Source organism: Chlamydotis macqueenii, chromosome 2 (genome assembly GCF_036417535.1).
Source record: "Chlamydotis macqueenii isolate bChlMac1 chromosome 2, bChlMac1.mat, whole genome shotgun sequence".
Classification (NCBI taxonomy): Eukaryota; Metazoa; Chordata; class Aves; order Otidiformes; family Otididae; genus Chlamydotis; species Chlamydotis macqueenii.
In genome coordinates, this window is record NC_141557.1 from 35,120,980 (window position 1) to 35,191,970 (window position 70,991).

A 70,991-nucleotide genomic window follows, 5' to 3' on the forward strand; every position below is an offset into this window, starting at 1 on the left:
TGGTGAGCTATTATAGTTGTTACAGCTGCTAGTTTTGCCCTTAATACTGATTTCACTTATGACCTCAGTCAGAACTAGATTTAAAGTTTGAGATGATGTAAGTGAATAAGGATTATTAGATTTATTCATATGGCAATTTAAATAAGAAACTGCCTGGCTTAGAATAAACGATAAATGAAAAATGCATGTGATTTATAAGCCTGTCCATTTTAAAGATTTATACATAGAGTAGGATGATTAAGTAAGAGACAGACTTGATTATATGAAATATGTAATCTTTGTAATGCAATATTGGAAGCAAGCTGCTAAACAGCACCAGCATAACAATGATTGCCCAAGCAGCTTTTATTACAATATTACTGTACAGCTGGTATGCAGTCATGTAAACACAAACAGCAGGCCTCCGACCGTCTCTTTGCCTTGACAATTGGTAGATGGTGTTATGTTCCCATGAAAAGCACCTTCCCCTCTCTGTGGCTGTAGTACCACCTCCCGTAAGCAGGCTGTGGGACCCGAGTGGCCTCCAGGCTTTGCCTGCCCCTCCCATTTAAGAGCACAGTTTTCCTGCGTGTCTCTGCTTTGCTATGTGTGTTCAAGCACTCCCAGGGCTGCGTGCCAGGATTACTGATCGGCTTCCATTAAACTCTCCTGTAGCAGAACTATGTAGAGATTTCTGAGACTTGGCAGAAGCAATCGCGCCTCTCCCGCAGGACCTGAGAAGGTGCAGATGCATCATCAAAGAAACAACAAGATCAGCCAAAATCCTTCCACTCTTCTACTACATATCAGAAAGAGCAAGCTCTTCCTTTGCTCTCCATCAAGCTTGAAGAGAAAAAAAACCAAAAAATGTATTTCCTTTCATGTGTTTTAAGGCTGGAAAGAGCTGTTGTAATTATTCAGTCTCCCTACCTGTATAATGCAAGCCGCAGACTTCCCTTCAGCAATTCCAGTCATCTTCTTCTTTAGTTCAAAACTGGAGGAACTCCTAAATCTCACCATTGATACAGTAAAAGGCCCCCGTGAATAACACAAATGAATGGTGCTTTAACACCCCTTGCATCAGAGCAGTACTGCAATCTGTTGTGTCTCCTAAGGCACTATCTGATCACGTAAGAATAGAACAGCAATACCACTTGTGGTTACTGTGGTATTTTTGTGCATGCAAATGTGGAAATTTGAAGACCACATGGGGAACATACATACGCCGTGTGTAGGGATACCAGGCTACGCCATTCTACATGAATTAATACACTTTCTACGAGAAGCTTAATAAATGTGTTCCAAACCAGGGGGTCTTCCATAACATAATTTGCATGAAACAGAATTGACCCAGAAAATTTTAATCTAAATCCCAATCTGATTTGTATAAAGTAATTGAATTTCCTCCCTAGTAGTTATATGGATTTTATCAATTATACCAATTAAATTGTCAAGCAGATTTATTGACCAGTCATCTACAAGACACTTTCTTTGATGTACTGTTCTGGTATCATCAACTGGTCATGCATGTCTAGCCTTAGTTTTTGGTGTCGTATTGTGCAGCTGAATACTCAGTAGAGAAGGTTGTAATAAATGAGTGGTGTGAACCAAATTTTGAAATGAGGATGGAAAGCTCCTTATTTTGAATTGCAGACACAAAACTACAGGTAATGGCAGATGCAATCAATTTAGATGCTTAGCCATCCTGCGTGGAAAACACACATTTGATTTCTGACCTCAGAGTTAGACCTCAGTTAGAGATCTCCATGCTAATAGCTATTATCTAAATGTAATCACTCATGCAAAAATTCACATCCAGTTAATGTTAAATATAAAAACTAGGACATAAAATTAAAGGTTGGTTTTGAACTTGGCAACCTCTGTTTTTCAGTACGTTGGATTTTCTCTATTGCCTGGGTTCTAGAGAAGTGGCAAATCTTCCTGAAATAACCTTATTATTCATCTTGAATAATTTCATTATTAAAATAAATTTTAATTTGTCAGAACAGATTACTAGAATCAGACATCTTGCTTCCTTTGAGTGAGTCACAGCGCAACTTCTGATTTCTTCGTAACCTTTTCCTAATTTCCTTCTACAAGTTTTCCAAGAAAATGAGAATAATACTAGAAAAACAGTCAAGAAGTTATATATCTTTGCAGTCAAGGGAAAACCAGAAGTATGTAGTTACTAAATAAGGGGGTTGCTGTGGAACAGATTTAAAAGTCTAAAGAAAAAAAGCAAGCACAAGTAATGAACTAGATGGCCACTGGAATGTTTTGGTTCCCATTTGGTCACCGCAGCTAGATGAGGCACAGTGGCACGTGGCCTCCTCTGCCATTAGGGGTTCAGAGAATATGCACCATAGCCTGTAGCATTTTTGGTCTCCTAGAATATTATTCTAGAAATAAGGGTTTTTTAGAAATACTAGGCACCCAGCATGAATAAGAGAAGACAGAGTTGTCTGCCATCGGTAAAACTAAGCCCTGTGGTGTTGGCTGTAAAGAACCACAAATCTGGTGGTTGGTATTATCTCCTATTGCAACTAAACCTAAGATTTTACTTTTCATCATTGACATCAGAAGTCTGAAATATTTGTTTATGTCATTGTAATAATTAAACTCTAGTCTTAAAATATTTTGAGACGTTTGTAAAAAGCAATAAATGGCATGAGATGGTAAACAGAGATGACATGAAAGATAAAGACCTTTTGGAAAGAAAACAACTTGTTGAAGCATTGAAGAGCCACTTGGACTATTTCAGAAATCCTTGGCTACATGCATAATCTCAGTATTTTTAGTAAGCATGACTGTGAATGCATACTTTAGCCTACAGCTCTGTATCACTCTAGTGAATGATGTCATGAAAGATATTTCATGGTGAATACAAAAGATAAATAACAGCTAGCTATGTCTGTGCCAAATATAGACCAAATATGCCTCCTTAGCTGCTTGATAGCTCAGGACTGATTCTGCGTCACACTTACCCTTTGCCATTCCACATCCATGGTGCCTCCTTTTCCTCTTCAAAATCCCCAGCATTTCTTCAGTCTTTATGTACATTTGAAAAATAAAGAATAAAGGAACAAAAAGGTTAATACACAAGCAAACAGTGTGGGAGAAATTCCTTCTTTGGACAGGTAGCTGGTTGCTGGCTGTTGTGAAAACAGTCTGCTAGAGTCCAGGACAGCAAATACAGCTGTGGTCGGTACTATGCTGAAGGCAATAGCCCAGATGTTGAGCTGCATTAAAACCAGGCTAAGCAGGTTAGGAAATAGGAGAAAAAGTTGATCCCAGACACAATGGTTTCCCTTCACAGGTCTTCAGCACCCAGTCTGATCTCCAATGTAGAGTAGCTGTTTCACTCATGAAGGTGATGCTGATGAGTGGAAGTGTGCAGGGCAGTAAGAATTCACACTTGTGCCTAAACGGAAGAGAGCCATTATAACACACATATTCCACATGATCCCCTCCACTTTGCCATCTGGTTTGTGTAGCTGGAGGCTTTAGGCCTGCACCAGAGCACAATGCAGACATGATATTGTGGAATTACTGATTGTTTTCATCCCATCTAGAAATCCTTTATATATTTCAGGCTGCAGAAACTTGGAGTAAGTTGCAGACAGACAATGACTACAGCGCCCTTTTTCCCGAGTCAGACATCTCACCTTGAGTAAGGCAGCAATGTTTTTACTGGTTAGTTTTGTGATGCTTTCCCATTAAAGTTCAGGGGCAGAGAGCCAAAGCATACACGCCAAAACGCAGGGAGTAACTGAGCTCTTATCATGCAGAAATCCAGGTGCTGCAGCAGGGACAACAGAATCCAAAGTGTCATTAACCCAGCTGCAGGGTGCCTCACTAGAAAAATAATACTTTTCATTATGAAGATGACACTGTAACACCCTGAATCTTAGGGAATATTAGTTTTTAGCTACAGCAATTGAGTAGTCTGGGTTTGTTTTCTGTCCTTCTGTGTTTAACCTAGCTGTAATTACCCAGAACTGTGATTTAAGGAGATAGTGTCTCATTCCTTTTTCCTCATCTTAAAAAAAAAAAAAAAAGTATTATTTAAAATGGAGTCAAGAACATATATTTTTATCTGAATGACCTGAGGAGTAGATATGGCAGAGAAGAAAGAACTGTTATTAAATTAACTTTTCATCAGGCAGGTCAACATCTGACATCATGGGAGGAGGGAAGTGAGGTCAGGAGCAAGGTCATTATCTTGACCATGAGACCCTACTGCAGAAAAAGACTGACAGATCTCATTCAGTCCTGAACAAAATGCCATGAGGGACATGAGTTGGCAGCAATTCATGTCTCCTGCTCTGCCGACTCCTTTCAGCCACGAATATTGGTGATACTGCCTTGCAGGCTGCGGAGCTGGCAGCCCCTCGGTGGGTTACGCAGTGGGTGTCTCTACTCCCTGCACTGACCCACGGACCCACGAGGGACGGTTTCTTTTTTTATTACCTCCTGTGAAAATATGTGCTGTTCAGACATTTAAAAACATCCCCTGCCAGGTGACCAAAAGAAAGCTCTGGGTTCAAAATGGTGTCAAGTTTTCACTAACATTTCCTTGCTTTAAGTCTTTAAAGGAGAAGGATTTTGAGAAGCGCTTAAGAAAGTGGTGGTTCTAATTTAATTATGGGATTCATAATCAATTTTATACTCAGGAATAACTTTCACTCTATTAATTTTGTGGATTCTGTACACATTGAGACAGAAGAGAGTGATTCAGCCAACATGGCACTGGCACATAAACGCAGGTAGCAGCCTCTGTTACTAGCAGACTCTGTGTGTTTTGTTGGCTCTTCAGCTATTATTGTTATTGATATTGTTGTCATCCTTGTTGGCATTTTAGCAACAGCAACCATATTAACGATTTTAAAAGAAATATGAGGTGCAGGATCCCAGCACATATAAGGGATTTTAGCTTTTTATTTAGGCATGCATAGTTGATGCCTTCCAACATGCTCATCATTTGGAGGAATTGGTGCAGAAGATGTTTCACAAAAAGTTTTCAGTCTGGCAATGGTGAATTGTTTTGTGTAAGTCATCCTGACCATAAAGGATGCCATGGGAGAAGACAAGAAGATGCTTGAAAGAGCATACTGATGCTGAAAACATCAACAAAACAGAAAAAAAGAGATGCTACCCAAACAGTATTCAGGTAAACATGGCATTAGCAACGTAAACAGCTTCTAAGAGAAAAGGCAGCGTGATACACATACAGCTTCAACAAATGTTTGGTTTAATCACGGTGAAGATCCAGTCATTGCAAAGGTGACAGCTGTTGTACTCATCTAGACCAATACTATGTTTTCTACCTTTTCCACCCTTGGCATCCCAAAGGCAACCACTTTGGGTACAGTGCATTGTTGGCACATAACAACCTAGTATGAGAGATCCATAAGTCATATAGATTTAAGATATCAAAAAAGAAAAAGGGAATAAAGATTTTGGAACATTGAAAATGCTTTAAAGATACAGTTATGAAAAATTGTAAGCACAAATAGACGCTAAAGTAGGTTTCAAAAATTGCTTAGTCAACTAGCAATAACATAAATGCAGCTTGAGTAAGAAACCTCAGAGTTGAAATATTTTTTTCCAGGCATAACAAAATATTTTCTGACAGGTGTAGATTCCTAACTGCCTAAGAATCAATCTTTTGACCTGGCACAGGCCTCTGCCTAAGAGAAACTCCCACGTTCCAGCTGAAATCTCCAGCCTAAGCTACCTCCTGAAATTACTAAATCATTTAAGACTGAAGTAAGTTTCAGAGCTACGTAACTCTTCTTCTTCCAGTAAATCCACCTGAGTCAAAATGTATTTGCCATTTAGCCGTGAATTCCATTGCTGGCTGGATTCTATCTTTCTAAATGCGGCGGCTGCAAAATACAATGCAATCTCCCCTTTCACCTCACACTATCTTGCCTTTCTATCCTGGGTTTCTACAGTCTTAGTGACAAATTGTTCCTGACATACCACTGCATCAATAATTAAAAAGAAACCAAATATAAAAAAGATTTCTATTTTTCCAAGAGCTTTAGATGTACAGCAAACAGATCTTGAAAGCACCAAGTGCTCTGTCTTTCCTATTTCCCTCTACTTTGGTAGTTAGTAGCCAACAGTAGCACAGCACTTCAGACTATAAATGTTATCAAGACATTGACTGCCTCCAATAAGCCAGGACCTCCTATCACATCACATCTCCTTGGATAAAAAAGAAATGGAAATGTAGTCCTTTCTATGGATATGTGCTAGCCATGTGTGGTAAGCAATGGCTTTTGTCTTCTTCCCTTCCCAATTCCCAAGTAAAGCCAACTCATTTCTGCTACCTGTATCAAATGATTTTATTTTCTGTGTTTTGGTGTATTTTGTTCTGCTTGAGATTTAGAGGGTTTTCTCCTTGGAGGTTTCTTTTTTTTTTTCCCCATCTTCTTTTCCTTAGCTTTCAGCTGGTGTCCCTGCTGGGTTTTTTGCTGTAGTCTTTTGGCTTTGGGTGTTGGGTTCTGGTTTTTATATGGAAGGATCGATCACTTCTCATTTATCACCCTCTCCAGGAAGAAGGCAAGTGTTCTTCAGGTCACAACTGTTCTTTCCACTAGCCCTGAGCTCTGAGTGTATCTCTGTATGTGTCTGCAGTCTTCTGCTTTAGCACATGCCGTTGTGACGGTGTTGGTAGGAGGAATTCCTGCTGAGCCATGGCTTTAGCCGGTCCCCAGCTACCCTCTGAAGAAGGAAGAAAGCATTCAGGCACAGATTCAAAATAAGCACGTAGGTGCCTAACACCCATCTGTACAGGGCTCCTACCAACTGTCCTTGCGCTGAGATCCATCGATGTTACAAAAAGATGCCCACAGAAGAACAAAGGGTGGATTTCCCTGAACTAAGGCTACTGACCCAGGGCAAACAGCCTCCCTCGTGGAGGATGGAGAGACAGCCGTATCCCATCCAGGCATCCCTCAAAGAAGGCAACACTGGACTTGGGAGGTCTGCTATTTTTTGAACTGTATGTCAAGGAGACAAAATGACACCTTCCTGGTTTTAAAAAGAATTGAAATCTATTTTCTTTTCTCCAGATGGTAGAGAGAAATACACTAAGTAGCTGGGCAAGGTATGGGTCAGAAGAGAAAATGTGGCCCCATCACTTTTGTGTGGGAGCCTGCTGTGCATACACGGAGCACCAGCAAGAAGGGGGCAGTTTGGGTAAGGATTTGGAGAAGGAGAGTCAGCAGCTTGTTTAAGTCGTTGGGATGAATCCAGGGGATTGGTTGCAAAAAGCGGGTAAGTTGCATCTTCACATAACTTCTTGTTGCACTCTTAGCTAGTTGAATCTGTGAATGGGTGGCTCGATGTCCAGGGGACAAAGCTTTTTACTTGCTCGATATCTTGAACATAAGGTCTTTCTGTTTTGAGAGATAATTTACTTCCCAACCCTGAGTAGATGTATATATATATCTGTATATGTCCCTTGCAAGGGGATGTACTGGGAGACGAGGCATGAAAGCGTGTACACATCACAGACCGGTTTAGGAGGATTTACCGAGCCACTCTCCCATGATCTGTGTCCAGCTCTATAAACCACAGCCTCAGCAGCACGAATGCAGCTATTTCAGAGCCCTGGCAAGGGATTTGTATTGAGAGCTTAATAAGATACATGATCCATCCAGGTACTTGTACAGTGATTTCACTGGTATAGTATCTGTGTAACTGACATAAAAGAGCTGGCTTGAGCCATGTGATAGAAGTGTGACGTGTAGATGTATGCTCAGCTTGTGCCATTTGATTCAGAACATGCCAGATCTGGCAGATTCATTCTGTTTTTCTCCTTTCTGTGCATGCAAACACCTTTAATGAAATATTTTTTTAAAAAGCACAGAGCAAGTATTTGTCCAAAATTAACAATTTTTTTTTCTATTTGTTTTATAGCTAACATTGCAAGGACTGATAACCGAAGCCCCTTATGCGTAGAAGGAATTGTGAGAGAGTAGTTAAACCCAGTACAGGCTGTAGGGTCTCTAAGGCCACAAGAAGTATGAAAGTAACATTAGAACGGGGCACCCATTAAGAAAGTAATAAAATTATTGCTACTTGGTTACAGTCAGGCTGACAAACTACTGGGAAGGTGAGATAATAAAGTAGGAAAATTATTACAGTCTAAAACTAGGTGACAAATTCTTGACATTTGTATATTTGTGACTGACAGTACCTGCCTGCTCCAAATAAGGGTTTGGACTTAACACTTACATCAGCTGCTGCAAGGATATCTGCTCAATACTTGGCTTCCACCACTAATGCTCTGATGCTAAAGAGCCTGTCCCTCCTTTTCAATACTGGCATGAAGCACAAAGGCACGCTGAGGAGCAATGCACCCATCTAACATGGCAGAATAGATACCAAGTAATTGAGTAACATGTTTATTAAAGCTGATGTTAGTGCTTCTCTGAGAGAAGGTTATCTATGCATTGCTTAAAGGCATGCTTCACAAGAAGTAGGTTTACAAATTGAAATAATCAGAAATGATGCATGAAATGCCACACACAAGAAACTTTGCTGATGTGTTATTAAACAAAATAAATTATTATTAGAATTTCGGAATAAGGAAAAACCAAACAGCTGTTTACTAGATTAACTGAATGTAAGTCTAACAGAATACTTGAAACTATCAAGAGACTTATCTGGAATAAATAAGTACAGATGCACTTAGGAGCTTGTAAACATCTGGGATGTAATCTAAGCTCACCTGCAGGTCCATACACAGACACACCTGCACTCTTTGTTACCTAGGAATTTGGAGCAGGAGTCTGGTAAAAGCATCGTGGTTCTTACCCAGGCTGCATGCCCAGCTTTTCCTTGTGCAGAGACAAGTCTGGGGGACCACATGCCTCAGGGACCAACTCTCCTTTCCATTTGAGTAACTCAGGAGAAACTCTGAGAAGCTGCTGTATTGCAAATTGAGGTAAGAAAGGAGAAGGCGGCCTTCCTTTTTACATCATAACATTTTTCACAGACTCAGATCAAGCTTTTAGTCAGACCTAGGGAAGGCAGTTGCCTCTCTTCCCTGATCAATGTGCTGCCAGAGCAGGGCAAACTGCTATCATAGAATCACAGAATCTTTAAAGTTGGAAAAGACCTCCAAGATCATCAAGTCCAACCATAAGCCTAACACAGCCGTGCCTACTAAACCGTGTCCCGAAGTGTCACGTCTGCACATTCTTTGAACACCTCCAGGGATGGTGACTCCACCACTTCCTTGGGCAGCCTGTTCCAGTGCCTGACCACTCTTTCAGTAGAGAAGTGTTTCCTAATATCCAATCTAAACCTCCCCTGCCACAACTTGAAGCCATTTCCTCTCATCCTATCACAAGTTATTTGGGAGAAGAGACCAACACCCATCTCCCTAGATCCTCCTTTCAAGTAGTTGCAGAGAGCCTCAACCCTCAGCCTCCTCTTCTCCAGACTAAACAATCCCAGTTCCCTGAGCCACTCCTCATAAGAATTGTTCTCCAGACTCTTCACCAGCTTTGTTGCCCTTCTCTGGACATGCTCCAGCAAGTCAACGTCCTTCTTGTACTGAGGAGTCCAAAACTGCATACAGTATTCAAGCCGTGCCTCACCAATGCCGAGTACAGAGGCATGATCACTTCCCTGCTCCTGCTGGCCACACTGTTTCTGATACAAGCCAGGATGCTGTTGGCCTTCTTGGTCATCTGGGCACACTGCTGGCTCATGTTATGAACAGCCAAACCATTGACTGGGAGAGGGCACACGAGCTCTCTGACACCAATGCCTTCTCTGTGGGACACTGTGTGCTAACTGAGCACACCCTGTTTGAGGGTAGGTTTTTAAAGTCCTGAATACTGGGAGCCAGAGACCTGAACAGTATCCCTAAATCTACACCATAAAATCTCTTCTGAGTGAGGACCACGACTCAAAACTCAGTTCAGGTGAAAAACTAACAGCCAAAAGCAACTGCAGCAGCACAGAGCTTCTGTACCTTCTTAACCATTTAAAACTCACCATCTTATTGGAGGAAAAGACTTAAAAGTAGTTAAATGGGGCTGGTTAATGTACATGGTTGCAGTGGCCTGCAGTGGCCACAAAGCGGCTCCTGTCTCCCCCGAGGAGTGGGATGTACCCTACGATGAAATACAGCAGCTCTGCTTCAGGCAGTACTGGAGATGCACTGGGCATCGTCACTGAAAATTTAAAGGAAGCATAACACTGGTTTCTAGCCCTGAGATGTGGCCAAACATCCCCCAAGGTCTTCCCCCACAGCATATCCACCAGCACCTTCAAAATGCATGCTCCTTTACTTCTCCATCTCTTGCAAGAAAGTCTATTGTCATTCAATTGTCATATTTTTTTTATTATTGGAAGACTTGATCTACAAGCTTAAAAAATATGTGCAAAGATTTTTCCTTGTGCTGTAACAACAACAACAAAAAATTAACACCAATGAACAGTGCAGAATATAAGGGCTTGAGGTGGATGTCTGTCTTGGCGTTTGTGCTGTCAATCCTAACGTGTAAATATATTTAGCTTAAAACACTTTTAATTTATTTTTGCAACAGTAAAATCAACACTGATACATTCAGTTACACTTCCACTTAAGAAGCCAGAAATCTTACTCCAGCCTGGAAAAAAAAAAGCTGGCAATGGAAGACTGTATCAGATTCCAGTTCATTTGGATTTTTGAAAGCAAACTGTTATTTTATTGGAATTCAAGAAGCAAGGGGCAAGCGAATGCCAGGAGTATTGCAACCCACCCATTGCATAGTATCACATGGGACACAACGAAAAAAGGGAAATGTCATCCCTGATAACGGAGCAGTGAGGAACTGCACCCACTGCACACCCCCTTATCGCTGGAGAAGTGGCACTGTAGGGGGGCTGCCCGAAAAGCCTTGCGCTTTGTAAATGCCAAAACAAGCCTGAAACACTTAGATAGGCAGGAGCGATGAGAAGTGACAGAAGGCCTTTTCAGAGAAGGAAGAGAACAAAACGGCTGGAAAAGACATCCCCAGCATGTGCGAGAGTAAGTGTGGGTTAGGGCTAAGTACGTGTGCTGTGGAAAATGCAGGTGGGAAAGCAAAGGCATTGGGGAGATATTTAGATACCAGGCTGATTGTAATTAAAATCTGTACCTGGGTTTTTTTGTTTTGGTTTGGGTTTGGTTTTTTTTGGGGGGGGGTACGACACAGGATTCTAAAAGTCGGGGAGGGAGGGAAGAAGGGCGTTTTCTACCAGGGGCAGGTAGAGAATCGCTTTGCATTTTTATATTTTATTTTCTTTCCCTTGTTTCTAACTCATCTCCCCCATTTTTAGCTCGCCCCAGCCACCCGAGGCCGTTACTCCCCCCGGGCACGCCCGAAGCCCCCAGGACACAGGTGAGGGGGGCCCGGCCGGGGTGCCGGGGTGCCCCTGTCCCTCCCCCCAGCCCGGTGCGGGGGCGGGGGGTGTGCGCGGAGCGGGGCCAGGCGGCAGGGACGGGTTTGCGCCTGGTTGCGGGGCCGCCGGGCAGCGACGGGTCCCCTCCGCCCCCTAAAAAAAGCCTCCTCGCGCTCCGCCGGCAGCCGGACCGGGGGAAGCGGCGGCCCCACGGCGGAGGTAAGGGGGGGGGCGGTGGGGCGGCCCGGGGGCGGGGGGAGACGGTGGCGGGGAACGAAAGGGAGCAGAGGAAGCGGCGGGTGGGCGCTGTGCGGTGATGTCGGGCAGCCTTTTGCCAACCGAGCAACCGGGCGGAGCGAACCCTGCAGAGCCGCCCGGGCCCGGGCCCACGCGTGACCCCAGCGCCGCCCGTCACCTGCGAGGGCAGGACCGCGGCTTCTTCCTCTCAGCGTTTCCTCCTGGATCGCCTCGGTCGTCTTCGTGCGGGCGGCTGGAGACGGGGATATAGATGCGGGGATGCGGTTGCAGGGATGCGGCTTCTCCGCCGTGCGCGGCGGTGGGGAGCGGAACCACACCGCTCAGCCCGGGGAGGGCAGGCGCCTGTCCTGGCCTGGAAACCACGCCTGTCAGGAACATTTCCTACATCTTGGGAGCCTTGCTGTGCCAGGGCGAACCTCCAGCCTCCCTGCGTCTGTCTCTGTTTTCAGCGTGGCCTCTGGAAGCGGCACCGGTTTTCGCTATTTCGGTGCGGCCCTTTGCGGTTCTGTGTCCTGAGCCCCTCGTCCTGCAGAAGAGCCGTGCCCGCCGGTAACTCACAGGTCAGCCCAGCTCCAGTTGCAGGCACTGCTGCTCTGGCTGAAGTCACTAGTGGGCACACGCTGCTCTGAGTGAAGTCGGCATAGAGTTTCATTTTTCCCCGGGTAGTTTATGGTCTCAGACTTTTGTGAGTCGCTGTGTGGATACGAAAGATACAGGAATGCCAGGGTCATGATTTTGTGACTGTCATGTTCGGTACATTTTGAAATATCAAGTTCAACTAGCAACATTTTTCAAGTTGCTTTTGAACAGTTATGAATAGCTGGCTCTTATTATGAATTAACAGATCAACATCAACTGATAATTATTATATTTATGTCACATAGCAGGTTTTCTTTTTTCCTTCTTCCATTTTTCCTCTTTATTTTTTTTTTTTCTATTTCCCCATATGTTAACTTGGTTATTTTTGTAAGTTGCAAAACTAGTTTCTACACCCTAACTGTAAGGGATCACTTGTTTCTGTGGAGAGAAGATGATTAATTTCTTTGCTAAATGTATGTCTGGACCTCTCTCTTAAGCACGTTTTATTTAAGTGAAAGAATGATTGGAGCAAGATAAGGCAGTGTTCAGTTCTTGACGGAGAACATAAGTGGATTTCTAAGTGAAAACCTCTGTGTCTGTTCCACCAGACTTCTTTTGAAGTGCATGACAGGTCCAAAACATGAAACACAAGAGGAAAAAGTTGATCTTAAGTTTTAAAGGTGACCTCTGTAGGTTTGAATAAGTCCACTTGTGCTGTCAAAACGTTATTGTAACAGTATAATGGATTTCAAAGTGGTTTAGCTGATTCATAACCTTCATTTTGCCTTTTGTGAAAATAGACCTGAGCTATTTTTAGTGTTTCTCTTATCCACACTACATCAGGATGAGGAGCCTGTGTAAACAGATGAAAGCGATTGTTTTGTTCTGCATCGTATTGTGGGATGGATTGTGTGACGTTCTGAAAAGTTAACAGCTGGATTCGCCCACCCCTGTATTAATTTTATTCACTGGCCTCCAGTCCCTGCTGAGAACATTGCTGGTAACACAATGCAAGCTGTTGATCCTCATCCTTAGGGAACTGGTATTTAAAACCACTCTGGAAGACATCTGCAGATGACAAAGAAAATGAGTTTGGTGACTGAAGCGTGCTGTTGGAGCATGCTAAACTGCGAAGGGTTGCCTGGCCTATTTTTCTGTTCTGTGCTAAGAAGAGGTGTAGCACAGTGTTAGGACAGCCTGACCACTCTGTCTTTGACAATAGGCAAAGCACACAGGTGGGTTCCTGCGTTCAGCTGCTGCCTGACAGACTGGCATCAGCCCTAACCTTTGTATTCACCATGCTCCCAGCGAACTATTTCATTCAGTCTCTTTCTGTAACCAAACCTAAGTTTGCTGATGAAATGTAAACATCACAATATTTTTTTTGCCTTAGTAATAAAAAAACCCCAAATCTATTTTTTCTGAAATGCACCTTTTAATGGAGAAAATAATCGTATGATCTCAGAGTCTTGCTACCTGTTTTCTTAGACGGATGTGTGTAACAGGACCAGGGATAAAGGGTTTGTACCACAGCAGAGACTACATTTTTAAAATTTTTTTGTTCTGAATCCTATCCATAATTCACTGTCCGGCATTACCTACAGCAGGTCATAGCGGATGGTTGGTAGAAGATGTGCTTGTATGTCTTAGAATATTAGTTTAATGGATCTGGGTTGTTCTAATGGGGAGTCAACTACAGAATCAAAGCTCGGAGGTTTGGTTCCTATGTATGTTAAAGACTGAGACTACAGTACCAGGGTTCCTGCATGGGGGAATCTTGAAGTACATCTTTAGAGCTGCAAAAAAAAAAAAAAGAAATTTTACTTTGAATAATCAGGAAAACATACATCAGTTCACTTGAGGAAATGGAAGTAATGAAAGGTCCTACCATTTGCAGAATACCCCAGACCGAGATTTTAGGCTCCAGTGGGCATGTTTGCTAAGGAAATACATAAAAAGCTTAAGAGTGAACCTTTTGTTTTCTTTGGGGTAATTATTTCTCATGGTACCTTTTCTCCAGATACAACAATGTTTGTGCACCACCTAGTCTTCCTTGTCACAGTTTGCTGAAAAAAAAGAAGAGACTGCAATCTTTTTTTTTTAAGGAAGACTTTTTAATGGGAGCACCACTTACTCCTTAAATGCTGGCACCTATTTGAGTGCTAAAACCAGTATTGAAAAAAAAAGGTTGCCTAACTTTTTTGGTCCTGCTTAAACTTACTCACACAAGTAGGTCACATTGAGTAGGCCATATGTGAGTAGGTCACATTGACTTACTCACACAGGTAAAATTAGGTATGTCTGCTCATTTTTTTCCCAATGTGCTTGTAAATTTTTACTGGGTTGCTCAAGGAATGTGTTTAAAGAAAACGCTAAATTGAGACACTGCGTGGCTGTGTAAATTTTGAAGTTTTAAGCATAGAAAGAGCAACAAAAAATACAGAAAAAGGACATGCAGCTGGCACTGGATATAGGCCTGATACTGCTGGGGAAAGGAGAGAAGCCATCCCACAGGTGATGGGATGCAGTCCGTGCCCCACTGTGCCAGCTGAAGGCTGCATTTTCTTTAGGCTTCACACTGTAACCCTGCCCTGACAACACCTGTAAAAGCTGTTATGTTGATCCACAAATCCACATGCAAAATGCATGAGACCTGTTTTCCAAAGCACCTTAAAAACTCTGTGTGGGGCAATGTGAGGCCTCGATGCTGCAAGATGTGGCATCAGTCCTGTGTATGGCAGTAGTATTCGCAAATACATAGAAAGTCTCAAGAAGCTTGTAGTACAACCGTGTCTTAGCTGAAGATCTTGCAAGAGTTAAGAGCTGCCGTACTTGATTCAGTGGTTTTATTTTCCCTTTCTCCCTGTGTATCGGTATTTCTATGTGTGGACGTACGTGTGTGTATATGTATGTATACATCTAAAGAAAGGGAGTATAAAAATTGGATAGGTTCTTTATCTTTCACAGAATTATTTAGATTAGCAGGAATGGACTATGTAGCTCTTCATTTTTTCATCTGTGGCCTGAATCTTACCAGTGAAAATGTTCTCACTTTCCAAATCACGTGAACCCCCAAGCACTGATGCTGCCCATGCCAGCAGAAGAGGCAGCTCCTGCACGAGGGCAGCAGTCGCTGTGCTGGCTCGTCCCACCATCCGTGAGACGTGCTCCAGCTCGGGCTGGGACAGAGAAGGAAGGGTCTGCTCCCACCCAAACCAAATAAGTTTGTTGTTTCTGGATATATTGCATGCTCTATGACAGATTTTTAAGCCCTTGCCAAGAGTTGAATTCCTGTGCTCGATTAAAGAACACTTGCTCTAATTAATAATTAACAGCATAAAATTGCTGCTGTTTATGAATTACAAAAGTTGAGGAGGAAGGTGCACAGTGGATAATTTGTGTTGTTTATACTGTAGTCTCTATGTTCCTGTTTAGAAAGGCCAGTTTGGGTCAGGGTATGTAAAACTTCATGTGAGCAGAGTTCTTTGAGTGCTGAGTTTCACAGCATTAAATCACTGGAGGGGCTGAATCCATCCCAGGCTTTGGGCACCATTTGAAGTATTTACACTGAGTGAGAACAGCTTCAGTTATGGATAACTGAAACCAGTTATGCATCATTATATTTAATCCAAAAATAAAGAAAACAATGTAGAGGAATTAGAAGACAGCGTGTGAACAGGATACTTGAGTAATCAGCACTAAGGATGATGTCCTTTTGCAAATAATGGTGGCCATATACCTTTGCTCTGGCGCTGGGATAGTTGTAGAGGTAACTCACAGTCTGATGGCGGTGAAACAGAGCTTTGCAGGGGCAGGTACCCATCTGCTCTGTTCTGCTGCAGTGAGGCCTTTCTGTTCTTCCGGAGCTAGTTCAGATACTTTTGTGCGCTTGTAGCCCTGGGCTGTGTAGTTTTAGCCCAGTTTGCCAACTGCGTGCTGATTAACAACTGAAAACAGCTTGCCTATGCTTTCTGCTGCTGCTAGAGAGGGGTCTGGTTCACTCATCCAATGTATCACGGTAGACCTATTCATACTTTGATATCATTACAGGTTCTGCTCCCTATGCATTGTTTGATGGACAACAAATTATATATGGATGGGGGAAGTAAGGGGAGGAGATATACAGAGGGATAGCTTGACGTACAGTGCTCCTGATTCATGCTGAGATCTATTCTCTGATGTACTTAATTGGAAGCTGATGGCTTTGTTTTAACGTAGCAAGAAAACCTGCCAGAGCAGGCAGCATCTTTCCAAATAAGCATAGGTTGGGCCACCCACAAAATCATACTTTCTCTCACCTCTTCATTGATTCTTGGACCACCTGAAGTAGCAGAATTGACATAAATTACTATTTGTCATACTTCAAAGACTGACAAACTGGATCTGGTAATTGACCTGCTGTAAATTGTACATTGGGGAATGGGCAGACGCACAGTTAGAGCCCAGCCCTCCAGTGTATAAGGCTGATGGATAATTTGGTAAATCAGGCTTGGTCTCAGATTGTGTTCTCTAGCCCAACTGAAACTAGGAAATGGCAGAAACAAGATTAGAACTTGAGATATTTGGATTTTTAATTTTTTTTTTTTGTTGGGTTTTTTAGTGTAAATCTCCTGCCTTGGCTTGCATAAAAATCCTTCCAAATGCAAGTTGAAGGTTGTCATCAGAGAGGGTTGCAATTTACTGTTTGGAAACAGCCTGCTGTGGGAGGTGGGAACTTCCACACCCTCCAGTGGCAGAAGTGGAAAGGCTGCTTCAATAAATGGATTTGGTGGTAACAGCAAGTCATCTACAATCAGCAAGAATCAGACTTTTTCTCTGTCCAGAGACCACCCACATGTGGGTCTAGCTCTTGGGCTCAGTGGTATTACTGTAATTCAATCACAGCTGCTTCTGCTACCATTAATGCAAAATAAGGAACAACACAGAAACACTCACTGTGGCAGTGTAAGTGTAAATACTAAGTAGTATTTGCATCCAGTATTACCCTTTTCTCCTTAGATGTATATTCAGACTGCAAAACCAAGCTCTCTTTAAAGAAATGCCTTGTTCAAAAATACGATATGGCTGTTTCTTGGGGAGGCACCCCCCTATTTTCCCCACAGCAGCAGCCCAGTGATCAATCCCAAGTGATGCGCAGGTGTGGAAAGAAGCATTTGGTTGTGCAGCAGTATTTTCCAGCTGTCCTTCATAATTTGGAAAGACTAACAAGCTGGTGGGAAGTGTAATGTCAGAGAGTAAATCTTTAACAGCATTATCCAGGGGATTTTTGTTAAAAGCCAAAACTGAGAAATTAAGGGGAAAAGATTCTGGTTGTGTGACATGATTTCCTCAGAGAGTGTGTCAGTGCAGTGACCCCACATGTAGAAGCTGGTGCGGTCAGCAATTTTACCTGCACTGTATCCGTGCCACCACTGCTGTGAAAAGCTAGTCTCAGGGTGATGCTCCTTCAGAAACTGCCCTGGTAGTGGTGAAAACAGATTTTTTTTTTTTTAAAGAATGGATAACTTATTGCAGTAATAATCAGTGTGAGCAGGCATGAGTATATTTAATATCATCTGCTGGAGGAAGAAACGGTGGTAGTAAGTCTAATCTTTCTTCAGAGCCACACAGTGCAGCATTATTAAGTTCGTTTGGTAGAGATGATACATTCCCTACAGTGAATGGTCATGATTGCAAATGTGAGGCCCTGCTTCCCTCGCATCCCCACTGGCCCCTCCGTTCACGTCAACAGGAGCTTTGGGCAAAGATCAGAGGGAGTCTTTGACCTCCGTGCTGTTCTTAAGCCAAAGGTTGGTCAGGACAAAATGGCATGTGATCCAGTCAGTGGCTCCCAGCCTGGAAACTAAGGGGACCAAGGCACTGCCTGTGTCTTAGCAGAAAAAATAGTCAAAGACATTATTGCTTCTTAAAAGATACATAAAAATCAATGCAGACTCCAGATAAATCCTAAAACTAATGGTCAGAAGTATTCCCCATCTCCTTAGTGATCAACAGCTCTATATATCAATTGGAAAAGATCTAAAAATTCAGCTGTCTTTAGTGTCCTGGGGAAACTGAAGCCATAACAGTCTTCACAAATTTCTACGAGCTTCAGGAGCATTTAGTTTCTCTTCAGGAAGGTGCCATCCCATCAGGCACACCAGCAATCCAGTTGTCCTCACGATGATGGGAAGGCCGTCATCAACTTCATCATTGACTTCAGCAGACTGACATCGTCAGCAGGTAGATTTCCACCATAGGCAAGTGGAACTCTGAGGGTTTCAAATGATCTGCAGGGCACACCGTGGGCTCTTCACAAATTTACCACAGGTTTTTCTGTTCCCTGGCAGTAGAATGTGTTTGCACCCCTGGTAATTTTAATAGGAACCATTGAGTTGTCACCCATACACTTTCTGTATTCAAAACCTGTGCTTACAGGTGCTTTTTCGAGGCATCACATTATAGATAGTACATTTGTAACTGTTCCCTGCCTTTGCCTCTTCGCCAGCCGGTCGAGTAGTAATGTTTTTCAGGAGCAAATTCTCTGCCTCAGCAGCAGCTGCTTCCCAGGCCACTCAGCTCAAGAGGAGCTGCTTGAGGGCTTTAATAGCATTGTCTTTGACTTCTTATCTGCTTTTGATGATGATGATGAATTTTATTAATTAGGATGATAATAGATCATATTCATTGGACAAGTTGGTTGTTTGTAAAATTAAAAAAATTTACATGCAAACATGTAAATTAATGGACAAACTTCATGCCTGTGAGTAGCTCTGTTGAACTCATTGAAGTGTCTGCAGGTAGCTAGCTACCATGTACTCGGTGTCCCGTACACTAAATTCGCTCTCCTGCTGGTTTACTACATAGAGAAAAACTGTATTTTTCTCTGTGTGTGTGTTTAGAAAAGCAAATTTGTTTTCTCATATTTGGCAATAATAATTCCTCTGGTGATTTCCAACAGCAGCTGACAAAGCAGATGTACTATATTGGAATATAATTTTTAATAGCTAGAAATTGTGTCGGGCATCATTGAAGGAAAGTACCTCTTACATCAGAGTGATGAATGAGTGCCCTATTTATCTATTTGTTGTTAGAAATGACTGTTTATAAAATTAAAGTTCAATTACAATCCTTGAAGAGAAAATACAGAAAAATTGAAAGCAAACAAATAAAATCAGTTAAAAAGAAAATTGTCATAATTAAAAAAAATAAATTTAAATAGAACTAATAAAAAGAAAGTAATAATACTTTATTTTCAAATTATATTTAGTTTTACTCCAGAGTCCTATTTTTAAACTTTCTTACATTTAATTTTTAATGTGTTTTGTATGAAGCAATAATTTTAAAGTCTCTTACACATTTTGATGAATATTACAACTGCAGTTTTTATACAGTTTATGCTTTCATAAAAAACCTGTAAAGTAAATTTGTTGTGACTTTCAGAACAGAACACTAACTTGTTACGCTTGCTGCTGTTGAGAGCTTGTCTTTCCTGCTCCTGCCAGACCATTTTGCTGGGGATATGTGGAACCAATGCAGTGGGGCCACTTGGTTTTCTCACTGCCATTCCACTGAGTTTCACTTTTTAATAACTCACATTTGCCCTATAAAAGCTGAAATATAAAAGTTTTTAAAAATATAGATATGCAGAGTCTTTAGCAGTGATGCCTAGCAGTAGCCCTCTAATAAAAACTTTGAAAATCTGCTGATATGACTGTAGATAAAAGATCACTTTCAAAATGTTCCTTAGACCACTAAATCGGAACAATTTCATTACCAGAGATTTTTTAAAAAATCCCATCATTTGGAAAAATGGCAACTGGGTAATGATTATGTGGAAGTGATGGGGAATCACAGCTGCTGTTACAATACATGTTGACATGATTGTTTTCCTGAAAGAAAAAGCAAAGGATTTTGCTAACTGGCCATGTATGATTGCCTGTTTTAAGATTTCATCATTGAGTGTCTATCTGGCTCGGGTATGTTGTTGTGAAATGGCATCCAGAAGACACTGATAGCCCAAACTTTCCATGAAATCACATCATTGTGTGTCTGGTTGATTACAATTTGTTTCCAGTGTTTGTGAATGTCCATTTCTACTGCAGATGAGTTGAGTGCCTGGGCACCAAAAGAGGAGGCGGTGTCTGCACTCCTGAACTGACATGGGTCTCCTTCTGCCCCCAAAGTCTACAGTTAGTTCATCCACATGAGTGACATGTCCAGTGTATATTTTATTTGAACTACTATAGCTGTAGAAAAAAAAGGAAAAAAAAAGTGCATTTTAAAAATTAATTTTGACAGTGTGTTGCTTCTTAAAACTGTTTGTGTCTTCAGGATATTGACCTGAAAGCATGTCACGAAGCTTTGGATGACTGCTGTCCAAGCCAAGGAGATGATCCGCTGGAACTGCAAGAGGAGGAAGACGTAAATCAAGTAAATGATGAAAAAAAAAAAAAAAGGAAGAAGGGAAAACTGTTAAGAGGAAGTGCGGGAGGACATGCCTCTTATCACTGAGATAAAGAGTAGTGAAAGAAATGGAGTGAATGGTTTTGAAAGGAATATCTATTTCCTCTTTTCATTTGGAGTGTCCCTTGAAGGGCGGGAAAGGAATAGTGACTTCAGACAATACTTTGTGAATGATGCCCTTCTAAAAAATTGCCCTTTCAGTAGAGCTTATGTAGTTGAAATGTTCTAAAGTTTGCAGAAATCACTTGCAACTAACCATTTTTCAGTTTGGATTTATTTTCTCCTTTGTGAAGGTCTTGTGTTTGTGGGCAAGGATTTTTTTTTTTTTGGCCTACGAACACTTGAGAGGTGGATGCTAAATTACACTGCTTTCACCATTTATGTAAAGCTTGATGCTCAGATGTAGAATTACACTTGGGAGATTGGATTGTTCAGGTCGTAACATGTATATTGTAACTAGAAGGCAGAGAAATAATCTTAATGGTGTTAAACTGGAACAGGTGCACTTTGGGTTTTGTTCTTTCTGAGAGCTACAATGAAAAGAGCTTTCAATCTTCTTGAGACCTTCAGAGATCTGAGAACATCAGATCTGGGTTTCTTGCCAGTCCCTCCATTTGCCGCTGCCCTGGCAGCTAGGCTTTGAAAAAATACTAGATTTTTCCACAATGATGGGTAGGTGCAGCCTCAGAGAGGAGGAAAGCTCAGTTCTGCTGTTGTGGGGCAAAGTAGGGATGCTTCTGCCATGGAGTTCTGCTTGTTCTAGCCACATTACATCTCCCATCAGGATGAAGACTTGATGGTAGGGTCAGCAGCAGTGTTTCACAGAGCTGTGCTCTGTTTCCTCTTGGACTTTGATTTTTACCTCCTTTTATGTAAAATAACTGTGCTTTACAAAGCGTTTTTTGTTTCTTCTGTCACAGAGCAACCACAACCATGTAGATTCCCTTCTCTCCTTAGAGGGCTATTTACAGCTTCTCTCATCGCAGATGGAAAACATGCTAGAGGTAAATGAGAAAACACATGTATTGCTAACAGACTGGAATACAGTCAGTGATTACTGGATAATGACTTACTCTGCTTTATCCAGTAAAAAAAAAACCCTACGGAATATTTCTTCAAATCAACATTAGTAAAACTTACCCGAAGACATTAAAGACTCTACTATCCACGTTTTACAGCAGCTGTCATTGGCTCTACTTGGAAAAATTTTCCCCAGTAACTTGTCTGGGATATGGAAGCTACAAAGTCCTGTCTTTCCTGTGACCTGGTGTTCAAAATTGGATGGAGCCGCTGGACAACTTAATTAGTTCAAGAAATAATTCCCCTTCTGAAACCTCATGCCAATTCATATTTATACAGCAGCTTTTGGTATGTCTCTCTAGATCAATACTGAGTTATTTATTAAGCACTAGCAGCTATTAAGCATTTCCGGTGAAAGATTACAGTTGTCATAAATATTGCGTCAAGTGCTTACAAGGATGGTCCCCTCAAGAACAGACCCATCTTCGCTGCCCATCAGGTCAGACAGCCTCAGCAGCAAAACTATTTTATTTTCTTTTGTTATCTTCTGCACTTCTGATATTATTGTTTACTTTCTGGGTGTCCATCTTCACAAGAAATAATTGTTATCTTAATTGGAGTCTCCCTCCTCTCCCGCAGCTCATAGCTGCAATCATTAACCATGAAGCTACTCCCTACATCTGTTTTTTTTTGCAATATGCCAAGGACATCTTACATACGCTTCCCATTGTAGGAGCCTTGCAGGGTCCCTGGTGTTTTCCATATAACCTCATGCCTATCTCTGGAACACGGAGTTTTGGGAATCTCTGGGTTGGATAGTGCCTCTTAGCCCACTCTGTTCACGTTTGGTAATGGATTGCACACTAACAAGGTTCAGAAGTTCATCAGTTTAGTTTCCTCTGTTTTTGTCAGAATTTGAAAGGAATTTGGCTGTAGCCTTATGCAGCTATAACAACATACACATGCATATTTTATTTAAGATTACTAATGCACTGCCATCTTGTGCCAAGCTATCTGTTGAAAATTAATTGCTTGGTTTTTTGCAGGTATCAAGTCTTTACAGTGTAAGGGATTTTTTAAAATAGTTAACTTGCTAAGAATGTGTATTTTCAAGGGTTCTGCCAGCTCTATCTCACAGACTACAGGCAGTCTAGTACATGGTAAAGTCCTAGGAGAAGTAAACCAAGAATTTCTTCTGTTACCTGAGCTTCCAGTAAGCATAGCAGAGAACTTAAGACGTTCTGGTCTTTATGGTACATCATTCCTTCCCCGTGGAAAGTTTTTTACATTGTTTGTTCAATGAACTGCAGCCAGAAAAGTCCTTTCCTGCACCACAGTAGCGATGCTGAGCTATGGAGGAATCATATCATACGCTTCCTACTTGATATATTTACATTCTCAAGTTTTTTGTATCCATGTATTTCCTAACTACTTGTCAGCCAGTACCCTGACACAATCTTGGGCAGTTGCTTTGTACTTCTAGGACCCAGCAACTATAACCCAGGCCCACAAAAGATGAGCCTTAGTGCTATTGCAGCAGTCATCTATTGTCTGAACTTCAGGGCTGAGGGATCATACAGCAGCTTTATTTTTGTAAAGAAAAACGGAGTAGTAATTTAAAGTCAAAAGACATCCACAGAAGGTGTGATCTGGGGGAGATGTTTCCTCCAGACTTATTAGTCGAGGAGCTGAGTTGAAATCTTAACACAATAGACCTCAGTTAAGAAGGAGCCAAGCCAAATCTGGCAGCTCACAGCCCCAAAAGCTTTATGAATTGTGAAAGAAAGGCAGTGAGACTGTAACAGCACAACCTTAACATTCCTGTCCCCCTCCCCTCTTTTCTTACACCTCTGTTCTCACTGGTTACATCCTGCTGGTAAGCTATTTATCTCCTTTACAAGGTTAATTTTCTAATCAGCACCTTGAACCAGCTCACCCTGGAATCAGATGATTGTCAATACCACTACTAGGGAAGGGTCAGGACCGCTGCTCCTCCGAGGGCCTTTTCTTAGACCAGATCAGATGTAACACATAGGCTGTAGTTTGATGTACGCAGAGCAACAGTCCTATTTCTACCTCTCAACGCTGATCAGTCTCTCAGTGTCCTTCGTGAGTCCTCCTCCTCCCATCCCTTCAGTCACTTTTCTTCTGCACCCTTCCCGCTCCCTCTCGCCATATGCCAATGCAGGTTATGCTGTGTACAAATGCGAAAGTATTCAGGATAGGTAGAATGTAACATATAAAATGTTGACTTAATAGATTCAAATAGTGGAATACTAAAAAATAAATTGAGCAAGACTATGTAAGTGAGGGATGTGGAGGCACTCATTTCATAAAAGATCCCATTTCTCCCCCCCCATCATCTTTTAGACAAGTTTACTGGAAGACGTACAAGTTGCTACTTCTAGTAGAGGCCGAGACCCATCATCCTCACACTACAATGCAAGTTTCACCCAGACGCTTTGCCACCGCTTCAGCCCTGATGATGCCACAGTACTAAGAACAGACTACTCCACTCAATCTGATTCTGAAACAAGCCCTTTGGAAAGGCAGGAGTCTTTTCCTCTGTCAAGCTCTAATATCACAAATCCGGAATCACTACTTCATGGGTCAAAGTTGACAGGGCAGTTTTCAGCTACTGACATGAGAAACCTAACACCCCATGATGATCATTTTGATGAAATTAAACTCATGTCTTTGGCTTTGGAGGAAGGCTTTGACCCTATAGAAGTTTCTCAGCTCTTTGAAGAACCTGGCTCAGATTCGGGACTGTCTTTGAATTCAACTCACAGCACCACCTCTTACTCAGTCTGCAGTGAAGGTGCTGTTGGGTACAGCAGTGATGTTAAATCTGTTTCTTTGCATGGCTTAGGAGCTATTGGTGCCCATTGCCAAGAACACACTGAATACAGCAATGTGGAACATCCAGGTGATTCAGAGCGTTCTAGAGAAGCCACACTTCAGCCATTTCTTCAAAGCTACACTTATAATCAGCTGCCAAGTCAAGCAGCATCCACTCCAGAGCATCAGCAGCAGATGCGGATGGAGAAACCAAACAAAGTAAAGGATAAGTGCCATAATTCTACTGGTACAAACCTTAGTAGCGATGAAAGCGGTGCAAAAGCTCTGAGAATACCATTTTCAGTCGACGAAATTGTGAGCATGCCTGTCGACTCTTTCAACACTGTGTTAGCAAAGAACCATCTGACAGATACTCAGGTACTGCTCCTACGTGACATCAGACGAAGAGGAAAAAACAAGGTCGCTGCCCAAAATTGCCGTAAACGGAAACTGAATGCAATTCTTAACTTGGAAGAAGATGTGTGTAATCTTCAGACACAAAAGGAGAGCCTTAAAAAGGAGCACTCGCAGTGTAGCAGATCAATCAGCCAAATGAAGCAAAAGTTGAATAACTTATACTGTGACATTTTCAGTAGATTGAGGGATGACCAAGGTAGAGCTCTTAACCCATGCCAGTACGTCATTCATTGCAGTAGCGATGGCTGTGTTTTCGTAATACCCAAACACTTGGTCAAATCAGAACAGAAACAAGATAACAAAAAAGAGCAGAAACAAAAATAAGATGGCTGCAGATCACTTAAGGTTGGTTCTTTTTTTGTGGGTTTGTTTTTTCTTATAACCTGAACGAATGATAAAGATATCTGCATGAAGACTGGAGGTCAGTGATTACAGCAGTACAAACAGTGAAGACTGCATTTGAGGAAAAAGACTTCAAGTTCACAGTCTGACAAACCCAGCAGACTGTGATGTGTGAGAAAGTTTACCAGCTGAGGAATCTGAATGCAGAAATCTGTTTCATTTTAATTAGAATTAAAGGAGCCGGGCCACCAGTAGAAGCATAATTGTATGGGCCTATGTGGAACTAGAAATTTACTTTCTGGCAATGGGGCAGGGGGAGAACATCAGTGGGAGGAAAAAAAGCAAACTTCAGATCAAAGTTACACACGGAAGAAAAATGTGGTTTAGTCCTGAGTACTTGATTCTTTCATATACAATGTGACTTTATTATTTTTTAGCACTGAAAGAAAAATTGTAGCTCAAGTTCATCTTCACCTTAAATTCACTGTGGATTTCTGTATTTCTAAGAGATATACAGTGCTTTGCATTTGTACAGGAGTTTTGCTTTTCCTAGTTTTCCTTCGAGGAGAGAGGCTCAGGAGGCAATTGTATTTTTCTCACTACTTTCACCATCATAGCTCCAAGCAAACATAAGGTACCAATTAATTTCACACCTCATAGGGTCAATATACGAATAGATTCTGAAAAGTAATTACTGTCTGGTTGAATATTGTCTTACGTTCATCCTCTGCAACCAAATCATTCTCAAGTTTCTTTCATGAAAAGAAGTGATGGTGAATGAGCTCCTGTTCGTTTCTGTGATGTATCACTGATCTATTTACTTCTGTACCTTCCCTTTTCCTCCCATTTGGATACCTTCCTCAAGAAGTACTAAAGAGGTTTTTTTAAGCTTTTGAAAACTGGTATTTCAGAAGGATCTTTTTTTTTTTTTTTAATTTTCCCCAAACCTTTAAAGTAAATAGTAAATTAAAGTATACTAAGTTACTATTTATCCATACATGTGATAATGAGGTGACATTCCACTAGTGGCTTTGAATGAAGAGAAGAGCTTGTGAATTTGATACTTATTTATTTGTGCTACGAAAAAGACAACATTTGTTCACTCACATGCTTATCCACACCACTGTATCCTCTTCTATTTAATAGCTTGAAAAAGATCTGCAAAAAAGATGGCCTAAAAAGCATGTAATGATAAGGAAGGAATGTTAAGAGGCCTTAAGTTTCTAAGATATTGAAATAATTACTAATATTAATAGCTAAATAGCAACAAATACATTTTTATCTTTTATAAACCCCATAAAACTGGTACTAAAAAAGCTTGCTGCTCATGGCATGATGACAGTGTAGCAACTTTATGGTCAGGTATGTTAAAAAAAAAAAAAAAAAAGCACTTGCACCAAACACATGAAAACTACACATTCACGCAACCTCAGTTTAAATGCCAAATGATACTTTTTGAAGAAATAAGCCATGCCATTAGCATGTAAATCATGTTGTTTGCTTGCACTTGTGTTTACAGTAACTGGTAGTATCAAATGGTATTTTCTAAAAAGGAAGCACTGCCTCAGAGTGCAAAATGCACAAAATTACTGATACTGAAATCAGCCATTTCAAACAACTTGCTCTGCATTTTATATTAAAATATTTCTTTAAATATATCTGTGCATCTGTTCTTTTATCGGTTTTGCCACAGCCTCAAACTGCTAGAGGAAATTCATAGTAGAAATTTTCATTAGTGAGGCCCTAGTGCTGTTAGTGAAGCATCACTGTGAAGGATATCTATCCTAACTGGTACTCGCAAGAAATTTATTTAATCGCTAGTTTATGAACTTCAACCAAAACATGCAACAGGTAACAGATACATATGATTAATTACAAACTTTATGTCTAGTTCTAGGAAAAAAGAAAAAGTAGTCCACGGTGGAGTTAGCACGATTGTTGTCTTTTAATTAAATTACATAAGCATTTAAAAGACTATGCATGTAGCTTTTGCAGGACCAGGGCTTTAGGTGTACTTCACAGCCCACATGCACAAATTCTGATAGATATTACATTAGGCTCACACCTGATCAAACCAGAAACCAAAGTAATTCTGGTGTAGCACCTCAGAACATAGTTTCTACAGTCCTATCGTAGGGGGGTACCAGAGGGGAAGACAGAAGAAGAAAGAAGGAAAAAAAAAAAAAAAAGAAAAAAAAAAAAGGCAGCTCCTCCTCCTTCAGTAGCAGAAGTGAGTTCTCACTCTTGTAAAGCCAGCTACTAATGAAGTAAAGCATACACCCATTTGGGTCACGGTTACCATGGTTAAATTTTGGCACATGCTGAAAATACGGAGGCATGTTGGAACTCCTTCAGAGAGCGATCCTGAGGGAAAGCAGTGTACTCCAGCCAGTTCTTATAAACTGAACACATAAGCCCCAACCCCATCCGGTTCCATTACCTGTAAAAATTTGCACATTGGAAAGTAGCATGAACTGCCCTCAGGTAATTCCATTCTTATTATTGTTCAACAACTATTTATTTATTAAGTTTATGCACGAAACTCAACTAGCAACTCTACCCCTGCAAAATCTCTCAAGTGAATTATTAAGTTTGGGTAGACTGTAACAGATACAGACACTGAGCATTAGGTGTGGACGTACTCCACAATTTTCTCAAACCTTCAGCTAACTACCCACCAGACAAAACTGTAGGCAGAATTCAGAAAAATATTGGGTTTTTTTCAATTTTAGTAGACTTCCAGTAAATTTTACCTGAAAACTGTTGATACTTTAAAAAGTGTCTTCCCTTTCTGTGACTAGCCTGTACTAAAAACCAAACAAATAAACAAAAAAAAACAAAAAAAACCACACACCAAAGCACCTGCGCTAACCTTTCTTAGTCTTGGCTATGCCTTACATTTTAATGTCCTTAAACTCTTTATGAAAGCTAGGCTAGACAGACAAGGAAAGAGCAAGTTTTATAGCAAGTTTTCCTCCTAGAGTAAAGGGTTCCTGAAGCTACTTTTAGTATGCTTCATATAATGGCCTTGGATTGTATTTTCTATCTATATATAAAAAGTAGACACTGGTAGGAATCAAGGAGCTACTCAGGAAAACAGCATTGTCACACCAAACTTGTAACTAGAATCTTTGTGAAAGGTGGGGAAACGCCTGACTGAAGTCAATCTTGGCTTCTATTGATAGGATTTTGCTTTCTTTAAAGTTAACGATCTCAGTGTACAAGCCAGGAACTATGCTGTGTAAAAAGACAGGACATCCTATCAAACTTACTCTGGAGGCAGTTGCGAAAAAGCCATTAGGGCTGCACTGTACCTTAATGAATACTTAACACAGAGAAAAGCATCTCTGAAGCAAGAACAATGAAACCACTTTTTAAAGACTAGTTACACTGCTAGAAGATTGCAAAGCTCAGGATTGTAGACTTAGTTGTTGATATAGCAGCAAAAAATTGCAAACACCAATGCGAGAGGTCTCATTAAAATACTGTTCCCATAGCAAAGCAATGAAGTAGTCCGTAGCATTTCAGTGGTAAACTGTGGTTTTGTTACATTAATTGAAGATTATCTGCAAGAGGTTAGAAATGGTCAGATTTAAGGACAGGGAAAATCACTGGGTGGTGGGGATACCCCAAAGCATACAGATTACCCTACCCATTACTGCTGGTAGCAAGACGCATAGGCACCATGGCGCAGCATGAGCCACGATGCCCTTAGAGCCGTACCTCTCCTAGAGAGGCATCCATTAGAAAGAAACAAACACAAGTTTAGTATTTTATTGGACTGCAGTACCCTAAGCATTATTTATGACATGTAAGGCTGAACACTGACGTACAGGCATGCTGCAAATAAGCCCTCACAGAAGAGACATGGCATACTGCTGTCACACTACAAGGCTTTGAATGACCACCAACAGTACTGCACCGAAGTGCAGCTTTAGCTTCACGTTTTGGTTTTATTCAATACTTCGCTTTTTACAGAAGCTAAATTTTACAATCTAAGACTGTTCCTGCTCAAAAGCTTACAATCTAGTTTTAGATGGCATAAACCAGAGTAACAAACTTTTAAAAGAAAACAAAAGGACAAAGCAACTTCAAGATCAGTTTGTCAGTTTTAACAGCTCAGTACTTGTCCCAAAACACACACACACTGCATTCTTATCTTATGGGAGTAGGAAGTATGATCTAATGAGAATTCTGAGCACAGAGTAGGTAAAGGCCTATAAATGAGGCAACAGGACACTCAGCACCAGGTTCTAGTGAAAAACTATTTATTAAATAAACCAAATTGAGATGACATATGTAACCATGTGAAGTCTTATTACCTTGTAAAAGCACGGCAACTTGCTATCTGCTACACAGCTACTAGAACTCCATTAAATTAATCAGCCATTGATTCTCATACAAGAATGCCTAAAAATGGACCAAGAGTGAACAGACCAAGAAAGAAGAAGTGGGATGTGGGTGTATATCATGTGTTGGTGAGAACTTTGGTGGAACAGTGAATTTCTAGGACTTGCCCACAGTCACCCTTGTCCATACAGTGAAGCAGCACCAGAGGTCACACAAGCTAGTTGGTAAACTACAGAGTCCCGAAACACTGTTGACCTAGTATATTCATAGCACTCTGTCAGGCAAGTCACACAGCCATTTAAATTTAAACACTGTTTACTTTTACTGTTGATAAATAAACCAGTTCTTGTTATATTAACTGGAGTAACTTTTGACAACACTGAAACTCCTGCTGCAGTGTAAATCAACAGTAGCTGCAAAGCAAGAACGCAACTGTTAAAAAGGGACAGTACGACCTTTGGCAAAATGGAAAAACATTACCCAGGAACACCCCTCCATTTTGCACTCCTACACATTCCTACCAGTACTGCTATATAAACGAGAAGAGAACCTGGCATCTCCCTTAGAATAAAAAAAGTAAACGCCACTACTATGGGATTTCACTGGTACCATGCACTCTGCTTTGAAAACAAATTGAAACACTACAACTGTAAGAAATGCACTGTTTCAGTATGTTCTCAGCAAAATAGCCTCTTTGACAAACACGATCAAGTTGTCAAAACAAACTCAGCTGACAGCTCCTTCAAAATTCAGATCTGTTTTTTGGTTTTTTTTTCTTCCCCAGAAGTAGTATGATTTCATCCCCAAGATAATATGTACATTCATAATTAAATGAAAAGAATGCAATCTTCCCCACACAGGACAAAGTTCAGTTCCTGTTAATTTTACAGTATTATGAGCAGTTCCTCAGATTTTCCTAAACACTTTTTAGCACCTGAAGTACATGTAATAGAAAATTTAACTTTCACCATAAATAATACAGATAATACAAAGTGTGAGTGGCCAGAACCCTAGTATTGATGTCTCTTCACCATCACTTTATAAATTCAAGTCATACACTCTAGGTTTTTTGTTTTCTCTCATACCAGTTACCAACAACTTATATTGTCTTGCACATTCTTCCCTCAGTTTGCTGCAGAAAGTGTTTGCTGGGGGCAACCTGATCCTCATTTCTTAGGACATTAAACCACACTGACCAGCAATGTTACCCTTACTTGGAAAGCAAAGTCTGTAGAGCGACGCAAGAACAACTTATTAGAAATTTTAAAAGTATACATAGTCTACAAACTGAGGACCAGTAATTGACCACACACAGTTGGTTTTATTTGAAGTTGCTAGCCTTCAGTATCAGGTTTACTCAAACGGTGACTTCTCTCACTGAATTAATCAGTAAACATCATGACTGTTACTTGCTTTAATTCTTAAAAACATACCAAGAAAGAAAAGTCATGGAAGTTCAAGAGTAAGACAACAGGAAACTTACTCAAATGCTTTCAAGCTTTCAAGAATTTAACTATCCAGTGACTTAGCTTTTGCATACTGCTGTCCACTATACACCCCCCTCTTCCCCCATCATCAGTAGAGGAAAATTTAAAGACATCGTCATTATGGAAAATACAACATACTTAAAGTAAATTTTAAACTTTGTTGCAAAGCTACTAAAAGACTGTAAGTATCTCAAACAGCAAAAGAGAAGAATTATTCCCCTTTGAAGTGTTTTTTTTTTTAATGTTATAAGAACATGGACTTGGTAACTGTAAAGAAAAACTTCCATCAACTAAATCTAAGTTACAGGGAAGAAGGCAAATTCCTTATCATCTGGTCAAGTCATTCTGTTGGAAAGAAAGTAAAGCAGATTTTGTGTGTCTTCATTTTCTGCTTCCGCTGCAGCCCACCAGTTACCTATACAAATATTTCAAAGTTGAACTTAAGAAACACAGAAAAAAAACCCATGTGAATCCTTAAATAGTATTTTTGAATTACATAAAGAGGATTAAAGACATGATGATTCTGCAAAAGCAAAGCACGTAAGTTTCAAGTTTAGAATAAACTGTGTATGTAGGTAGCAGGTTAAAACAGTACAGACCAAAGATACCTTCCCTCAAATACATTCCCAACTGAACCTTTCCCAAGGTTACACTTGGGGGTTTGGTTTGGTAGGGGTTTTTTTGGTGTTTTCGTTTCCCCCAGAAGATGCAGCTATCAGTACTACAGTTCCGGTACAGCAGGAACACTACATTCCATTCAGTCCTCCCCTCTTGATGCTAAAAGCTCGATGAAATGGATAAAGCTGTATTATCCTATCACATTTTGACAAACTGTCTTAAGTGGTTAGTTTTGTTAACAGGAAAGGAGGAGATATTTTTATAAAGGGATATAAAACATAGTCAAGAAGCTATTTTAAATCAATTGTGTCCAACAGCAAAAAGATCAGCAGTTTTAATTTGTAGCACTGTTTCTCCCAACGGAGAACAGATGCCTCTGGTCAGACATACAAATTCTGTGAATACACTTGCCAAGTTGACTTTGTTTTAAATCCACCTCAAAATGGAATGTCTCCAATCATGAAAGGGTCTAAAAGCTGCACGTAAACATTATTTAATGTTAGACACACACTAAATTTTATTAAGCATTACACTAGAACTACTTTGGTATAAAAATACTTTATTTTAAAGCTATGAAAGTTATAAAAATATGTTGTTAAAACTTTCTACTCACAGAATGTTTGCTATTTTAACATTAGTGATTTGTTTCTCCTAACGAATCTGAATTTTATTCAAAAGGTTTACAAGACATTATTACTATAATTTAAAAAACCCAGCATTACAGGGAGCTGTACTAATTGTGATGTTTTATCAGTATTCATTTAACCTCTAGATTTTTAATGAAGGCAGCAAAAACAACTATTTTCTGATGATACAGAATTTCTTATTTCTTGAAGCGTTTCTGTGGTTGACCACTTCTTCATTAGTTACCTGCAGCATGGCACCTTCCTGCCAAAGAAAAAAAAAGTGTATCTGAAGATGTTTATCACATATGTCTAAACCAAATTACCAATAGGGGAATTTCAGCCATTTTGAGAAAAAAAAAAAAGTATAAGCAGTTCACTGGTGTGTCTAACACAAAAGGAACAGGACTTTTGTTAACTGAGTCCACGTTCTTCAGTGGATAGCCTTTTAAAGGCAACGGCACTTTGAAATTAGGGCATTTTTTTGGTTGGTTTTTTTTTTTTGTGTGTGGGTTTTGTTGATTTTTATTTAAAAACCAAATCTAGTAGAGTATGCCACCCTTACTCTGAGTAACTCATTATTTGATGAATTTTCAGTAATTTGAGGTGCAAACATTCAATGTAGTGAGAGTAAGGCTGACTGAATTTGGCACTAAGGTTTATTAGCTGCAAGAACTATAAAAAATGGTGGAAACCTCAACGTTCTAGCCAAATTCCAATTCACGGAATTACATTACACACTTATGAAATACCACCTGCAGTTTCATTTGAAGTTTTCACTTCCCCTCCTAAAGAACTGCTTATGCAGTTGTTAAAAGAATGGACGACACATTCCTTCACAGAGGCCGATGTATTCTGTGGTGCATTTTTTTTTTCCTTACACGTAAACAGTCTACAGTTACTTGGGAACCTTCAGGATGAAATGTGTTATATAAAATAGATTACAGTAGACAAGACACATAACAACATAGTTCATTTTCAACAGCACAGAACTACCTTCATTGCATTACCTTGCAACCACCATAATGCATAGACTCCCAAGAAAAAATAAAATGTTGCAGGATGCAAAAATAAAGTTGTATTATTTAATTAACTTGTGACCTACCATTTTAACTACCAACACCAGGGATGGAACCCTTGCAAAGCTTTACTAATGGACACTTGCAGGTCTCATTTGTTCAACTGTAGCAGTGTACAGTGGCAGCAGTCTATGCTTGTCCAGGGTTCATATCATAGCTAGATTCCAGTAGGAAAAAAATATGTTAAGTAGCTGAAATTAACAAAAAATTTGTTTGTAAAAAATTTAATAATACAAGAAAACAGGATTCACAAATTTCTTTTCAATTGGTAATTGTTAACTCAATTCATTGCTATGTTAAACTACATAACGATAATCACTATACTGAAAGAATACTGTCAAACAATATTAGTTTCTTGTTTTTGGAACATTAAGAAAGGAAAAGTAAATAAGATCTTACCTAAAGAAGTTTAACTGAAGCTTAGAACTATTTTGCTCTACACTCTCAGCCTTCGTTGGCATCCTTATAACTATTGTAGTTAAAGCTTTGCAGAAATACAGCGCAGCTTTTTAAGACTGGCTGAACTTAGTGACGTTTTCAAGAGTTCTCTTGTACTAGACCTGTGTCCCTGGAAGAGTACCTCGCTGGGGATATTTCCTTTCCTTGCCATTGAAGAAGCAGCATCTAAAAGATCTAAAAAGGTGTTTCTCCTTGCAGAGATATCCCTTAAGTTAACTATGTATTTTAAACCTGATCATTTACAGACAACATACTTTTTTCTGACCAGCATTTAATTTTACATGTACAACAATAACTTTATATTATTTGTGGGACCTTATACTACCCACTCCTTGCCTTATTTTACAATATTAAAAAAAAATCTAAAATTACACAATATTTCCTTTAGAATTATTTTATTAAATCATAAATGTACAACAGCTTCTTAACTCTACACACGCACTTAAATTTTTAAAAGGAAAACGTTATGTCTTATTACACCATGATCCTGGCTAATAGCTTTTCAAAACTTTGAGAAAAATCTTAAAAAAGGTTTCACATGTCACCTGAAACTTACAAATTTAACATTATCAAAGGAATGCTTCTACACTTACAAAGACCACTAGAAAGAAACAACAATTAAAAAGCTAAGAAACTGTCTCAAAGGCATTTTTACAATCCTTCCTCCACAGTAAGGTAATGTTATTAAATAATCCAAATCCATTCACAAAATGGCTCTCTGCATCTGCTCTGGTGTCTTCTGCCATACCACTGCATATTTATGCATGACTGAGATAAGTGTTTCCTTAACATTGTTATTTCGATAACCTGAAGCTGTTCTGTTACCTCTGGGCTCTCATCCTCTCCTATTTATACAGTGAAGCCTGTTTCAACAGAAGTAAAGAGTAAAAAAATAGGTTATGAAATTATTCATCTAACCATTTTTTAAAGGAAAGATAATATCATCCTAAAAAGCTTTTAACTCCTGCAGCTACTCTCAAGAATCACTGCAATTTTAACACTTAAAAACATACTTACCCATGGTATGCTTGCAGAAACTCAATAACGGCTCCTGCCTCCATATCCACCACTTCCTCCACTACCCCCTGGACCATAGTTTCCTGCAATTGCAGAAAAACAAGAAACAGAACAGTTATACCAGGACACTTTGGACATCTAGGAAAGCTTTTGGTAACTGTATGAAGATTAACATGGACTTTCCTTCCAGAGAGGGCATATACAACAGTTATTTTAACATTCCATCGTCTTCCTCTAAATAACTTAAAAGAAGTGCCGTAAGAACTACATGCTGAAATCTTAGAAGATTCAACAGCATCACACGTAATCTGATGCACTGTACTGCCCCTTGAGCCTGTGAGCCTTTGCATGCTAAATCTTACAAGTACTTCAAGTTTCAGTGAGCTTTACAGTCACAAGATGAAAAATTGCAGCCTACTTGCAGAAAGAACATGGACACTGTAGTCCACCTGTTGCAGAAGTTATCCAACTTCTATGTATCAGTTTCAGAATCATACTATGGTTTGGGTTGGGAGGGACCATTACAAGTCATCTAGTTCCAATACCCTTGCCATGGGTAGGGACATCTTTCACTAGATTGGGTTGCTTGAAGTCCCATCCACCCTGACTTTCCACACTTCTTACAGGTATGGGGCATCCACAACTTCTCTGGGCAACCTGTTCCAGTGCCTCACCACCCTCATCATAAAGAATTTCTTCCTTATACCCAATTGTGACCTACCCTCTTTTAGTTCAAAGCAGTTATCTCTTGTCCTGTCTTCCCTTCCACCTCCCAAAAAGACCAAAGCCAACACATTCTGTTTGTCTCCAAGGCAAGTCAGGACATATACAATACCTCCACCATATGGTCCCCCCATGTTCCTGCTGCCACCAAAATTGCCACTCTTCATTGGACCATAATTTGAAGGTTGTTGGTTGTAGTTTCCAAAATCATTATAGTTTCCACTTCCATAATTGCCTGCATTATCAATACAAAAGTGAAGAAACATCTGGGTGAGCTAAAATGCTTACAGCACTCACAAAGTTATCTCATTATTTGAATTGTAAATAAAATACAAAATCACACAGGTATTCCAGCAGTGTATGTAATGAACTGCTTTTCATAATATTTTGTACTATTTGGAAAACAAGAGCTTCCTTAGACAACATTCACAAACACCCTCCTCCCTCCCCTGTCTCAGATGACTCGTACTAATTTACAACTGAAATGCTTGGTCATTCCAAGACAGTACGTTACCTCCTCCATAGTTGTCATAACCACCTCCATAGCCCCCACCCTGGTTGCCATATCCAGGTCCTCCTCCACCATATCCTCCTCTTCCTCCTCCATAACCAGGACTGCCACCAAAGTTGCCACCTATGAGAATATAATCCTTTAAAATAAATTTTTCCAAGTAGAAGGCAACCAAATTCTACAGAATTAGAGGGTTTTTTTTCTGTTTAGAAGTCTACAGGGGAAGAAAAGGGCAGGAGTTTTGTAAATAAATTCCTATGAACACTTTTTTAAAGGCACACACCAACTCCCACCCTAACTGAACTGTAACTAAAACCCACCAGTGAGACTTGTAGAAAAGGCTCAATTAAAAGGCTTAAAGTCTTGATTTTTCAGGAAATGTAAGAGACACTGCTATTCTAAAGAGAAGAAAAGGGCATGGTTGTCCAAGAAGTAACCACACAATTTACCATGAGCCAACAGCCATGTGTCCTTCTTAAAGCCAACAAATGGCTTTGGCAATTAATATAAATTTTATACAAATGGTAAGTGAATGTAAAAATGTTTCTGAATCAGAGAAAAACAACCACCACCACCACAAGACGTAAACTAACCTCCAGGTCCTCCACCATACCCGTTATATCCATCACCAAATCCACGGCCACTTCCATATCCATCTGTTGGAGAAAAAAAACAAAGCTTTTCAATTCATCTGTAGCAAACACACTGAATTCTCAAAGCCCTGTGATCTTAAGGATCAAATCTCAGACATTATTGACTAAGCACGCATACACCTGAATTTAGAAAGATATATGCGAAATAACACATCCAATCACTGCTCTCTATCTTCCATTTTCTTGCATTTGTAAGGTATCCAGTTTTAAATTTGGACACAGCCCTTCCACTGTAAAGGTCAGGGAAGTGCTGCATGGAATTACAGAAGAGAAATCTCTGAATTCCTTAACAAAATTACTAAGTTTAGGTTAATTTTGGCTTTTAATAAAATACTTAAAAAGTAATTAAAAAAAAAAAATTTGTTTTACTAAATATCCAGATAATCAATTTGTGTACTACAGAAGAGGTTTGCAAGTTATTTTTCCCAAAAATTATCTAGCTGCTACAGCCGATTTAAATTAAACAGCAGTAGCATACAAAGTTACCCAGAACCAGAAAGACAGTATAAATAAGGAAAAAAAAAAAAAAAAAAAAAATGCTACAAACATGCCTGTCTTACCGGCTCCCCCTCTGAAATTGCTACCAGGTCCTGGACCAAAGTTGCCACCACCTCCACGTGCATCACCAAAACCAAAGTTCCCTGTAACAGTTTAACATTTGTAAGTGGTGAGATAATGGAAAGTGAACACAAAAATCAACCACAAACCATTAACCATTACTTGCACATACCTCCTCTTCCACTCCTAGAATTTTGAACTTCCTGCATTTCCTGCCTAGAGAGAGCTTTCCTTACTTCTGCATTATGGCCATTGATGGTGTGATACTTCTGCACTGTAACATCAAATAAGGTAACATCAGCATTTAAGTACACACCTAGCAACAAATAAGAATATCGGGCTTCCAAAAATGAAGCAATTCCAAATTAAGCCATACATATTCCATATAATTTCAAAACCCCAAAATACCATACGATTTTTAATCAAAGCAGCCAGTAGTTATGTCAAATACATGTCCCCACACAATTCACCAAAATATGACATAGCAAATATTCATGCACAAAACTAATCCCGTTATCTCTCTCGTTTAACTTTACGTTAATTGCCATGACCGCAAGGATTAATATTATCAAACGAGAAGGTGAAACAAAGCTTACTTACATACAATTTTATCCACAGGATCGTGGTCATCAAATGTAACAAATCCAAACCCTCTCTTTTTACCAGACTGTCTGTCAGTAATGATTTCAATAGTGTCGATTTTTCCATATTCCTCAAAGTAGTCACGAAGGTGGTGCTCTTCAGTGTCCTCTTTGATACCGCCAACAAATAGTTTTTTCACAGTAACATGAGCACCAGGTTTTCCAGATTCCTGTTAAAAGAATCCTTTAAATTACCACAAAGAAAAACAATTTCACGAACCACTAATTTACCAAGATTTCAGGAACAGAATACTGATAAACTAAGATTCTTCAAGCACTGAGGTAGCCCTCTTATGATGTACATCCCTGCCACCTTATTTGGGGAGCCTTCTGGGAGGGAAGTAACATGAGGTAATTTGGAGGTTTCCCCTCCCCTATTTATGCCAAAGTCTTCAAAGCACTGAAAAAGGTACAGATAAAAGTGCTGTGAAAGGCATAAAAGTAAATAAGAAGTTTTAAAACATATTTAGAGAAAATGTTAAGGTCAACTGTTGTGCATATAAACAGTTATGCATGTATGTTGCTTTAATTATTTTTTTTTCCAAATGCTAACCAACTCTGCATTGGGAGGGAATGGAAAGAAAACCGAGATAGCTAAGAGGGGTACCAGTGGTTATGATTTCCATTTCCCTTGACCTCTGCGACAGCTCATTCAATTCCAGTTGATCAGTCCAAACGCATTTAACACCTGGGTTCAACCTTAACCTGGTAAACCCTCCCAAAGCTCCACAACATAGTGAACAGAAGTCACCTGAATCTGCACTTGCTCCTCAAGTATCTCTGTGCCACAGTAACCTGACTGAAAAGTTTACAGGTACACTGCATTCCTGCGCACACACCTGATTTGTACTCTTAAGTTCAAAATCAAACAGGCCTCGGGCTAAAACCAGAGGAGTCCCAAGTTGATTTTGTGCACCACCACTGGAAAAAACAAGTTTCCCTACTACATTCTCTATTTTTAGTCCCTTCAGTGATATAACTTTTAGAAATACACTAGAAGATCTTGGAATACAGCCAGGAGAGTTTATTAACAACAGAGTTTATTAATTTGAGGTTTAGTAGCAGTAACCATTCCAGATAAGAGTTTGTAATTTGGATAATTAGAGGCATTCAACATGTTTTCGCTAACAATACTTTCAGATCCCAGTTGTGTCCCTTGCAGACACGATTCTACAACCAGAATAACTTAATAACTCACTGTAATAAAAAACATTTATGTAGTAGTGTCATTTAACAGACCAAAAGTTTGGGAAATAGTGCCCCAACTATGGTCTTTTAACTAGAGAATTTAAACCCAGGCAATTTCAAACAAGAACAAAGCATAAATATCCAACCAGAACAGAGATTCATTTTTTAAAGCATTAAAAGTATCTGCTTTCAAAGCCATACTTGCCTCTCTAGCCACAGCTCTCTTAGGCTCAACCACCCTTCCATCAATCGTGTGAGGTCTTGCAGCCATGGCAGCATCAACTTCAGCCATTGAGGAGAATGTTACAAAACCAAACCCCCTTGATCTTTTGCTTGCAGGATCCCTCATTACCTAAAAATAATAAACACACTTAAATCATTTCTACCTGCCTCACGTTAAGCTTAACACTAACAGCATCTGGAGAAAACATGTAAACTTAATTTACATTTTCCTTGATTTGATTTCAAATCACAATTACAATAAAGTAGTAGGCTATGCTGATTAAGTACATGAATGGCATGGCTTGGCATCACAGAAATTCAAACTGTTGTTGTCCTCTAAGACTCTCTACCTGTTAACATAGAAATGCTGCTGTATCAGTGACATACATCTATATTCATGTACATTTTCTCAAAAAAAAAAAAAATCAAACAAAATTTCTTTTAAGACCACAGACCTTAAGTTTGTGTTACGACATATGTATTTTGTACTCCCAAAACAAATTCAGTGTAGGAACTTCTCCAAAAATCAACATCCCTGGAGGTATTTAAAAGGCATACAGACATGGCGCTCAGGGACATGGTTTAGTGGCAGACTTGGCAGTGTTAAGTTTACAGTTGGCCTCTATGATCTTAAGGATCTTTTCCAACCTAAATTACAAGACGGAAACATCACACAGAGAGACATCCTTTTCTAGCTTCACTGAGGCTGCTTAGCATGGTAAGCTTTCTGCCAAACATTGCCAGTCGCACAGATGTAACAGTGCTCCGTGCAAACAATCCCCAACGCACTTCAGTCAATGACACCCAACTTAATTTTAAACTGTTGAAATCAGTCATTAATCTGGGAGATTTTACAGGAAACAGATTGCGAATGCTCCCCAACTCTATCAACAGAGTTTGTAAGGGGAAGTCTGTGCATAGCTTCAATGGACTGAATTATGTATAAACCATCCAACTGTAAACTTAAGAAAATATTCCATCTTTTCATTAAGCTATTCAGAGAACAAACCCCCCACTTTTACAATTTCTAACATTCTATGCCATCGTCACACATTTATATGCCAAACTTACCACACAGTCTGTAAGTTTTCCCCATTGCTCATAGTAACTCCTCAAGCTCTCTTCTGTTGTTTCAAAGCTTAAGCCACCAATAAACAGTTTGCGGAACTGCTCCTTTTCCCTCTATCATAGAAAAGAAGATAACATTAATATACTTAACAATACTTTCTCTGTATCAGCATAATTAGACACCAAGTAGAATTTTCTTAGTGTCAAAAACTTTCGGTAAGACAAAATTTTCACAATTAAGCTTGGCTATTCCAAGTGTTCTATCACTAGACAAGAAATTAAGCGATTTATCCTATTTTATGGGTCCACTTTTACAATACATATTTTAATAACATGCTTCTTCCCATCTCTCCCTACAAGTATTACGAACAAGGGATCAAACTCAAAGACCTCCAGAACAGTCCTCTCAAAGATCTTTAGGAGATGCTTTTTAAAGGAAAAGAAAATAAAAACAAACCCAGAAGTTCTCATTACAGATAACATGAATTAATTCATACTGTTTGATCCTATTCCATATGGAATTTATTTTTAAAAACCATTCTGGCTCAGATTATTGTACATGTATACTATCATGCTATTTACCCAATGCATTAAAAATAAAAATAAATTAAGATATGGCTAAACATGTTCTAAAACGGGTTGCCGATTCATATTTTCCCATTAATCATTAAAATGAATGAAAGCAGGAGCAACTGTAAAACTAATCTGAGATCATGCACCATAGGAATCAGCAGTAAACCTATCCACCACCAACAGCAGCAGTACCAAAACTAAGTGGATTCCCTTTAAAATAGAAATGTGAATAATACATATTCACATATATATCCACTAATAGAAATCATGCTTTCAATAAGACTTTGTTCTACTGCCTTTCAGATAAATTATCACTGCACTTGTTCAGCAGAAATTTCTGCTGTGATGACAAGTACATAATTTAAAAAAAAACAAAAAAAACCAAAAACAAAACAAAACAAAAAAACCAGGACCAATAATAAGGTATTACACTTACTGTTTTGTATGCAGTATTATACCAAAGCAGGAAGGACAACCTTCCAACCCCTAAAAATACTTTTATACTAAGTTTTTATACAAATAGATGTCATAATGGTAATTTTCTACACACAATAGCATCATACATTTTGCAATTTCACACGTCAAACAGCAACAATTAAAAAGCAGTCTCCTTCCATAAAACCTAAGGTTTCAGAATGTTGTTTCAAAGAGAACTGTCCTGATAGGGACAAGACAACTCAAATGCCATGATTAATTCAGCTTTATACTGTTAATTAATTTTAAAAATCAAGAAAGTCTGCTTGGGTTTTTGGTTTTGTGTTTTCTTTAGCATGGTGGCTGTTTTTTAAACAACCCAAACACTACATAGTTAGCTATTACTGACTAACACAACATGACCCATTATGCAGTGGACATAAAGACAAATGTAAAAGGAAATTAGGCAACTAATGACAAACGACGAGATCTGGAAAATAAGCAAAATAGTTTAGTGCACAAACACTTTAAAAAGTACTAAGCCAATCTGCATGTAGACCAACGTGTTCTCTGAGGCTGTCCCAAGGCAGGCCTGGATCTAGATGCACATAACAGGAAGAGAATTACTGCAGCCAGTGCTGAATCGCTGTTTGTTCAAAATCCATCACTCTATTACCAGCTTGAGACACTGCAGTTTGTATAAGGAAGCCAGCCATCAGAAAAACAAACTCCCCCCCCCCCAAAACATACTGTATTTGAGAACAATCACTTTAAGTGTCTCTTAAAACACTTGTAATCTGCTGCTGGATCTAGTACTTTTTCTTCTAAGCAATATAGTAGCTAGTACTGTCTCCTCCTTGTACAGACAGGCAAAATTAGACACAAGAGTTTAAAGGCAGCAAACTCATGTGATATCATTTCCTTTCACCTCATCTCTTACAAGGAGCAAAGGAAAGGACGCTGCACACCACACTGCGACTAAAAAGTCATATGCTGCAAGTCATACTAGAATTCATAATTTGAGTAGGCTAGTAGAGAAATAATTTTAGGCAATGATATTGCCAAAAAAAATCTTCCCTTCAAATAAGTTCAATTCTGCTGCTTGAAAATTAGGAACCACTTGCTACAGTTTCATAAGTCCACAAAAGACACTTTTTCCTAGATAATCAATTGTTGTGCATCTAATAATGCATTTTAATATTCTTTAAAAATGAGAATCAAGCAAATTTGGTAGGCAGGTATGATTTTCCCAGTGTCAGGCTTACCTTTGGAAACAGTTATAAACATGTAAATGAAACTCAAGGAAAGAATGGAATCTACCAGCTGTAACAACTGCATTTGTTTTTTAAAGGACAAACACTACACATTATTAATAAACATTAAACAGAATAATAACACACTTCACTGACATACGAATTCTTAGAAACTGTAATCTACCATGTATTAAGTGTGACGCAGTACATGCCCTACCCAGAACAACATCCAGGCACCACACAGAGCAATAACAAAATTCACACTACCAGTTCTTCAATTAAAATCATGGTGTGAAAAAAAAAAATTATAAACATGGTATTCCACAAATATAAGCACAGTCTCTGGATGTAGAGCCTATTTGATTTGTGTCACTTTTAAGAAGCTCTAGTTAATCTAGCATTAGCCTCCCACCAGGGTCCAAAGAGCTGTGACCATCTGAAGTTTACGTTGAAGCTGTCAAATGTATGATAAAAATTGTTATCATGCCAGTCCCTCTCACAATCTTGAGGAAAATCCTCATTTGGTAAAAACAATTCCCCTACATATACAACCCACCTCCACCAAGGCCCAAAATATAAAAGCTGGAAGAAAAACCTCTTTTAAGATTTCCATAGTACACTCTGTGGCAGGAATGGAGTGCGAGGGGAAATCTTTATGAACTCTGTAGACTCTTCATTAGTGCTTGTTTTAACCCTTCCTTCACAGGCTTAAAGCAATACTTCAAAGGACTGGAAAATGCATAGCCTTTGCTGAAAAATTCATCATCAGAGCAAGGAAATGTGTTTCATATATAGCAAGGAAACGTGCGCACAAATATTCCAAGATGACCGTAGACTTCTTGTGGAGTTAAGAACCCGAGTAGTAGAAACAGATAACAGAGAAAAGCTGAACTACTGCTGCTAAGCCCGCCAAAAGCAAAGCCGGGTTGCCTAGCCCAAACCTAGAAAGACACTACTTTGTCTCTCTCCTCTCCCAAAGGACCCCGTTAGTCTCTACACGTTCTACAGGGCTTTGCAATCCAACAGCCTGGTTCTCCGCCCTCCCCCGCAGCCCGATGTTATTGCAGTGAGGCGGTTACCGTGCCGGCTCCGCCATGTGGCGGATATCAGGAAAACAGGGGCCCCCGCAGCTAAAAGGGGAAAATGGCGCCCAGAAGCAGCTGCCGCCTCCAGGGACAGCGATGCGGCGGGAAGGAAAGAACTTCTGGAACCACCGACCCCAGATGAAGAAAAGGGGAAGAAAGGAGAGCAAAAAAAGAGAAACCCACAAAAAAAAAAAATCCACAAAAAAAAAAAGGGGGGGGGGTTTGGAATTTAACACCCGGGTCCTCGGGCTAAACAGAAACCCAAATGCTGCAAACCACTTCCAGCGTGCACCTACACACACACGATACCAGGAAGAGCTGGCAAGGGCTGTGTTTTCCGCCCCTGCAGATACCAGACGGCTACAACTGCCCCCGCGCCTTACTCGCTTTCTCATTCCCGGAGCGATCCTCACTCACAGGCGAGTCTCGGCGCCGCCATTTTACCCCTCCCCCTGGCCACCGCCATTACTAGTAGCGCCAGTCCGGCCGGCCACCACCTCCCAGGGCAAAGGCGACTCCCCCGATCGCACACTGACTGACCTCCATAGTCGTCTGTCCCCCTCCGCCCCCCTCCCCTTAACAGCAGCTCGGCTAACGGGTAGGTCAAGCGATTCAAGAACTCGCCACCCGCTAAGCGCTGCTTCCGCCTCCTCTCTCGGCTGTGCACCGGCCCCAACCGCCGCTTCCAGAACCTTCCTCCCCGCTAACGCCTCCTCCGCGGACACGCACCTGGCCCCCTCCCTACCCGCGGCGCACCGGCCGGCACCCAGCAGCGGCACCCGGACCAGCGCCGACTGGGACTCAAGCCCGCTCGGAACGCCCCGACCCGGAAAAATTCACGCTGTATGTATAACCAAACGTGCCACCCTCCTTAAAAACAAACTCCGAATTTTCCCTTTTCACGTACCATATTCTTCATGGTTTACGTTTTCCTGCTCGAGAGTACCGCACAACTGGTCAGTAATGGCTGCCTTAACTGTTACGTAATTTGAAATTCAGCTCCACGTAGTGCTAGCGCCCTCCTCCTCCAGCCCAGGCTCGCTTCCGAGGTTTTTTTTTTTTTTTTTTAAAAAAAGCTTGAATCTGGAGCTTAAATATCTTCGAAGGGGCAGTGGTTCTGTATAACGCCCGTACGTGTTCTTATCACGTAACAAAAAGTCATAAAGTCCGTTAGTAATGGCTGTCTCCGAAATGAGCCGAAGAAGCCGTCGTCGTCGAGCTTATCCGCTTCGACAGTCGCCGGAAAGAGCCGAAGCAGCAATTGCAGCCCATTCGACTCCCTTCGGCAATTTCCGGAATTTGCCGAAGCAGACATCAATGGCGCTCCGAACCAGCTCGGCAATTTCCGGAGAAAAAGACGCAGCAGCCATCCACCGCCCAGCCCCTTCGGCAATTTCCGACAACGGAAGAGACTCGCAATACGTGCCCGAGCGGAGCCGAAGTGGCCCCGATCACGAATGGCACCGTGTCACTTTTTTTTTTTTTTTCTCCCCCTCGTCACACGGAAATTGCCGAACGGCCCCGAACGCGCACACCTCAAAGCGGGGCGGGTTACAATTAGCCGAAAGCAGCCTCGTATCGCCCCAACCCCCCCTCCCCCCCGCAGCCACCTGTGATACTGGCAGGGAGTAGGCGGGAGCAGAGCGAAACGCACCCCCGAAATCTCCCCCCTCCCGCCATCCCCCGTTATTAGCGGCCCGGCCCCGGCCCCCTCGGCCCGAGCAGGAGGAAGTGGTAACCACCCCGATTTTGGCGCCAGCGTCGACGCACCGCGGGGTAGCCCGGCAGCCAGCGGAGGGAAGGCGGATTTCGCCGCAGCCTGCTCCGCTCTATCCGACGCCGCCAACACCGGGCGCGCCGCCCGCTTCGGCGCTCTGTTCTTCCTCCCTCCCCTCCCTCCCTCCCTCCCTTTTTCGCTCTTCAGCGGCCCCGCACGCACCGCGACAAAGGGTGAGTGCTGGCGCCCCGCGCGCCAGGGAAATGGCGCTGGAGCTGCTCCTTTCTTCCCGCCCCCTCTTCTTCCCCCCTCCCCCCCACCCCGGCTCCCTTGGAAAGACAGCGCGGATCCACCCGGAGCTAAGCCTCCCCAGCCTACTCCGACCCCTTTCCCTACTAATAAAAAGAGTTTTCGACAACCCTCCTACTCCCCTCCAGTGCTTTGCGAGCCTCCTTCCCCCCTCCCCCGCGCCCTCGCTAACGACTAGGCCTCCCCGCCGCAACGCGGGAAATGGCCGCGCTCCAAACGGCCGCCGCAAACGAGCTTCAAACCCACCCCGGTGCTCCCTGCCCGCCCCCTCCCTCGCTCCTGGGGCCGGCCGGAGCCGCCCCCTCGCATCCACGGAGGGCCTCGCGCCGCGGCGGGCGGCGGCCGCTCCGGCCCAACGCTCCCTCATGGCGGCGGCCATCATGGCGGCTGCAGTTACCGGCCGCCGCGGGCCCGTTCCCCCTCCCGCCGCCACCAACCGACCCCGGCTCACCCAGTCGCTTTCTCTGTCGCCGCGAGGCATCTTCCTTCTTTTGGACGCCTGACGCGGTCCTGCGCTAGCCCCCCGTTGGAGAGACGTCTTGGCCCCCCTCCTGTGCTGGCGGCGACGACGGTAGGAGGTTGCAGCTCGCGCGTAGGCGGCGTCGTGCGCTCTGCCCCGTCAGCCGCCGGCGCGCTCTGCTCGGCCAGCCCAGCCCCGCCAACCGCCGCGCCCGCCCCGCGCCGCGCCGCCACCGCCCAACCGCTCCCCACCCCCCGCCTCCCTCCCTCCGTGCTGCCCTTCCCCCACCCCCCGCCTCAGCCCCCCCTCAGATGTCGCTGTTGCCGCCGCTGCTCAGTGCGCGCAGGGCGAGAGCGAGGAGGCGGCGGGAGACCCGAGCGGCTGGGCACCATTGAAGTCTGTATCCTTCTCTCTCTCCCCCTCTTTCTCTCGCTCCAGCCGCCTCCTTTCCCCTCCTCCACGGCTCCCCTTCCCTCTGTGCCCCGCGGACTGGGCCTCGCCTGCGGGCGGTGGGGAGATGCAGGACGCAGCCCGCCCGCCTTTCTCCGCCGCTCCCCCTTCCCCGTCAATGCGCCGCCGCTTCCGTGGCGGTGGGGGGTAACGGGCGAAGCAGGGCTGCCGAGGGGGGCCGCGGAGAGAGCGGGCTTCACCGCGGGGGAAGGAAGGCTGCGCCGGGGCGGGCGGGGGCAGCGGCACCCGCGCGGCGGCGGACGCGCTCGGGAGACAAAGCCAAGCCCGCCCGCCACCTCCGAGGGGCGGCCTCCGCCACCGGGCGTCCCTGCTCCGGGAGGCGGCGGCGGCAGGGGCAGCGTCGTGTGCTGGGCCCGGAGGGGGGGGAAACGTGGCGGCGGGGTGGGGGAGGTGGCGTGGAAAGGGGCCCTGGCGGCGGGGGTTGCGGCGCACAGGGCCCGCCGGGCGGCGGCTGCCCCGGGCGGCGGCGGGCCCCTTTCCCTGGCCCTCGCTGTGAGGCGGCGGGCCGGCCCTGCGCCGCCCGGGGCAGCCCCGTTAGCGCGCCTGGGGCGTCCCTGCCGGCCTCACGTGCGCCCGCCGCAGGCCCGAGGCGCAGCCTCCCCCAGCAGGCCTCCGTAGGGCTGCCCTTATTTCCTGGCGCGGGTGGCACGGGGGACTTTATTATTATTATTATTATTATTGTTGGTTTTTCTTTTCCCCCTTCCTCCTGCCTTTCAAACGGGGACAGGACAAGCCCCACCGCGCCGGGGCCCTAGTCCCTGCCCTCCTCACCTGCCCCATCGCCTGTGGGACTGCCAGCATCCACCTCCCGTGTCAGGGGAGAACTGGGTGGGATTGCTGAGTCTGGGAGGTTTTCTGGCCTTGAAGGACTTTCTCTTTCGCCCTGCACAGGCACATGGGGAATTCTAACAGTTCCATAGTTTGCAATGGGGCGGGGACAATACATGCCTAAGGAGGTGGCCGGCATGAGAAGTGACATGGAAAAGGGGATGGATTGTGTTCAACATCATTTACGTAGGTTAAATATGTAGTACGTACAGCTTAGCTGAGTTAATACCACTCTAGGACCTTAACTCTTGCAAACTTGACAATCAGAAGGCAACGTTATAGTTGCATTCAGATAAATACTTGCTGTCCATAACCATTTACTACAATGTAAGAGTAGTGGGTGGCTCATTATTACACCACAGATGTGTAGCTGTTCCCCACCAGATTCTCAGTTAATATACCTGGGTATATCTCGATTAACTGCTAGAATCTGAAGTCCTGTTCTGTTGGGTTTAAGGAAATAAGCATCCCTGATGGTCCTCCCCCTTTTCCCTAGAAATACCTCTGTGCCTTAGAAGGCCTTGGGAAAAACCTTTTTTCAGCCCCATATACTACTTTATCAGTATCATTTTTCCTCGCTAGCGTAATGGTGCATTACTGGGTTATGCCGAACAAAGCAGTAACCTACTTTTTGTTCTGGATTTAATCCGTATTAGAAATGTTATATGCAGCGAATACATAGGGGTTGGAACAAGGACCATGCTTGTATTGGGATGCCTTTCTTTGAGTACTGTAAACTTCCTTTTAATTGTCATGCATTTTTCTAGTAAAAGCTCTGCAAGTCTGCAATAAAAATGGCCTCCAATAAAACTACATTGGTAAGTTCATGCACACCTAAAGTATATAAGGATTTAATCAACATATTTTTCTTCAAACTTATAACTTGGCATCTCCATTTAAAAGATACATCCACATCTCCCCTCCCCAGCATTGTTCTGACCAAAATTTCAGATCCAGAAAGTAAGGCTGTCAGAAAGGACATTGTCTTTGGCTTTAACAAATCTGCCATTTCTAAAGAGACTTGTTGGGAAAAAAAAATATTAAAGGACTCCACGCTATTTCATCTGTCCTACAGTAGAAAACACTAAGGATTTTTTTTTTTTTAGTCTCCTTTCAGCACACCATGTTATTCATCATAAATGTAAAAAATAAAATCCAAGTCATGTATTCATTTAATTTCTCCCAGTGTATTTGGGGAAAAATAATTGCCTGAGAAAAGGCAGTCTTTACAGATGAAAAATAACATTATTGGGAAATGATGTGGCGTAATTAAGATGCCTTTTGAAATTATTTTTAACGAATAACAGTTTCTTTGAATTTCATAGGAGCAGAGATTATCAGATGTCAACCCCTCCTGGACCGTTTTAGTGATGCATTCATGGATCTCAAGTCCTGTAAAGCTTTGCTTGACATTAAAATATGGACTTCTAAGGGCAATTGGTTACTGGTTACCATTCAACTAATAAGGATACATAGTTTTGTGAAAGACAGAACTGGAAAAGTATAGTGTGAGATGCATGTGAGGTTGAGGCAGGGAAGTAAACAAAAAAGACACGTATACAATTCAAAATTTGGATAGCAGAAAAACTGATTTATAATGCACTCAAAAGTCCTGTTATTAAATTTACTGAAATGATTACTGGTTGACCCAGATCGAGATGTATTAAAAGCTTGTATTGACTTCTGGCTTAGAAGTGCAATGGAGTATTTCCTTTGCATTGTACAATAACTATTTCAAAAGATTCACCAAGGTGTGAATGTCTGAACTTCCAGTTAGTAACTGATTGCCCACTTTTCCCTAATTTGAGGAAGAGACAAGGTTAGCCAGCCTGGGGAGGGGGTGCCTCAGGGAGAGGAAAGAATCTATGAATGCAGTATTTTTAATCTGTCGATGTTGTTGAGAATTTTGCTGCACAGGTCAGGAAAATCAGTTATGGTTCCCATGGGAACCGTAACTAATTCTGCTTCGCTATGTATTTGCATGCAAAACCTAAATGTATTAAAGGATAGTGCAGCTCTTGGAACTATAATTCTGATCTTGTTACCTCTTGTATGTTAAAACCCTTCACCACAGTGTCACATCAGTGTTTTTAATCTTGCCCTTCAAAGAAAGAGTGATTATCCACTGGAGAACATCTGCATCTGTCATATGTGACTTGTGAATGCAGAAGGGGAAGCGGCCATAGATGAGCGTTCAGTGGTCAAACGCCCAAGTTACAGCTTACAACGTGCAACCATAGAGAAGGGAGCTTCAGGGGTCTAGTGGATATTTAGTACCCTTTAACTTCAGTCAGGTACCACATTCATTTGTGGACCAAGTTTTACATTGGCTTGTGTTATCTCAGAATGTACAGGTTTTTAACAAATGTTCAGTATTTCTGCAGGCTCTGCAATCAAGTATTGTTTTAATAGGTTGGAAGGGCTCAAGAGTTTGGAAAGTAGTGCTGACACACACAAGACCTAATTAAATCTCTAATATTTAAATTAAAAAGCAACATAATCTTGATTTTGTTATTTCTTACTGCACTTTGAGAAAAAAATACAGACCCCCATGACATTAATTTTCTTGTGTGGAAGATTCTATATATACTGAAGTCTTAGAAAGTAAAAAAAAAAAATAAAAATTGTTGCTTTGATACAGAAATCCAAAACGTTTATCTTTAAGTGACAAGAATTAGTGAAGCCGAAAAGAGTACCAGAAAACAATCTTCCATTGAATCAAAGAATTTTAGTCCAACGGAGAACACAGATGGAGATGTTCCCCACTTGTAGCCTGCTTGCCTCATCACCAGTAATTATGATGTTATTACTATGGTATAGTGAGTCTGTGTCTTCTTTTTTTTTTTTTTCCCCCTCCAGTTCTTTTTGTTTGTTTGTTTGTTTTCCTCATCTCTACCCGTTTCTCTTTTTCACACTTCCATTTCTTGAAAGAAGCTGCCTTCATAGAAGAGTTGGTAACTCTCATATTTTTATTTTCCTTCGATTTCAGTCTTACATTCTTTTTCCTGTGGAGGCAAAAAAAGCCAGTTTGCTTAAGCTGACACTTTTCAGACATGAATGCTGTGGTCAAAATACACCTGAGATATGCAGGCAGTTAAAATCTAATTGGAAATACATGCTCTGTTTTAGATAATCTCTCTTCTATGCTTCCGAATCAAAACAAATGTCACATGAAACATATACAGAAACTTGTTGTTTGAAAGAGAAACTGGAAACTTTTCCTCGTCTTTGTTTGCACCTTCAATTTATGGGTTGCTAACCAGAGTAAAGTTATTTTGGGATAGGAGGAAAAAAATAATTATGAAAAATAAGAGGCTCAAAGACAGGGCTTTGGAAAGAATCAGCTTCGAATCTTCAATTTGCAAAGAGAAGACAGTTTTTCTTGTGTCTAACAGATACATTTTTGTTTTTACCTTTCACCGCATCAAGACAAAATTCTACGAAGTCTAAAAATTTGACAGTTTCAAAATTGCTTCGCAGTATTCTCAAACTAACCCACATTAATTCTAGAGTCGACTAGAGTAAGGCCACCAGGCAAATAGAGCTGCTGTGTGATTTTTGCTTATCTGTTTTCTGTTCTATAGGAAGTGCATCACTGAGGAATTAGTTCTGTCCACTTTGATTTAGGGTGCTGGATGACTATAAGTTTTAGGAGCTTAATTCTGCTCCCATTAGTTTATGGCTGCCACTTTAACAATTTCCTTATAAGGCGCAGTCCAAAATGGCAAGCAAGCAGCTTTTGGTCTGCTGCTGCTCCAGAAATGATAGGTTTGTTCCAACCTTTTTAAGATTACAAACAAGGAAATTCTCAAATGTGTCCTTCTATTACTATTCGATTGTGCCTTATTAAACTGGGAATGCCTTGAGGATGATGTGGATGTAATATTTATTTTAAGAACTTATAAGAATATTATTTAAAGTATCAAATGTAAACTTAAAATACTTACAAAGTTTTTTAAGTTAGCAAAATTTCATTTACGTGTTAAGTGTTGTACTTAAGTGTAGCAGTCTTAAATTTTTGCACCTTTGTGACATCTGTTTGAATGTAAGTTACATCGGTGCGTGCCTAAGAATGAGAAGGGATTGCAGTAATGGAATGCTCCTAGCATGCATCCTGTTCAATAGTTACAGGTTATTGTTGAGTATTTTGCTTATTGTAGCAATACATATTAAACTTTGCTCCCATCAGCTTCTCCTTTTTTTTTTTTTTTTTTTTTGGAAAAATAGTAACCACCTTTTTTTTTGAGTACCATCCCTTTTCTATTTTATGCATTTTCACAGTTCCCTTATTACTTTTCTTTACTTCTGCCTTATGCTGTTTCTTGCCCTCTGCCTTTTCACAGGCATAGAGTTAACTTTTAGAAGCTTCATAAAATTTTGAGCATGTAGCACTGAGAATTAAATTTCTTAGTGGGGTGGAGGCACTGAATGTGTGGACAAAAATATTTCACCTTTTTAAAAACTGGTGTTGGGTATCTCATTAAGCAACTGAAAAAAACCCAAAACATTAACATATCTTGCTCAGGTTACCTGACCACATGCGCTAACGTAAAAGGAGTCTGAGCTTCTGGCTTTAGTGTGAATAAGTACATGATTCTTTGCTGTTTACTGAGCAAAGTTGGATTTGGCCAGTGAAGTAACTGTATAAAGCAAAATAATGAATAATGTCATTCTGAATTTCTTTTGTAGCACAAAATGGGAAAGAAACAGAATGGCAAAGGTAAAAAAGTTGAAGAGGCAGAGCCTGAAGAATTTGTTGTGGAGAAAGTCCTGGACAGACGTGTTGTAAATGGAAAAGTGGAATACTACTTGAAGTGGAAAGGATTTACAGAGTAAGGCATTACCTATTTCTTTTTTTTTTCTGATGGAATGCTGAATACTAACCATTCATTTGAAATAACTGTGCAGAGAGGAAATTGGATGGTGGGCATACATTTTAAAGAACCTCAAGGGAAGGACATCCATAAATGCGTATTCAAGTGGGCCAGTCAAGTATGAAAAGAAAATAGAAGATATGTGGCTTAGTGTTTGTGCTACATGCTTCCAAGGCTTTTACCAAATAATTAGTGATCTTTCTTTTACCACTGTTCTTTGATTTAGCTTGTGTCGGTGTCTATCAAGGTAAGCTAGACTGACAGTTGTTATATATGTAGTGGAATGAACATTACTTCTGAGTAAGAAATTTTGCAGGGATTTAAAATGTAGGCAGCTCTGAAGTGATGAATTTGAAGCAGCGAGTTTGCTTATTATTCACTTCTCTGAACTGCTCTCAAATTAGATTAATTTGCCTAAGGAATTCTGTGGCACGGTTGCCTTCATTAGGCATACCCGAAAGGTATATTTCGAGTCTCTTTCCCAGGACTTGTGGAAGCACAAGAAAACCTTACAATGGACTTTAAAAGTTGATTGTTAAAGAAGGTGCGTAGTTGTGCCTTCTTCCACGCTTTCATGACGCTTTCTTGCTGACTACGTTATTAGCAGAAAGCAGTTGATACACCTAGCATTTGAATATAAGTAGTTGCACATGCAGTCATGTTATTGTTGCATACCTCCCAAAGTGATCGCATTGCAACATTCTGGCACCTGAAATTTGTGTAGAGATAAGTGCATAAATGCAAAACCTTATGTGTTTAGTATTTGAGGGTCTGATTTGAAGTTGTAAAAATATGTTTCAGTGACTGAAAATAATTTGTAGGCATCCTGCTTGTGCAGTAGCACTGTGGCAGTATTTGCGCATGAGGACTTCTGATGAGGTGGCTCAGATGTTGTAGGGAACATTCATGAACTTCTTAAAGTTTCAGTTAATAAAATGCACGCTAACAGGAGCATTTGCAGTGCCCAGCTCTGGCCATGAAACTTCTGTTCCCTCCTGTAGTCAACTGAAAAAGTGAGATAGTTCTAGGTATAGTTGATCTCGGTACTCCGAGACAACTTTTGAGAGCGCTCCTCTTATATAAAAGCTTATACATACTTATGCTGTTCGTAGTGAGTGTTGTGTACATTCTATTCTTCATGAATCTTGGTGCTCGTATAATATGGTTCGTTTGATGAGCAATTTTTAGAGGAACCAGGGAAGGGAGGTGGCTTAAGTAGATTTTGATAGGGTGACGATTGCTTGCTTTGGTTCCTATGCTAGCACCCAGATCACAGGAATTAATAGAGCTGCTTAGTCTGTATCTCCTGTTTAAGATCATTGGTTTTTAACAATAGCAAAGCGTACTTCTTTCCATCATCAAATGCAGTACATGAAGGTTACTAAAGATGGCAAGATAAGCATCCTTAGGTTTAAGAATCCTGCCTTACATAATGAGAAAAAAAATAACTTGGTTACAGTGAGCCATGTGTCTAGTTTTATGGGTTTTTTTTTCTTTTCCTAGTTTTATATAAATGTGTATATGTTTCAGTGCTGACAACACGTGGGAACCTGAAGAAAATTTAGATTGTCCAGAGCTAATCGAAGCTTTTCTGAACTCTCAGAAAGCTGGTAAAGAAAAAACAGATGGTGCCAAAAGAAAATCTCTGTCAGATAGTGAATCTGATGATAGTAAATCAAAGAAAAAGCGTGATTCTGTAAGTATATGTTCATGTGCTAAGCTTTGTTTTTCCTGTGTCTCTTCCCTACCTTTCCATCCCCATCCTCCCCAAAATCCTGTTGTGACTTTGAGAATGAGACCAAACATGGGTTTAAAATTTTAAAAATCCCATAGCATCTGGAACTGTGGTTTGAAAAGGGTGATTCATTCATGGTGGTTAATGAGACTATCCCAATGGTGGGTAAAAGATGATTGATTGACACAATGACTAAAAAATCTTGTATTGTCCCTTGACGCTTACCAAATAATTGAAAGTAAGACTGGTAAAGAGTTATTTATGGATGATATGAAGTGGTCAGTTTGTATTAGAGCGAAGGGTTCATGATTGGAACAAATAAAACCTTCTGTTTTGGCTTTCATGTTTAGTATATGATTTTAAATAGCTGGATAGCAACATGGCAAAATGTGAACAGCAGGCAGTTACTTAGATTAGGACCTGACATGACAGTGGAGAGGGAGTAGAAACTGTGACTGAGGAAAGCCTGCCTTTTCTTAAAGGCCTGAGTTTCTTCTGCAATTTCAATGAACAAATGACATGACAAATTTAGTGCTGATAAGTACGAAATAACGCACATGTAATAACGTGCTCAATAGTTCACATTTTTCTCTGTAAACTTTCAAATTAGCAATTTGAAACTAAACTAATTGGCAGTGTCAGTGGTTCACTGAAGACAGTTGTTGAATGTGTTGGTTACTGTCGAAAAAGTTGGAAGGCATTAGAAGGAATAGTTCATGAATAATACAAAGAGTATTTTAATATCTGTATAAAGTCAATTATTTGTGTTCATCTGGTACAGTAGGGGCCACTGTCTCAAAAAGGGTATTGTGAACCCAGAGGAACTAATACAGGTAATAGTCGTGATACTCCTTACTGCCAGTGTGTTCTTGGTGAACTAAGAAAAGTTGAGGTATTCTCCAAGGGTGCAGTTTCACGGTTGGCTTAGGCCAACCCAGCTCTTTGTTTTGCTGAGAGGGATGTGTTTTTCCCACTTCCAGGAGTGCATTTTTGCTTTGCCTCTTTTGTTGCTTTTACTGGCCATGCTTGTTTGTTTATCTACTATAAGGATTTTTAGATCACTTATTTCCTTTATTGAGTTTTCAGAAATAAATGCTAGAAACAGTGATGTAAAATTCCTTCATTGTTACTCTACATCTGAATGACTTGGCCTGATGATCAGTCATGAAAAGATAAAATTAATGTAATCTTCTGAGAATCATATGTAATTATAGCTTTTGTCATTATGTAATGCTATATTTTTTTTTGTTCTGATATACGCGCGTGTGTGTATACACAATAATGCATATATCTAGCTCTAATGCCAAACCAGGATTTTATCTTAAATTAGATTACAATCTTCTAACTTAATCAATAGGTTGATAAACCAAGAGGGTTTGCAAGGGGTCTTGATCCTGAGCGGATAATTGGGGCTACGGATAGCAGTGGAGAGCTTATGTTCCTCATGAAATGGTAAGTCCTACATCCACAGTTCTTGTCCTTTTTAAGGGAGGGCAGGCAGTTGCATGTAGGCTAATGCTTATTAACCTTGTAATCTTAGAATACCAACGCTTCTATGAACAGTTAGTACTTAATGTCTCTGCCTTCAAAAACCCAAGTAACTTCAGTTTCTATTGGTTCAGTTTTACAGAAGTAGAAATTGGAAAGGTAAACTCTGATTAAAATGTGGAAAAATTGGCATTTATATGGAAAAGCTGGATCTTGGTAGTGTTCTTGCTGAGGGAATGGCAGGCTGAAATCCAGCTTTACATGTTTCGATAAGCAGAAGCCAGCTGCTGGATAGCCAGCCATTTAACCAACCACGGTGCCAATTTTTCTGCATGCAACCACGTGGAACTGGAAGCAGCAAGCAGAGGAAGCTCAGATTGAGATGAAGAATAAACGATGTAAAGGAGAGTTTTATCATTACAGGCTAATAAGAGGGGAAAGTGATGGAGGGAGTTTGTGGTGTTGGGAGGATAGGTGGAGACCAGCTTCATTAGCTACAGTGTGGACAGGAGGACTTCTTGCCTTGTGAACAAGTAGGATAAAATTAGTGGTTTTTTCCGATGTTGAGAGTACAAGAGATTGAATTAACATTTTCTGGGGGTCAGATTTCTTATGGTGGTGGGATGAGAAGAGTGATAGCTTTCCACAGCCTTTGAGAAGGGCATAGTTTTCTGAATGGAGTCAAACTGAGTGGTCTCCAGAGAAACAATTTGTCATGTGATGTGCCTGGACTGCTGAAGATTAGTGCTTTAGAAGATTCTGCCTCAATTCTGCCTTTTCAAATTCTCTATAAATTTTATGAGAAACTTAAGAGTTGCAAAATATAGATTGACTATTTGGATTTCTGTAGTGACAACTTTCAAAATCAAACACAAAGGAAACATAGAAAAGTAAGGGTTTTTTTTTTTTTAATTCGGTTGCAGTTGATGAGATTTTCATAATTGATTGTAGGCAAAAAACATGGATACGGACATGTATGCACAAAACTGACTTGTAAAGGCAGCATACACTTTGGACTCTGAAGCATGTTAGACTGGAAATTTTGTTTTATTACCCCAAGACAGCATCAAGAATAGCAGTATGAAATACAGCAAGTTACTTGCATAAACAGTAGATGTAATTTGGATGCAAGTAACCACCTCTTAAGACTGATGCTATTAATATTTAAAAGTCTCACTTTGAAGTTTTGATTATGCTTTAAAAGACAAAATTAGCAATAATTTACTTCTTTCATTACACACTGCAGTAGGTAACTGTATAAATGGTTCCCTTTGAATAGCGTTTTCCTTTCAAACAAAAAAAAACTATGGGAAGGGAAGGAAGATGCAGCTATGAAACCTTGCCATTAGCATGGAAGTTCTTGGTAGCAGTAGTGAAAGGTACACTGAAAACTGATTTCTAGCTGACATTCTTTTCAGAACCTGTTCTATCAAGAGCTACTAAATTTGCTGAATTAATGACTGTATTTTCTTAAATCCCACTCTCTTCTACATCAGGAAAGACTCTGATGAGGCAGATCTGGTGCTGGCCAAAGAAGCTAACGTGAAGTGTCCTCAGATCGTAATTGCTTTTTATGAAGAGCGACTAACTTGGCATTCATGCCCAGAAGATGAAGCACAATAATTGTTTGTGTTGCTTTTTTATATATATGAATATTAAAACCTGAAATTTGATTTATTAGCAATGTGAGAAGCATACATTCTAACAAGAATCAAATTTGATATTTTTTTGAAGTAGTATGTTTTGCATCAGCAGCAAGTGAATAAAAGCTTTCTGCAATTTGTTTCATTTATCACAAGAGAGCATTTGATACTACTACTTCCTCCATATTAGGTAAAAGCTTTTATAAAACATTCATAAACTTCCATAGTTATGACAGAATCATAATGAATGTCTAAACAACCTCACAGATGTTTTGTAGTCTTCTATACTATTGATGTGCATGTATCTTCTTTACCCAAACCTAGCTCTTTAAACCTGTAGACTCATTCTTTTTAGTATTTGGGATCACTTCGTCCCAAGAAGACCAAGTGAAAACTAACTTTGTAGTAATTTGAATGTTATCAGACTGTATATTGTTTACTTTATTGTAAATACTGGTGAACAGTGGTCAATAAAATAGTTTTATATTCTTCCTTTATACTGATAGGCTGTGACTCTTTTGAAGCGGTATGATAGTCTGAACTTTTGATATGTTAAGCTCTCAATTCGTAATATATTTAACTTTAGGTTGTTTTTTGGGAATAGATTGATTAATTCATATTACCCTGTTGCTACTCTGTAGTTGTAATACCAGACAAATACCAGGGTTTGATTGTTTGTATTTTTTCAGTGAACAATGCCTGAGGCATAGTTTGTTTTTTTTTTCAGTCAGGAAAGGCCTGTGAAATGAATGTGCTTTGGGTGCTTGTTTAAGTCACAGATAGCAACCGTACTGCCTAGGTATGGCTGCTGGTCACAAGGCCAAGTGGCCTCTGTGGATGTACTAGCAAATATTTGACATATGTTGACAGTATCAGCCTTTGCTTTCATTTCAGATCTTAATATAAGGCTACAGTGTAACTAGCGGTAGTTTGGATGGAATTATTCTTCACGCCATCGCTTGAAAAATACTTACATGGCTCTGCCTTTGAAGTGGAGTATTTTAATGAATATACTTAAGTCATGTACTTTAAACAAAATACTTTGTTTCTATTTCAGATTTAATTTTAAAATTAGTCCTATAATCAGCTGCTTGGAGAATGCCTTCAGAAGGGTAGAAGTAGGGGGTGGGGAACTCAGGAGAAGGAAAGTTGCCTTTTTTCCATTCTTTCTCCAGCTGCCATTCCTCTTTTCACTTACTTTTGTCTACACGCCTTCCTTTGTGCTTTGGCTACCACGGTATGGTTCGCCTTGGGCTGTGCCTCTCCATATGGCAGTGGCCGAGCTTGTTTCAGATTTCCCCTTAATTTAGAGTAAAAAAAAAATAATCCTGTAATAAACTGCTGGTGGTGTCCTAGGTGAGACAGTTAAGATTGCCCAGCTATGTTTTCTTAGAAGATTAAAAAAAAGATGGGTATTCCTGGAAAGCCTTGTATAGTGTGCTGAGGAGCAAATGAAGGAACTTAGTCTGTGCTTGATGTTCTTTTGATACTGTTTCAGAAATCATTACTGTAACTATTTGTGCTCACATAGTTTCAAAAGCCATTTACATTGTGCAACTTGTCACTGTAAAACAATTATTGTTAAACACCAGGGTGGCTAAACTGATGCTAAATTAACTTTTAACATATAACTGCTTTGCCTTGTCAAGGTTTTTTATTACTAGGTTTGGGCAGAATTCAGTCGTTGTCTATTTGTGACTTTAGGAAAAATCTAGTATCCCTGTTAGTGTGGGGGTTCCCTTGCACCAGGTGATGGTCATTTCAGAGCCTAGCTGGCTTTCCTTGCCTGTTCCTTAGACAAATTACCCCAAATTTGTCATATGTGTAAGTCTTCTCCAGAGCTCATGGCTTAATTATTTGAGGCCTGTAGTAGGAATAGTTGTATACCTAGTACATAGAATTCTGAAATCCTTGCTTTTTTACCCAGTAGCTTGAGAAATACACAGGCTAAACAAGAATTCCAAAGCAACTTGCATTCTCCTGCCTGCTTCTTAAGTATGGATATTGCTTTTTAAAGAGTCTTAAAACTGTTCTTCTACAGTTTGTGTTTTATTGTCTGAAACTTTGCGGTTTCTATACTTTGTTTCAAGTGTGGATATTGAGTTTATATGAAGTTGCTGATTTGAAGCGATACACATTAAACAGTTGATTTGAATTATCAGTTATTGTAAGTAGTAGACATAGAGATTTTTGTTGAAAGGTTGATTCTCCTTGATTTGTAACCGTTAAAATACAAGTTTGCGACTAGATACAGCTTTTACATTATATTTGGTTCTTCCTTCTGACTATACATGGAAATGCATTGTATTTGCATTTAAATGACTTTACAGCTTGTTAGACAATTATTTAGATTTCTAGTTTTTTACGTTATGACAGTAGAAATGCTGACTGGTATTTGTTTCCTTTTTTTTTTTCCTCTTCACTTTGTGTCAAACTGCATTTTAATAGTAATGAAATGCAACACTTTAAAGTTACAAATTATGTAAAATTATGCTGAATGTGCTGCATACATATGCAAAAAGTTAACAAATGTTATTAATTTAAAATTAACTGATTAAATAAATGAGATATCTTCTGTAGTTAGTGAGTTGTGCTGAGGTTTCTGCTCATTGTCCTTTCTTATACCAAAACAAATAGGTTTCAGGTGGTCATTTCACGATCACTCTGTGTTGATGCTACTGTCCTGAAAAAAAAAAACCAAAACCCAACAAAAAAACCAAGTTGTGCTTGCTCCAATACTATCGCTTGCCCTGGCTGAAGAAAATACTCTTGAGTTAGATGTAACCAGGCAGTACTAGGTTACGCAAAATTCAGATCAGTTGTGGCATCGTCTTCTCACAGCCTGGTTCTTACTTCTTTGCTAGGAAGGAATAATACATTTTTACTTTTTAAAAAACTCCTAATTTGTTCATTACTATTGAATTAATTGCAAATTAAATGCTGTTAAATGGAATAAAACAAACAGTACCTGCAGAAAAAGCTGTCAGTATTGCAAACTAATTTTATCAGTTCAGCACAAACGGATTGTATGTGCTGAGTGGTAATTCTTCTAGATTTATGATCCTGTTCTCTTTTAAATTGCTTGACCGTTTCTTAACAATAGATTATAATACATTTAGGACTCAGCATATGCCGCCATAATTTCAAATGTAACTAGAAGTACATTTTTCCTTTAACTGTGAGTTATTATTTGTCTCATTTACTCACCTGAATTAGGCTCTTGCACTATGAAAGATTGGCCCCTTTTCCTGTTCTAAGAGCTTTCTCCAACATCCTCAACATTTTCTGTACCATTGGTATTTTCTGGTGTCCTCCTTTTTCTGTTTGGAATTTCTTCTCAAAATGTCACCTTTTATTCAACTTTTTTAGCTGCTTATGTTAAGACATACCAGCTCTGCTAACAGAAACATCTAAACTTGGACTAGCAGCCAAGCCAGATTTCCCCCAAATGTATTTCTGAGCTGCCTCCCCCAAAATGAAAAGTCTTGCTGCAGAGACTTATTGCACCTTACAAGCTGAAGTGCAGTACCATGGAAATAAAACTGTACAGTTCCTGGACCAAAGCGTTGCGGGGTCAAATGGAGCTACTGTTTTCCCTGTTGATTTACGAAGCTGTGTCTCCACTAGCCCAAGGCGCTTGTATGTTGTTTTGCAGAGCGAGTATGCTAACTAGCTGTTGTAGGGTTTGTCTGTCCCAGATGTATACTGTTCACTGGCAGTTTCCACCTGATAGTGTTTTGCTGTTCTCCCAGGCTATAGTTGTGACAATACCTGAGGGGATGTGCAGCTGCTGAGGTAAAAGTGTTTGGTGGTACCTTTATCTCAGCAGGGCTTGGAAAGAGCTGCAGAAGCTTTGAGCTTCACCCCTGCTCCTTCCTGTTGGGACATTTCAGGTAAATGATAGATGGTTTAAGCTAAAAAAAAAAACAAACAAAAACAAACAAAACCAAGCAAAATTGAAACACTTGTCCCACAGAAAGAGCCTGCAGTTGATCCACCTCCGTGCAAGCAGCAATGGTGCTTTTCTTCTTTGTAACACGCTGTGGGATTTATTAACATGGTAAGAGAATTGGATATGATTCCCAGGGCTCCAGATGGCACCTGCCAGATGGGAGCTCGTATTCTTATGTCTAAAGATGCTGGTGTTGATGACACAGTGTTTGAGAATGCAGTAACCTTTTGTGATAGATTTTCTTACTAGATAATGGTTTTAGTAAATGGCCAAGTACTTCCATTCGTTGCAGTGTCTGCAAAATTATTTTAATCTGGTGAAAAATAGCCTTTCTGGGTATGGTATTGGATGGCAGGGTCTGGTTTGTTTCCTTAGTTGAATGTACAAGTCCCTTAGATTTGCTAGATCAGCAGAGGCATTACTGGCTTCTACGTCTGACGCTCTGCACAGAGTTCCCATTTGAAATCTATGTAATTTTTCTTCAAAATCTTTGTCAAAAAGCACTGGACCTTGTTGTCTGACTTCTTATAAGCAGGATCAACAGTCAGGAATTTCTGTCTTTATGAATAAAAGGCATGTTAAAGAAACTTAGAATCATAGAATCATTTAGGTTGGAAAAGACCCTTAAGATCATAGAGTCCAACCATTAACCTAACACTGCCAAGTCCACCACTAAACCATGTCCCTAAGTGCCACATTTACACGTCTTTTAAATACCTCCAGGGATGGTGACTCCACTGCTTCACTGGGCAGCCTGTTCCAATGCTTGACCCCTCTAAACCTCCCCTGGCACAACTTCAGGACATTTCCTCTTGTCCTAGCACTTGTTATTTGGGAGAACAGACCCATGCTCACCTCACTACAACCTGCTTTCGGGTAGTTGTAGAGAGGATAAGGTCTCCCCTCAGCCTAGTTTTCTCCAGATTAAACAACCCCTGCTCCTCATAAGACTTGTGCTCTAGACCCTTCACCAGCTTCCTTGCCTCTCTTTGGAAGCGCTCAGCACCTCAATGTATTTCTTGCAGTGACGGGCCCAAAACTGCACACAGTATTGTATGGCCTCACCAGTGCTGAGTACAGGGTCATGATCACTTCCCTACTGCTGCTGGCCACACTGTTCCTGATACAAGCCAGGGCACTGTTGGCTGTCGACCAACACCTCCAGGTCCTTTTCCACCAGGCAGCTTTTCAGCCACTCTTCCCCAAGCCTGTAGCATTGCATGGGGTTGTTGCGACCAAAGTGAAGGACCCATCACTTGGCCTTGTTGCATCTCATACAGTTGGCCTCAGCCCATCGACCCAGCCTGTCCAGATCCCTCTGTAGAGCCTTCCTACCCTCAAGCAGATCAACACTCTTGCCCAACTTGCTGTCATCCGTGAACTTACTGAGGGAACACTCAATCCCCTCATCTGGATTGTTGAGAAAGATACTAAACAGAACTGGCCCCAATACTGAGCCCTGGGGAACACCACTTGTGACCAGCTGCCAACTGGATTTAACTCCATTCACCACCACTCTTTGGGCTTGGCCAGCCAACCAGTTTTTCACCCAGCAAAGAGTGTAGAATCACAGAATCATAGAATCCCTAGAGTTGGAGGAGACCTCTAAGGTCATGAAGTCCAACCATCAACACAACACCCCCATGCCTACTAAACCATGTCCTGGAGTGCTATGTCTACACATTTTTTTATCACCTCCAGGGATGAGGTATGCCCATCCAAACCATGAGCAGCCAGTTTCTCCAGGAGAATGATGTGGGAAATGGTGTCAAAGGCTTTACTGAAACCGAGGTAAACAACATCGACAGCATTTCTCTAATCCACTAAGTGGGTCACCTTGTCATAGGAGATCAGGTTAGTCAAGCAGGACCTGCCTTTCATAAACCCATGCTGACTGGGCCTGATCACCTGCTTGTCCTGTATGTGCCACATGATGGCACTCAAGATGATCTGCTCCATAACTTTCCCTAGCACTGAGGTCAGACTGACAGGCCTGTAGTTCCCCAGATCCTCTTTCTGGCCTTTCTTGTACATGGGTGTCACATTTACTAACCTCCAGTCAACTGGGACCTCCCTGGTTAGCCAGGACTGCAGATAAATGATGGAGAATAGCTTGGTGAGCACCTCTGATAGCTTCCTCGGTACCCTTGGGTGGATCCCATTGGGCCCCGGAGATTTGTGTGTGTCTAAGTGGTGTAGCAGGTCGTTAACCATTTCCCCTTGGATTATGGGGGCTTCATTCTGCTCCCCATCTGTCTTCCAGCTCAGGGGGTTGGGTACCCAAGAACAACTGGTCTTACTGTTAAAGACTGAGGCAAAGAAGGCATGAAGTACCTCAGCCTTTGTCATGATGTTTCCCCCTGCATCCAGAAAGGATGGGGATTCTCCTTAGCTCTCTTTTTGTTGCTACTGTATTTATAGAAACATTTTGTCTTTTTCGGCAGTAGCACGTTAAGTTCTGGTTAGGCTTTAGCCCTTCTAATTTTCTCCCTGCATAGCCTCACGACATCCCTGTAGCCCTCCTGAGCTGCCTGCCCCTTCTCCCAAACATCATAAGCTCTCTTTTTTTTTTTTTCCTGAGTACTAGCCGGAGCTTTTTGTTCAGCCAGACTGGTCTTATTCCTCGCCAGCTTGTCTTTCAACACACGGTGACGGTCCACTCCTGCGCCTTGAAGATTTCCTTCTTGAAGAATGTCCAGCCTTCCTGGACACCTTTGCCCTCTAGGACTGCCTCTCATGGGCCTCTGTCAACTAGGCCCCTAAAGAGGCCAAAGTCCACCCTCCGCAAATACATGGCAGCAGTTCTGCTTAACCCCATACTCTCCTTACTTCTCTGAGAATCGAAAAGTCTGTCATTGGCTGTGCCCAAGACAGCCTCCAACCATCACATCACCCACAAGTTCTTCTCTGTTCGCAAACAGGTCCAGCGGGGCGCCTTCCCTGGTTGGCTCGCTCACCAACTTGCCTAAGATACAAGTACAGTGATGCTGCTTAATTTTATCCACAGAATTTTTACAAAATAATCCTAAAGATAGTTCTAAAGATACAATGTGGAGTCATTATGCAACATAGTATCACGGTGGAGCACCATTGCCCACCCAGAGCACGGACTAATTATGTCTCTTTGGAAGGAATATGAGCAAATCCTCACCTTCTTTCCAACTTGAAGGTATTTTAAATTCCAGAACTGAGAATATTTGTTTGCACATCTAAAGGCACATGTCTGCTCTGGGAAATCATAATGAAAAGAAGATGGTGGTAATTTTTTTTTTTTTAATCTCAATGATTTCTAGATTAAATGCTTTCAATGAGAAATGGTCTCTTTTGGCTAATGCCTCTGCTGTGTACTGTGGCACTAAGCCACTGCCTTTTCTTTTTCCATCATCTTCTTCATTGGGCTGAAGGTTTTTCAAGACTCAGAAATTATTTAACTTGTTAGAGCTCTTTATTTGTAGGATTTTTCACAGACTGAAGACAACCTTGATTATGCTTTTCATTATTTTAATTTTTATTTTGAGTATCAGCTAACCTGCACTTAATGAAGCAGAGCTATAAGTTTGATTTATGCTTAGTGAAAGATGTAGTCCTTATTTGTTTTCTGCAGTGGTTTGATATTTTGTGATGATGCATATAGAGGCAGCTGTTCACAAACACAACATGTATATTGACTCAAATTGATGCTCTGCATGGGCGTTTTTCATACTGGAACACTGCATTTCGGGCTTAACTTCTGAGATTGTTTCTCACAGTATTTCCACCTGAAGGGAGAAGAACAAGGAAGAGAAGTCTCACAGAGGCACACTTCTGCAAGCCACAGCTCAGCTTTTCACACTCAGCAGATTTAAAACAAGAGTGCATACTTTCTACATGTTTACTCAAGCTGAAACTTCAGACCTTCCAAGGCTCCCTTTCCTCAGTTTGATCCCTTTTAGATGCTTCACAGCATCATTCTCTTGTAGGGGAATTAGTTTCTGTCTGACCAGTAGCAAGTTTAGCCACTGTACGCAGAATTCCTCCAAGCAAGAAGGTCTAATAAGGAGCATCATAAGAGATTGGTCATAATGTATTTAAATGCTGGCAAGCTTGTGATTTTCCTTCAACGCCATGATACTTCAGAGTTTGTATGCTTAAAGCTTGTTTTAGTTCTTGCTGTAGTGTTTTTTGGTGGAAGAATATAGGCAGAGGAAATACTTGCATCCCAGCTTCTCATCAGCTTGACAGGTAAAAACAGTGAATTGTAACAATCACAAAGGGGATGTTTTGTAGTAATTTAATGTGTTATCTTAGTGCATGGCATCGATGTACAACAGATATTGGCAGGAATGTTAAGGAGAGAGGTGGTTTGCATGGTGAGGAAAAGAGATTATACCTGAAAAGTTCTCTGAAACATAGCCTATGCTGCAGAAACCTCTGCAAGTCCCTGCTTTTGATATTTGTGGTGTGAGTCTGTGGGTAACTGACGGTGACAGGAGCTCTAGCAGCTCCTGGGGTGTCACAGGCTGCGAAGACTGCTCTTCCTGTAACGAGACCGCTGGTACAGGGCTGACATTGGGGCCCATGAATGGACATGTCAGCCAGTGCCAAAGGCCACCAGTCCTTCTCCCAGCAAAGCAAAACTCATCAATGCCGCCCTTTATCAAGCACGCGATGTGTTTCCCTAACACAGAGAAGAGATTTCAATTCTTCGTCTCCTCTCCCCCATGGTCTGGCTCTTCTCCCAACTAGGGAGGTCACTATTTCTTGATCCTTTACTTCTAGAGTCCCACCCTTCCCTTTCAGTGCCAACTCAGGACACTGCATGAATCGGCAACAAGCTGTCCCCTCACGGTTTCTCCTGTTTCCTGCCTCTGCTTATGAACAGCTTTTGCAACAGCAATGCTGCTGCACTTCCTTCCAGTTTGTCTGGTTTTGTATCAGGAGTGGGCAGAGGCAGTTGCATTTTCTACTGTCATTTCCAACGTGAATAATGGTGTTTTGGCTAAAAGAACAGTTTGTACAGACAGACACAAAAATTCCCTCATTTCAGATAGGAACCCCGCTGGGACTGTCTTCGGCAGCCTACAGCAACATCTCCAATAACAAACTTGGTGACTTTTCCTTTTTTTTTCCTGATAGACCACTCAAGAAATAAGGCTTATGGGAGAGAGACCAACAGTCATTCTGCATTTTAAGGATGTGGACAAACTTGCCGGGGTGATTTGCTGTCAGTCTCTAAATCTCTACCCTCTCTACAGTACTCTTAAGTGATATTTAGCTGAGGTTTTTTAAACTGTTCTACACAACTGAGTCAGGTATTTGTTTATCCTGAGAGAAAACCTGCTCAGTCTACATGCCTTAAACCAAATTGGGATCAAAGCGCTTTATTGATCAGTCCACAACATGGAATTAAGCAGCAATCAGTGAACTGTTGCATTCAAGTAGTAATACAACAGGTAAACCCCCAAACTAGACACATTAAAGGTAATAAACCCCAGCAAATTTCTAAACACTCTCTGTAACAAACGCAGAAGAGATTTCTTAAATGCTACAAGCCATAGGAAAGGCAAGCATTGCGCAAAGCCCTGGCGAGAACCCACCTGTGCCACTACGGACATTTCTCATTACTCTGGTTGAAGAAAGATAAATTCCATCCAGGATGACAGCAAACGAAGACTAAGCAGTTGATTAGGGGCATGAAGGGCCTACAGAAGAAGACAACTAGAAGGAACAAGACAAAAGCTGGGAGGCTTGCCATCACTTTCAAGAAAGATAAAGAGGATGAAGGCCAAAGGAGGAAAAGAGCTATTGAAGGGCAAGGGCAAATATGGTTGCGAATACCGAACAATTCAGATTGCAAGGGATGTTTTTTTCAAACATCAGCCTGCTCCTGGCTATGTATGCACATTGTATAACGCTTGTCAGAGTCGGGTCTGGCACAAATTCAGAAAAATAAAATAAAATAATATAAAATAAAATAAAACAAACCAATAATAAAATGATAATGTAAAATAATAAAATAAAATCCTGTTTCCACTTGCAAGTTTTCCGATGTGTGTCCTGTAAAGTGTTTTTGGAGCTGAAAAAAAACCTGGAATTTCAGGCAAATAACAGAAGGGAAGGGAAGGTGCAGAAAGGGAAGGTGCGGGAAGGGAAGGTGCGGGAAGGGAAGGTGCGGGAAGGTGCGGGAAGGTGCGGGAAGGTGCGGGAAGGTGCGGGAAGGTGCGGGAAGGGAAGGGAAGGGAAGGGAAGGGAAGGGAAGGGAAGGGAAGGGAAGGGAAGGGAAGGGAAGGGAAGGGAAGGGAAGGGAAGGGAAGGGAAGGGAAGGGAAGGTGCGGGAAGGTGCGGGAAGGGAAGGTGCGGGAAGGTGCGGGAAGGGAAGGTGCGGGAAGGTGCGGGAAGGTGCGGGAAGGTGCGGGAAGGTGCGGGAAGGTGCGGGAAGGGAAGGTGCGGGAAGGGAAGGGAAGGGAAGGGAAGGGAAGGGAAGGGAAGGGAAGGGAAGGGAAGGGAAGGGAAGGGAAGGGAAGGGAAGGGAAGGGAAGGGAAGGGAAGGGAAGGGAAGGGAAGGGAAGGGAGCTAAACTGGATGAACATAGAAAACTTTCAAAACCTGCACTTCACACGTGCTTTTTGCAAATTTGTACAGACAGTCAAATTATCTAGAAATGATCCACAGCTTCCACCCTCATCAGAAGGTACATCCCTTCTTTCCAAAAAGTGATGAAGCCAATGCCTAGGATGGGGCATGATTACCCATTCAATCCCTTCTGCTACTGCAGGGCTGGGAAGAAATGTCAAAGATTTCCTCAGCATGTACTGTCAGGGGAAGAAGGAGCTAGGAAGAAAAAAATAGAATAGAATAGAATAGAATAGAATAGAATAGAATAGAATAGAATAGAATAGAATAGAATAGAATAGTTGGAAGGGATCTACAATGATCACCTAATGACATCCAAAAGCTAGTTTAAGCTAGATAACTCCATTTAAACCCAAATAAACCAGAGGAAAATACTGAGAAATACAGAAATGCCATTCTCAACTAGAAGGCAACACTAACACTTACTACTACAATATTGATTTGTGTTGTCTTTTGCTGTCCCATGGGCAATAAAAAATTCTCCTTACTGTGCACATGCTATGGTCAACAAGCTAAAAATATATCTAATTTCTATGGTCAATCTATTTCAAAAGAAGCCAAGAGAATTACAACAATCAAGATAAATACAGTTACAGAGGCTACGATACAGGAACCAATATGTTTGGATAACTTGGACAACACGAGACTACTAAGTTTATTTTTTCTTCCACTGTCAGAAATTTAAAGGCTATTTGAACTTCTTCCCCCCATCTTTTAAAATACCAATCAAGAGGCAGGTAATGAATTACGACTTTGGTTTTCCCAGTACTGCAAAATGCTGTTTGTACTAAACTTATTGGGAAGGTTAAGAACTGAAAACCCACTTGCTCCTTCCATCATCGAGCCTACCTTGTCCAGGCTACCACAGACATCCTGGACATGATGCAACATTTCTGTCAAACAACAACCAACTGAAACCACATGCAACCAGCACGCTTCCAGTCACCTGGGAAATGCTTGTGTCCTTCCAGTGTTAATAACCATAGTTTTAATGATTGAGGTGGAGGTGCTTAAAGCTTTACTTTAATAGAATAATACAGTTTGTGGTCTTCCCTTTGAAATTCTGTTGTTTCTTTTGATTGTCACAGACCCACAGGCGCCATGCCTGTCAATACTCTGCATATCACTAAGTAGAAAATGCTTCCCCTCAATTTAGAAAAGAAAGCTAGTTAAACCTATCTTTTTTTGAATGAGTTGATGACTGACAGCTGGTTTTATTCCTTCAGTGTTCAAGATACAGTTGCTAGGTTTAAGCATTTAAACTTGGTTAAAATACCTCATACGTAGCGGTCTATTTCAAATGCTGCACCTAAATCTCCAAACCCTAACCAAATTGCCATAGGATGCAGTGGTGGTGATTCAGCAGGTGACACTGCAGCCTGGGAGTCATGCCGTTGCGTGCACTCAGCCCTGCCAGACCTCACCTGGGAGGAGGAAATGATGAGGAACCACAGGAGATATCTGAGCACCCTTGGTTGTGCGTGGCCTGTGAACAGTGTCTTGGTCTTGTGGGGAGGCATTCATCCCCAGGCCATCCTCCTGCTGGCTTTTCCAAGAGTGTCATGGCTAAAGGGACCCCAGATTGTTGTGTTTTAACAGCAGATTGCCACGGTCTGTTCCTCCCCTTTCAGGAAGGCACTGGTGCTTGGGAGATGACATTTGGTTTTTCTCACATAACCGCAGAATTCGTAGCCTGTGTGTTATGCTGCAATGATATACCCTTTGACTGTCCCATAGAATGCAGTTTACAACTAACTAGAATAGTAAGGATTGGGGTCAAATTAACAATGTACCGTTCTTCCATGTTCAGTGTTCCATAGTGAATTTGCCGCTAAAACTCCAGGTGCCATTTTCACAGTGCTGTGCACCATCTTTCTGAAAATCGTTAATACTGAATAGTTCTTCAGGCACTCATCTTGCTGGATGATTTTGAAGAGCTGGAAGACGCCACTGGCCTGGCCAGTGCGACATAACGTGGATAGCATTGGAGAAGAAGGACCATGAAAGCAGCTGTTTTTGTATGACCATGTCCTTGTGATGCTCCACTTCAGATGAGATAGTCCCAAGAATGGAATGATAAGCAGTGGCCAAAGAATTTCAGAGATGAACAGCAGCTTCCCTCGAGATGGTTCCAGGCAATGACTTCTCCTTCAGGAATCTGATTGTGCTCATTGCTTTCTAGTGACTGATCTATTTGCTGCCAGTAGATCAGCAGTCAGAGCTGCTGTTATGAAGATTAGTGCCTCCATTAAGAGGATATTGTGTTTATTTAAAGGGAAATAAGTGGACCTGGGGTATAAAGGTAGTAACATAAGTCTTCAATACGATCTGCTTAGATAGGGTTCAAGGTTTGAATAAAGATACTTTGGTTTTCTTTATCCCATGGCACACAGGCAAGATCTGTGCTGAAGTTTGCAAATGTATTTTTAGGATGAACAACAACTAAATGATAAAGTTTTAAAAATTTAAACTGAAATTGAATAGATAGGTAAGATAACATTAATTAGAATATTAAAATCCCTTACCAAAGATATTGTAAAGGACTCTCTTAACCTGCCAATAGTTCCGATGAAGAAGAATAGTTTCTCAAGCTGATTTTGGGACAGTCATGTTTACCTTCCTGCTTGTGATTCCATGGCTGCTAGCCATATTGGTGGTGGTGTGATGTCCTAAAGACACAACTTACTATTTGCTTCCTTGGCTTCAGAATGGTTTTGCTGAACATTGGGCCAGGAGGCAGAAGCTGTTTAACTTCATCCAGGACAGCTGTGGCGTAGCAGTAGGGAGCAGATGTGGGTGACCGCAGACTAGCTGTACATGGCAGTGTGCACAGTTTGCTTGCTGTGCAAGAGCAACATAAGAACCACAGCAAGTGCTGGTAAACACAGATTTGGAAAACTTTCTCACCAGTTGGAAATGTTGCCTCTGCAAAATGCAGGTATTCTGAATTGGTTAAAAGATCACACATTGATAAGTCGCTATCTTTCCAAGAAAGCTGTTGTGCTAAAACAGCCCTTGAAGCAGCAGCTACTGAAAGGTTCCCGATCCTTTTGCAGTAACATAAGTAAATGCTGGAGTAGACTCACAGAGCTGATCTGCTGATGC

General features: G+C 41.2%; 3 protein-coding genes across 22 annotated transcripts; 2 read left to right on the forward strand and 1 right to left on the reverse strand.

Moving 5' to 3' along the window:
• The first annotated feature begins 10,882 nt into the window (after positions 1–10,882).
• On the forward strand, positions 10,883–25,579 carry NFE2L3 (NFE2 like bZIP transcription factor 3). 3 transcript variants are annotated; one of them, XM_086742532.1, is made up of 5 exons: positions 10,883–11,020; positions 11,311–11,372; positions 20,524–20,622; positions 21,576–21,659; positions 24,046–25,579. In XM_086742532.1, exons 1-5 carry the CDS (start codon positions 11,011–11,013, stop codon positions 25,255–25,257), a joined length of 1,467 nt encoding a protein of 488 aa, XP_086598658.1. In that variant the 5' UTR covers positions 10,883–11,010; the 3' UTR covers positions 25,258–25,579. The 3 variants fall into 3 exon arrangements, with proteins under 3 accessions (XP_086598658.1, XP_086598660.1, XP_086598661.1); XM_086742534.1 differs by lacking the exon at positions 20,524–20,622; XM_086742535.1 differs by lacking the exon at positions 20,524–20,622 and having other exon boundaries at positions 10,902–11,020; positions 11,311–11,592.
• A 3,456-nt stretch (positions 25,580–29,035) lies between these two features.
• Positions 29,036–46,460, reverse strand: HNRNPA2B1 (heterogeneous nuclear ribonucleoprotein A2/B1). Of its 7 annotated transcripts, XR_015257884.1 has the most exons (13): positions 46,275–46,460; positions 40,476–40,586; positions 39,388–39,534; positions 37,954–38,164; positions 37,526–37,627; positions 37,347–37,436; positions 36,736–36,798; positions 36,146–36,265; positions 35,744–35,866; positions 34,909–34,991; positions 33,832–34,065; positions 33,459–33,589; positions 29,036–32,618 (listed from the first exon to the last, which is right to left on the reverse strand). XR_015257884.1 is itself a non-coding variant. In XM_086742547.1 (11 exons), exons 1-10 carry the CDS (start codon positions 46,302–46,304, stop codon positions 34,930–34,932), a joined length of 1,059 nt encoding a protein of 352 aa, XP_086598673.1. In that variant the 5' UTR covers positions 46,305–46,459; the 3' UTR covers positions 29,036–32,618; positions 34,909–34,929. The 7 variants fall into 7 exon arrangements, 5 of the variants coding, with proteins under 5 accessions (XP_086598673.1, XP_086598672.1, XP_086598671.1 ...); XR_015257883.1 differs by lacking the exon at positions 33,832–34,065 and having other exon boundaries at positions 46,275–46,459; XM_086742547.1 differs by lacking the exons at positions 33,459–33,589; positions 33,832–34,065 and having other exon boundaries at positions 46,275–46,459.
• On the forward strand, positions 44,062–59,901 carry CBX3 (chromobox 3). Of its 12 annotated transcripts, XM_086742553.1 has the most exons (7): positions 46,590–46,679; positions 48,350–48,400; positions 50,248–50,373; positions 52,272–52,414; positions 53,987–54,152; positions 55,549–55,643; positions 57,176–59,901. In XM_086742553.1, exons 3-7 carry the CDS (start codon positions 50,332–50,334, stop codon positions 57,300–57,302), a joined length of 573 nt encoding a protein of 190 aa, XP_086598679.1. In that variant the 5' UTR covers positions 46,590–46,679; positions 48,350–48,400; positions 50,248–50,331; the 3' UTR covers positions 57,303–59,901. The 12 variants fall into 12 exon arrangements, with proteins under 12 accessions (XP_086598683.1, XP_086598682.1, XP_086598686.1 ...); XM_086742556.1 differs by lacking the exons at positions 46,590–46,679; positions 50,248–50,373 and adding an exon at positions 45,418–45,747; XM_086742555.1 differs by lacking the exon at positions 50,248–50,373 and having other exon boundaries at positions 46,579–46,679.
• Positions 59,902–70,991: the final 11,090 nt, after the last annotated feature.

Bases quoted from the DNA above. Each gene is read 5' to 3' on its own strand.
- NFE2L3 (XM_086742532.1), top strand. The intron at 11,373-20,523 runs GTGAGGGGGGCC...TTGTGTCTTCAG, and splicing joins CCGAAGCCCCCAGGACACAG to GATATTGACCTGAAAGCATG. The intron at 20,623-21,575 runs GTAAATGATGAA...CTTCTGTCACAG, and splicing joins AGGAGGAAGACGTAAATCAA to AGCAACCACAACCATGTAGA.
- HNRNPA2B1 (XM_086742547.1), bottom strand. From the start codon at position 46,304: ATGCCTCGCGGCGACAGAGAAAGCGACTGG. The intron at 40,587-46,274 runs GTGAGCCGGGGT...TTTCTATGATAG, and splicing joins GCGACAGAGAAAGCGACTGG to AGGGAAAAGGAGCAGTTCCG. The intron at 35,867-36,145 runs GTAACGTACTGT...TTGATAATGCAG, and splicing joins TTATGACAACTATGGAGGAG to GCAATTATGGAAGTGGAAAC.
- CBX3 (XM_086742550.1), top strand. From the start codon at position 50,332: ATGGAGATGTTCCCCACTTGTAGCCTGCTTGCCTCATCACCA. The intron at 50,374-52,271 runs GTAATTATGATG...TTTCTTTTGTAG, and splicing joins GCCTGCTTGCCTCATCACCA to CACAAAATGGGAAAGAAACA. The intron at 55,644-57,175 runs GTAAGTCCTACA...CTTCTACATCAG, and splicing joins CTTATGTTCCTCATGAAATG to GAAAGACTCTGATGAGGCAG.